We start from the raw sequence: 72,089 nt of genomic DNA, 5'->3' as shown, positions 1-72,089 counted from the left end.
GCGGGGGAAACTTTACCTTTACTTTTTACCCGTAATATTATTTAATTTGGTATTTTTATTATAGATTAAAGTATATTTTGTCAGACCATAATGTTCACTAACTGAACTTACTTTAAAAAGATCTTCATTATTATCTGTTAATTCTGTATACTGACAGGAAATAAAAGTTGGAAGACAGAATACTTCATCATCCTGAAAATAAAATTAAGTCATATATTCTGACCTTTAGCTTTTCTAAATCCTTACTTTTAGAAAAAGAACTAAAAAACCCCAGGGAAAAAAAATTTCCAGTATGACAAATAGACTTATACATTGCTATTTCAGTTTCATTTTCTTAGCTATCACTACTGTGTACAGATTCTATTTCTTCTAAGATGGAAAGCTCATTTTTATCCTCTTGGTAGACTTCCAGTTGAGAAAAAACAAAATGTTTACTCAGATTGAATCAAACTTTTCTACTCAAATAAATCCTTTCTGGTGAGGAGTTATACTGTGATAGTGTAGATAAAAAAAATGTTACAAATTGTTAGAAAACATTTGGGAGAACTAAAGGTCAGCAATATATGAGCACATTGTCTTGTGGCATTCATGATTCTAAAATAAAATATTTCATTGGCAGTGGCTGGTACATACCTTACTACAGGGGTCTTTGGGCAAAGACTGCCTAAAGTTTCAGATGCCTACCTGAAAATATGACAGTGACATAAACTAGAAGAGTCCTGCTAGATTAGACATTGCCCAGATTAAAAAGGTCCACATCAAATGTAGAGGTACTGGGACAATCTGATGAAAAATGGGTTAGTGGAACTAGCCATACATGGTAAAGACAAGAGAACCTGGAATTGTTGGACTGCAAATACAACAGTACACCTAATGAAGGAGATATATGAAATGCGTGAGGGAACTGTAGATGAACAGAAGACCTGAATCTACACTAATTAAGAAACAGCTAATTACCCAACACTTCAACATTGTGAAGAGGAAACTGCTGTTACAACTTGAGATAGACCAACTACACATTGTATCCCATACTCAAGAAAACCCAGAAGAATAACCAGATGTACAGTCAACCCCTGAAGATGGAACATTATTATTACCCTCTCCATTAAAGAGCACAGCTGCTGATATGAGGCATAAGATCTTGGATAAACTAATTACAATCAAGCCTTGAGACAGGTTCCCAAGGCTCAATAAAGAATGGCCATCAGATAGTATGCTAAAAGATGCCAACAGAGCCCTCACAACAACTATCGCTATTGTGATAACTCCAACAAATGAACTGGTATATGCCACAGCTGCTTTAATACGAGAGATGCTTGGTTACAGAATCAAGAAGAATAGCAGTACATACCTGCCCTGGAAAATTAGATTAGAGGTTAAGATCCAGGCAACACAGAGAGAGGTTAGTCAGCTGGTGGAATGCAGAAGTGTGTGAAGATTGGGGAAAAGATGGCTGCTAAAAAATTCAAGAACCTGACTCAAACTGAAGTCCTGGAGGCTGCTAAACAAAGGCCCATAGCACTGACTACCAGGCTAAGGAGATACACTAGAGAAGCAGTTTCCAAAGAACCATCCCAAAGTATACTCCCAACACAGTAACAGTACAACCACCAACAGCAGAAACTGAACAGTATTGGAAGAACATTTGCAAGAAAGAGAAGACACATATCAGTGCAAAATGACTGCAGGATCTGAGAGCAGACCACAGAAATCTCCCAGAACAGGAACCAGTCACCATCACAGTAGCAGACATACAGAACTTGAAGAGCTGGACATCACCTGGCCCATTCATAATCTAGACCTACTGGCTAACAGCAGCACAGATGAGTGCCTAGCAGCACAGATGAACCAACTGCTAGTAGAAGGCTCCCACCCAGACTGGCTAACACAAAGAAGGACAGTGCTGATCATAAAAGATGCTCATAAGGGAATCCCCACATATAAACTACTGGTAATAACCTGCTTCCCCACCACATGGGAAGTCCTATCAGCACTAAAGCTGCCAAGTTACAAGAACATATGGGCCAGCACATGAACCCAACTCAGAAGTGCAACACCATAGGCTCAGAACAATTATATCACCTTCCCAAAATATTGACCTATTTCTTATATTTTTACCCATTTATTATTTTATAAAATCTATTTAAAATATACACTTACATTTAGTATTATGAGACATCAAGAGAAATACCCAAAACCAACATGATACTTTTGTAGACAGATAGCTATTGGATAAGCTATACTCTACGGCAATTTTATAATTATACCTCACATATTTTGATTATGCTTGGGTAGAGATTGTTCAGAAAAGCCAACATATTACATTTGTATAACAACAGCTTTCAAAGCCAAGAATATAAAATTGGTTTGTGCAAAAATATTCACATTGAGGACATATTGCTGACTACTGGGGGTTAGTTGTGAAATAGTATGAACTGCAACTATCTCAGGTCAATTGTATCTGCTGTTTTGTAGTTAATGAACCCTCCAAATCTTCTTGGTTTGGTACAATCATTATTTTTAAACAGGTCAGTCACAATATGTAGGAATGTGGAAAGAATCGACTCTCTTCTCAGTCCCAACCTAGTACCAACTTTCAAGTCGTCAAAAGGGGCATATTACAAATGGAATATAGAAAGTTTGAGATTTTTGTTGCAAATGTTTTTTTTTTATAATGTTGGCAGCATATGGCAATTCCTAAATAAGAATAAGCCACTATATTCTCATTTTTCTTCTGTCTTCCATCTGACAGACACTCAAGTTTTCAAGAATAGCAGATTCATTTAATTCATCTCAGATGGGATGTGCAAATAAACAACACCAAATAGGCAGCTTGATAATTATACTTGACATTCCCTTGGCAGACAACCCTTTTATGTAACAGTGAAAAAGCATTTTTAAATACACAATTAAATCATTTTTGTTGCAAAGGGAAATAAATGGCATGCTTGCTGTATGCTCCTGGAGGCAAAGCTTTTTTATTATTATTCACTTATATAAATAGGCTTATATCTGGATCTCTATAAAGGTCAAAGTTTCTTCTAGTCAAAAGGAGAAATGGGACCAGTCTGAAGTTTCCCTATGGAGGAAAGGATGAGATTGTGTGGTTCCTTCTTTCTCCTATGGCTACCCTGGTACCAATTTCCACACTGTTCAAAAGGTTTTTTTAGACATTGGAAAAAGCAGCATCTGTGTTATCTAGCAAAGAAAAGCTTTGCTCTATAGAAACAGTGTACAACACAAGAAAGTCATTAAGATAATAGATACATTCCTGAAATGAATTTGACCTTCACACTGCTTTGCTCTGAAGGTCATGTTACTTAAAAGCAGGATAATGTATCAACTCTATTTTGGTGAAGTTGCATTGCTGTTGTTGTCTGTTGGATATTGGCTGAACTGAATAACTAACCAGAAATCTTATACACAGTTCTAAGAGTTCTTTCATTTCACTATTGCACAAGAAAACAGCACAAGAGAACTTGCCCAACAGATTAATGTTTTTCACATATTCCTACCTTGTAGGTGGAAGCATATACAAATGAAATAATGTCAGTAGTTAAACCTTGTCAGCACCAGCCAAACAAGCAAAACTAATTCTGAATTTTCAGAACCACAAAGGGCAAACTGAGTTATTGAATAACACGTATATTACCAAATGGAGACTAAGCAAATGAGACTGGGCTGAACACTTGACATATATATATATTTGTAAAAAGACGATGTACAGACAACTTTCATTATTTGTTTTTAAAAGCCTCAAATGCAAAAAAATTCAACCAGTCTGCAATCTATTTTATGTTATATTCCCAGTATGCCTAGAAATAATGCAATATATCTTATAGACTGGTTCACATACAGCTTTGCCAAGTCTTTGTTTTTTCTATCAGTGTGATCTCTATTATTTTCAGCCTTTCTGTGATCACTACTCCAGTTTTCTGCTTCCTGTTTGTAGGCATGGTGGCTCAGTGGATATGGCTAAAAGGGCATTTTAGCTGCTGCTGCTGTCATAACTTTTTTATTGTTACCATCTTTGATTTGTCCTCAGTCTGTTTTCTGATGCTTCTCCTCTGTTAAATTTACCAGATTGGTGGTAAATTAAGGTAAAGGTAAAGGTTCCCCTGCACATGTGTGCTAGTTGTTTCCGACTCTAGGGGCCAGTGCTCATCTTCATTTCAAAGCCGAAGAGCCAGCGCTTGTCCGAGGACATCTCCGTGGTCATGTGGCCGGCATGACTAGACGCCAAAAGTGCATGGAACGCTGTTACCTTCCCACCGTAGTGGCCCCTATTTTTCTACTTGCATTTTTATGTGCTTTCGAACTGCTAGGTTGGCAGAAGCTGGGACGAGTAACAGGCACTCACTCTGTTACGCGGCACTTGGGATTCGACCTGCCAAACTGCCAACCTTCTGATTGACAAGCTCAGCGTCCTAACCCACTGAGCCACCACGTCCCTTTTGGTGGTAAATTAGGTAAAGGTTCCCCCACACGTGCGTGCTAGTCGTTTCCAACTCTAGGGGCCGGTGCTCATCTCCGTTTCAAAGCCGAAGAGCCAGTGCTTGTCCGAGGACGTCTCCATGGTCATGTGGCCGGCATGACTAGATGCCAAAGGTGCACGGAACGCTGTTACCTTCCCACCGTAATGGTCCCTATTTTTCTACTTGCATTTTTACGTGTTTTCGAACTGCTACGTTGGCAGAAGCTGGGATGAGTAACAGGTGCTCAATCTGTTACGCGGCACTCGGGATTCAACCCGCCAAACTGCCGACCTTCTGATCAACAAGCTCAGCATCCTAACCCACTGAGCCACCACGTCCCTTGGTGGTAAATTAGACCCATCTAAAAACTTGATCCAAAATAAAAAGTGTGTGTGTGTGTTTGTGTGTGTGTGTGACAGAAACCTCATTGGGAAAGATGAGTAGTACCATCTGGTCCCAGGTTCTTCCAAGTTTTCTTTGTTCAGGAGTAGAGATATAAAGGGTATGGAGACACAGCATCACAAGTAATAATTTGTCTCACCAAAACCGAGTTTTCTAAATTTGCGTGCTTCAAGTTGGGTGATTGAGACAGAATCATGATCCTGTTAGTATAGCATGACCAGTGGCCCCTCTGAGTAAGCTGAGGAGGATCCTACAATTGTTTCATGTGAGGACTTAAATATCTTTGTTGGCAGCATCTTTGAGGAACAGCTCAGAAGGCCATGTCCCCCATCATATATTTATCTCAAATAATATCTGCCTCTGCTTGTTACACATTGAATTTGGTTTTCGGCACTCATGAAGGTGCTTCTTGAGTAAAGCAGCCAGTTTTGACTCATTTGCCATGGATGGATCATCAGCTGGATACCTTCTTCTGCAGAGGTACAGGGTTGGTTTTCTGGGCCTGGCTGTAATGACTTATTACTTTTGGGGGAAGAGGGATTTTCAAAATTCAAGTGTAGGAAAGCTTGCTAATGTGCCAGATCTTGCAATTAAGACATTGCTGATTTACTGGAATATCAAGCTATCCTGGGCAATTAATCAATTGGCTTCTAAAGATATTATGTCAGTTCACTGATCATAGGTCTGCTGAAGAACTGCAGGAAATGAAGAATGGACATAGGACTAGTTTATTGGTGGCAGAAAATCAAAAGCAGAAATGAACACCTCAGAACGTTTAGAGCAGCCTATGCCATGGCAATGAGGGCAGAAAAATATTTTCCCCTCTTACCCTGTTTTTTGCATAAAATCATCCAAGTAGGTTTTTCCAGGTATTTCAAAAGCTGTCATAGTCTTTAAGAACCCTTGGACTTTTGAAAATGTTAAAAAGGTACTTGGATGAGTTCTGGCCATGACCTGCATTTTAGATCCCATTTGGCAGGTACTGGCTGATAAAAATCATGTGAAGGAGACACTGTTTGATATTCATGCCTTTCCTCCAAAGGTAGTGCCACCTGCCTTGACGGTATCTCCATGTGGAAATAGCCATCACCCATTCTTGGTATATTTACAATTCTACATAATTCCAGGTTTGTGATATCTAACTCAAAAGTGCATTCACATATTTAAACCACAATGATATTTGCAACACTATATTAATAAATATAAGGATGCTGAACTAAAATAAGGGCAACAAGGTCATATCATTTGAGTTAGTGTTCTCCTTACCCATTTTAAACTTCTAATTTAATGAGATGTCTGGTGACATTTTAAAAAAGACTGTGCATGTGGGAAAATCAAAGCATCATCTGTAATCTAGGCTTGCTGGATGCATATTTTTGCATTAACCTTTAACAAGGAAATTGGACAATAGCTTACACAGTCAACAGGATCTTCAGCATCCTTCAAAATCATAGTTATATAAACCTCAGTGAAGGAGGGTGAAAGTATCCTTCTTCGAAAGACTTCATTGTGGAGCTCCAACATTACTACGGTGGCCCACGGAAATGGCTGGCCGGTGCATGCACGCGTGGGCATGCATTCCCTCCACACTTGCACTAACACCTGTGCCCCTGTTTGCACATGTGTTCAGACATGAACGGGGATGCTAGCATGGGGCAGGTGTCTGCGGACCATTTGTGCATGTGCTGCTAGCCCGGATGGGTGGCAGGGCTGTTCGCACATGCACATGGTGCCAGCGCATTCCATATCTGTGAATGGGGCTGCTAGTGCCACGCCAGTGTGCGTGGCCCTGTGCAAATGCACAAATGCATGCACATAAATTTTGAAGCTGTGAGCCCGGAAAGGTTGGAGACCTCTGACATATCACAAATCTTGACTGGTACCTATTTTACTAATTGAGCAAAAACTTCCTAATGCTTCACCTGCTTAGCTCAAGTTATGAGAGTGACATGAATTAAGAGGGTTATACTAGCTTGGAGATTACCCTGATGAACAAGGTCCATGCCAGATGTTGGGAAACCAGAACAATCTGATGATAAGTGGGCTACTGGAACACAGCATACATGGACGGGATAAGAGATCCGGGAATTGATGGAATACTACCACAACAGGAAACCTAATGGGATGGGATATATGAAACTAATGAGAAGAATTGACAGAAGATCAATATCCATAATAACTGATGAACAACTAGTTACCTAATTCTTCAATATAGTGAAGAGGAAGCTGAAATCATAACTTGAGATAGAGCAAGTACACATTACAAAGTAGACTCAAGACGATCTAAAAGAACAACAGGATGTGTAGCTAATAGGTAAACTGGAACATCACTGCCACCCACTGTATTACAGAACATATCAACTGATATGAGGTACAAGATCATGGATAAACTAACTACAATCAACCCTCAAAACCAATAATCAAGTCTCATCAGATAGTATGCTAGAAAATACCAATAGTGCTCTCATCTACTACAATCTCTACTACAACCAAAACTCATACCAATGAACTGGTTTGAATCTAGATAAGGAGGCTGCAGGATCTGATAGCAAACTAGGTACCAGTCACAATTACAATAGCAGACATCCAACAGTGTGTCAACACCATGAAGAGCTGAATAGCACCTGGTTTGGACACCCAAACAACACCTAGTCTGAACATGATCCACACCTAATGGTTAAAAAAGCTAAAAACAATGCATGAATGCCTAGCAGCACAAATGAACCAGCTGCTAGTAGCAGACTCTTACCCACACTTGCTAATACAAGGAAGGACAGTGCTCATTATACAAGATCCCCACAAGGGAACAGCAGCATCCAACTTCTGGTAATAACCTACTTCCCCATCACATGGAAAGTCCTATCAGATTAAAGCTGCCAAGTTACAAGAACTTATGGACCAGCACATGAACACAACTCAAAAGTGCAAAGGGAACAATACCAAAGGCTCAAAACACCAATTGCCCTTAAATAGAGTAGTCACTCAACACTCAAGATCTAGGTACACCAATCTGAGCACAGACTGGATTGACTTTAGGAAAGCCTATGACATTTGGAAATCCTACCAATGCCTAGAAAGGGCTGAACTAAGACAGCACTGAGACACTGATCATTCCAATACAAGAACAGGCACAATATCCACAGAAGCAGAGGTCTATGAGTCTAGACAAGAACCAAGGTGCAGACTGTGCAGAGACATCTCAGAGACAGTCTAACATATAGTAGCAGGGTGTAAGCAGGCAGGTACAGGATTCACTGAATGGCACAAAGAAGTAGCTGGTTTTATGCACGGGAACATTTGCGCAGTATATGAGTGCCTCAGTCTCTCTCCCCAAGTCCAGATGGGAGAGTGCAGAATAAGCCATGAGAATAAGAGGGTTAAGATCCTGTGAACTAGAAGACTTGCAAAAGTATTTCTCTGCTTTCCATTCCTTAGTTTCATTTACCCTGAAAATTGGGGAATATGGTTCTAGTTCATTTATTCTGATAAAGCTTTGTTCATTAACAATTGAAAGATAGCACTACAAATAGTAAACTATATTTTTAGCTACAGATAAACTTCACTCTGTCTTGGTTTGTGGGAACAAAGTGATAATTGATTTATGAATAAGAACATACGGATGATTAGCCTTGCTTATTTCTTGGCGATGTAGAACAAATTTATGTACCCTTATGAAGAACTCAAGATAATTAAAAGGATTAGTCTATTAACCTTTGTTTTCACTTTTTCAAGAGAGAAAGCCTAGATATTGAATTATGATAGATCCCTAATGCTTCTCTATCCATTAAAGATTAGTACATACACCCATTATGAATTTAAAGCCCTTGCTATTATTAAAAATATGTGCAAGCTGTTGAATATAATTTCTATTGACTAAATGGGAAACATGAGCAAGTCACATTTAAGGTACATTTAAGACCAGATTATCTATTTATGTTGCTTGAAAAATATGTTGTCAAGCTACATAAAGGCAAATGTAAAAAGGTCAAACAACATTATTAAGAAGATAATGACCCTTTGAATCAGAGCAACATCAGATCTATCAAATAGTAACTGCACATGTACATGCCTGAAACAAATAAAATTTAGTTCAAGACACAACTATAAACATGTTCAGCAGTAGAAATCAAACATTAGACAAGGTTATAAATGTGAAATATAGCTATACATAATTCAAACAACAGACCACTATGCAGTGGAAGCTAGTAGGGGAAGACCATACAAAGCTATTTCCAGATGTCTCTGGCACTTTCATTGTACTGGAAGTACAGTAACACAGGTACTGAAATCTTACAAAAGAGGTTTACAAAAGAACACAGGGTATTTTATACTATATGCTTAGTAAATTTATACCCACATTTTTCCCAAAGTAGGATGGAATTTCCCCTAAATTCTACATAAAGTCAAGGATATGTGTAATCTAATTTAAAAAAACAAAACAAAACATTGAAACACAGAAAGCAAATCAATTTATATTTGGAATCCAATCCTAAAACTTCACAAAATAATAAAATCAAAATAAACCCAAAATATAATCTAGATCAGCACTCTGGTACAAAGCAAAATTGTCCATACAGTATTTTAATAAACATAAAAAACATAAAACAAAAAAACAGACAATAGAGTGGAAAGATACGGATCAGCATCCTTACAATTTTCAAAAACTTCTTGGCCAGATTTTGCTGTCTTTTCATTTTATGCTATCTCATAAATTACTTTCCTCCAATGTAATTATCCTGCTTCTCCTTCAAGATGGTTGTTTCTTTTCTTTTCTTTTGGTTCTTATTACGAAGCACCAAACACTTCTGTGGAAGATTTCATTCTATTTTATTTCCTCCATTAAAATAATACCTTCTTTATCAATCATGCTTGCCTCCTTCGATTCAATCTTTTTTTTTTTTTTGGTCATTAACTTTACATTCACTTCTCTTAATTGTCCTTCTACTCTGCCTATTTTATTCTACACCAATCTACATTGTTTCGCAGAACTGTAAAAACATCCACATGATTTTTACAATGATTACAACTTTGCAAATGTATAGGAATCTATGATTAGATCTTGGTTAGTTACCAATTAGGTGTCGTGCTTAAGGCACCATCCTAGAAACCAGTCCTCCTTTAGTCATAAAGCCAACTGGGTGATCTTGGGCTAGTCACTTTCTCTCAGCCTTAGGAAGGAGGCAATGGCAAGCCACTTCTGAAAAACCTTTCCAAGAAAACTGCAGGGAATTATCTAGGCAGTCTCTGAGATGTGATTACACACAAGAAAAGAAGAGGAGAAAAATACTGGTAATAGCTCTAGAAAATGTCCTAATGCAACAGAATGTGATCGTTTGCAGCAGAATCTGCAGGGAGGAGCCAAATAGTAAGTCTGATGAAAGCAATATACATATTATTCATGTACTGTGACATTATAGCACATCTCAAATGGGCAGAATTTATAGCATAATGCTGTTTTCATAATTTTAATGGAATCAGTCAAAACTAAGGACACCCATGTTCATTTGTGTCTCACCCCCCAAAAAAAGTTCTTCACACTGAATTGATGAACCATGAAATAACTGTGTTTATGGTGGACACATTAAGTAGGCTATTCATGATACAAATTGTTTTGAAAACAATTACTTTGTACTTTTTTATATTCACTACCCTTTTTCCTTAATCCCAAAGCCAATTCTTGACTTGTATTCTGGTATTTGTACCATGAAACTGATTCATGTTTTACTGAAAATGTTGCATCTTCCCACTCTTGATTTAGTTGTTATCATTTGATCTTCACTTTGCAAAAATCAAGGCAAATAAATTGACCTAGTAGCAATAAACTGTGCTTTCAGTTGGGATATGATACCTAAACACAACACACCAACTCCAAGCTATTCTTTGCAAATCTACTGACATAATGAACTGTAACATACCACTTGAAGATTAGGTAAAGCAGGACCAACAGAAAAGCTGGTAGCCATTCACAGACTCTTTCAATCATGATTCTTGGTGACTTTTTATGGGCAAGCTGGAAAAAAGGATAGAAAAAAAACAAGGATGTGTTAGTTAATTATCACAGGAAAGAAGGGAAAAAAAGAACTGATGCTTTTTTATATTGAACAAAATGTTACATTCCATTGCATGGAAAAGAAATGTGTCAATTGTGTTAAGAAAAAATGGATCTAAACTGTAATACAATGCCCAATATTGCTTTGGCAAGTTATTGTCAAATTCAGAGAAGCAATGCTGAACAGTTTAAGAGGATATTGTATTTATGTCTGTAATGAAATGCACTACTTCACTCGGAATTACCTCTCCTGGCCAGATGTTTGATCTATCTAGGGCACTTCACTGATGAATGGCACTCTTTGGCGTGACCATGCAGGGCTCTTTTCAGCTGGAGATGCACAGGAGCTCCCAAACAGACTGCACGTAGCTCATCACTTTTCAAGGTAAATAATACACATAAGGCCATTATATTCAGAGTCTAAAATTACCTAATTGTACCACTGACACTGTTCGCTTATTAATCAGCTCCACTTTCATATGTTTCACTACTAGGACTCAGAGTTTTACTTTAATTGCTCCTCTGCCTATTCTCTCAACTTTACTATGACTATGAATTTTTCTGTTAAAGAACAAATTGCTTTTGCTTATGATTTTGGCAGGTAGTTGTAAGGAATACATAGTTAGCAAGTTACTTCTTTTAGTATTTTTAGAAGAAAAGTAAAAATTAAAAATTCTCTCAGCAGTATGACCTTAGAACTTAAAAAATTAAAAACATTGTTCTTTTAATGCTTCAGATTCACCAGTAACAGTTTATCCCATATCCCACATTATTACATTTGTTCTCTTCTATTTTTAACTTCACAGTGTATGTTTGCACGTATGTGTGTGTTTGCATCCTTGAATGAGTCTTCTATGAGCAACTGTCCTGACAATTCTCTGCTGTTTTCTTGGCAATATTTTTGAAAATGTTTTGCCCCTGCTTTCTCTGAAAATCAAAAGGGAAAAATTAAAGTTAATCAGCTGGTTTTCATGTGTAAGGCAGGATTAGAACTCACACTCTCCCAGATTCTAATCCATTGTCCTTCACCACTATGGCAAACTGGTTCTCAATTTTACCTGTCCCTCAATTCATTTATGTTTACATATCCATCACTTTACTCTCTTTTAGAGGAAACAACATTATGCAAATGAATAAGGAATAGTAAGACAAGGATATTAAGAAATAAGAAACAAAAAAGCAAAGCTACCAACACCACTACCTATACATCCCCATAAAATTTTAACGTTGTAAACCATAATGGTTTCTGACATGTCTATAGTCTGATTCATACTTTGTCTGATATTATTTAAATGTCTCCCATTTTTCTGAGAATCTTATCAATTCCATGTAGCCTTGATTTATTTCGTCTTTTCTTTTTCTTCTTGCTATTTCATTCACTTGTTCCACATTTACTTCTCCATTAGATCTTAAGAGGCTAGTCCAAAATATCAGAACAGCAAAGGTGAGAATGTAACAGAATCAAATAATAGAACCAAGGCAAGGAAGATTTTGATGACAATAATACTGATCTGCTTCTATTTATTTAGCAGAAAGCTTAATGCCAGAAAATAGTAAACTTCCTTAATTCCAGGGAATATAGAATATATTTCCTCTACATGCCAAATATGAGAGGAAATATACAATCTATTACCTAGTATATGCTCTGCCTTTTCATTTGGAGGTCTACTTCACTTGGAGGACAGAGCCGTGGTGGCGCAGTGTTTAGGATGCAGTATTGCAAGCTCAGCCAACTGCCAGTAGTTCAATCCGGACTGGCTCATGGTTGACGCAGCCTTCCATCCTTCCTGGGTCAGTAAAATGAGGACCCAGACTGTTGGAGACAATATACAAAATGCTAAGAGAGGCCTGTAAAGTACTATGAAACGGTATATAACTAGTCTAGGTGCTATTGCTATTGCTACTTTCCTTTATCATCTATCACAGGGGTAGGAAACCTTGACTCTTTTATGACTCGTGGACTTCAACTCCCAGAATTCCTGAGCCAGCTGGATCAGGAATTCTGGGAGTTAAAGTCCACGAGTCCACGAGTCATAAAAGAGCCAAGGTTGCCTACCTTTGATCTATCACTTCTTCTAGTTTTCCAGCCAAGCTTCCGAATCAATGAACACCAAGCATGTTACTCATATCTATATAAACTCTTTTCTCACCTAAGTATATTCTTATGCTTGTAAGTTTTTCCTTGTTATTTTTCCTTACTTAAAAAATCTCAAGGAAAAATTACTTAAATGTTTCATTTGCTTATGTTTTGCCACATAAAGCTGCACCAATCTATTTAAAGGGGAGAAGTTCTGTTGACTGCTATTGTGCTGTAAGCCTGAACGGATAGGATTGATTAATGGATTCACACTACCTGGGAAAAATTATGAGCCGGAGACACTGATATGAGCTCTGGACACTAGGAATTTCAGTTTTAGATGACAGTTGAATATCATAAAATATTTTAAATTGTACTGACAATTTCTCATGTATATAGACAAAAAAATCCTGCCAAGCTATTGCTGACCAGATTTTCTCTCTCTCTCTCTCTCTCTCTCTCTCTCTCTCTCTCTCTCTCTCTCTCTCTCTCTCTCTCTCTCTCTCTCTCTCTCTCTCTCTCTCTCTCTCTCTCTCTCTCTCTCTCTCTCTCTCTCTCTCTCTCTCTCTCTCTCTCTCTCTTTTCACCAGATCTCGCAGAGAGGGCAAATTCCAAGTTCTATCAAACAATATCATCTTGTTGAATTGAGGACCTCTGCCTTTTCAGTTGTAATGCCCTGTAATGCTTTTTCCTCTCCAAATTCTATTTTGGTTTCTTGTTAAATGAATTTTGACATTAATATGACCTTTTCTGAGAAATAGGTAGTTTTCTACTGCTTTATTATATTTTTCTCTACCTTGCATGTATTCTACAAAAAGGCAGATTAGAAATGTTGTCAAATTAAAAATCTATCTTGTTTTGAAACAAATTACAGTCATACTATATGTAAAGCATTCCAGACTGAGTCATCATTATTCAAGGTGATGTTTTTGATGCCCTTCACAACTAAATGTTTTCCTAATGTTTTATTTATTTACTGGAACAAAAGCTTGGTGTTCAGGTCCCTAGCACTATCATTTCAAAGCTACAAGCTTCATTCATACTATGTGAAATAAAAGGTTAAGGTTGAATAGTAACTGCTTTGACCATTTGATGTATTCAATCAGAATGACAAGCAGTTCTCCTGACAGTTACAAGCATTGAACTAAATGAGAGAATCTTCTTACTTATAAGACTTTATCCTTCACTTACCAGTCCTAGATCTGTTATCATGTTTCTTTTCCTCTTCATTGCACTCATGATGCAATATGTCCAGAAAGTACATTTTGAATACATTCAAAACTAGTAGGCCAGGATTTGATGTAATACAAATTAAAAGTATTCTGCAAAGTGTTGAGAAAACTATTTGAAACTGCTTTCCTCATTCATCAGCTTTTAATTCAATTTTAATACAATTCATTTCTAACAACTAATTCATCTCTGTAAGTTCTTAATTATTTAACCAAGAACTATACCAAAAAGGCAATGTAGGATTTTATAAGAGGCATAGAAATATATTAATGATTTAATGATCTCCAGTAAGTGCAGGGCTTTTTTGTCATAGAATGCTCAGAACGGAGTTCCGGCACCATTTTTGGATGGAATCTTGTAGAGTAGGCAAGGCGGGTTGTATGACATGTGTGAGTTCCAGCACCTTTTTCTTTTACAAAAAAGCACTGAGTAAGTGTATTATTTCAAGACAGCTGTGGTTGCACAATTCCTAAAATGCAGACTCTAGACTGCTTTCTATGGAATTCAATAAAGAGTTTCAACACAAATTATCTGCTGCAAAATAGTAGATGTTCAAAAAAGAAAAGGTATATACAGTAAGTGTACTCTGAGCAAGTTTTTACCATTGTGTTTGAGAAGACTCCTCAAACGGATAAAAAATACATTGTGATTATGGACTATATTCTCTTTTCGTGTGGTGGGTAAGAACTTCAGCAAATAGCATTAGAAAGGACACAAGAAACTACCAGTTTGAAAGGTACAGAAAAATTATACATGTATCTTTCTTTGGTTTTCCATGAAGAAATGGCTCAAAATGAACACACAGTGACATGCAAAACTAATCTCTCCAATACAAGTATTTGGTTACAATTATTGTAGCTAAAGATGATGGCACCAGTTATTGCATGTAATCAGTACTTCTATGCTAAATGACATTGGTTAAGAAAGAAGAGAGACAAGCACTCAAATTCCCTTTTTATATCTACAGGAGCTGCATAAACCCCTGATAATATTTTGTGGCAATGATACACAGAAATTCAGAAAATCTAAAAGAAATTAATACTTTTTTATCAGACCTGTAATCTTTAAAAATGAAATGTATTCTAAAGGTATTGCCTAATGACCCGCTATAAGAGTGCAGTAAAGCATTTATGGACGAGGATTTGTGAACATTTAGAATGACATTTTTTATATTACAATAATTTCATCTTCCAGATTGCCTTGCCAGATAGAGCTGCTGAAATATCTAGAACAGAACAGAAGTTGGAAGGGACCTTGTAGGTCTTCTAGTCCAGCCCCCTATACCATCTCTTGTTCAAGTTTGTCAAGATCTTTTTGGATCCTGAGTTTGACTTCTGGGGTGTTGGCTACTCCTGCCAGTTTGGTGTCATATGCAAATTTGATGAATTTCCCTTCAATTCCCTCATCTAAGTCATTAATGAAAGATATTGAAGAGTACTGGGCCTAAGACAGAACCTTGTGGTACTCCACTGCTTACTTCTCTCCATGTGGATGTAGCGCTGTCGAGGACTACTCATTGAGTACGGTTTCCCAGACAGCTACAAATCCATCTAATGGTGGTGATGTTGTCTATATTTTTTCTAGCTTACCAAGGAGAATATAACTCTTCCCTATTGAACAGATAATACTGGTCTTTGTTTTTTTATTACAATAGCCCTTTTTAGTTTAATAAAATAAAGATATAAAACACTAATGTGAATAAAAACTTTAAGATTGCCTCCAGAATCCATTTCTTTCTTACACATAGCCAATCAGTTTGCTGCTAGTTTAAGACATAATATTAAGTCAATCATACTTGGTTCAAGCCTTCAAAATGTCAGATATTTAAATGTAAAGTATGAATTTGAAGAGTTATTTTCAATTATTTAAAAAGTCACATGAAAAAGACAAGAAGTTTTAAAGTAAACACAAGACAACTATTAGTGGAAACTTTTTTTGATCATAGGATGCCCTGGCCTTGGAGTCCCAAAAAAGAGGGAGGGTATATGCAGGTAAGTTGAATGGCTATACAAACCTTTCTACAATTGATGGCAATCTCAGTGGAAGTGTTCTCCCTGGAAGTACACACACTCAGATAATGCATAAAAGGTCTTGAAGCATCTAATCCAAACATTTGAGAGAATGTAGTGTCTGAAAGCTTTAAGTAGTGAGTTGCAAAGATTGCATTGTACACATGCCAAAACACCCCTACAACCAGACTGGCCAATCGTAATAAGTTAAAATCAAGCACAATATGTAATAATGGATAATGGGGCATATCCATTAATCCATTAACATCATTGGCTAGTGCTTGAGAAAAGTGTCTGAAATGCTTCTCACCCAGTGGAAAGCAATATTATATGCACTTCTAATAGCTAGGATACTTTGTCACAAAAATTCAGATTTGGGAGTCATCAATGTAATGATGTCAATTCTGTTTGAAACTAAGCAAGGACTCGCTATGTAAATATTACATTGAATCAGTACAAAATAACTTGTTAGTGCTAAATTCTTTATAGTTCTGTTTTCAGGTTGACTCAAAACAAGTGAAGGGAGCATCTCTTGCTTTCTCTTATATTGATTGATATCAAGTTGGCTTCATCTGATTTTCTGAGATGAATTTCCATCAACTTGCGCAAGTTCAACCACCAAACAGATCCTTACTGTTGCTGGGAACTTGCTTCTTTCTTCAACTACTTCCTAAGTGACTAATTAATCTCTAAAATGACCTACTACAAAAGTTCAGTGCCCTAAACTAAGGATGCTGCCAATTTAAAGAGAGTCCTTATGCCAAGGCATCTCCGTCTTGGCAGCAGCTTATTAGTACTCAGGTGGCTTAATGTCAAGTTGAAGGAAGCAATTACCTATGATGATACGATAGCACATTACTCATTTACTAAGTTCTCATTTACTAAGAAGGAACCCATCTCACTACGCCAATCTTCATATGCTTTCTGGTTACTAACTTATTCCATAAAATCCCCGTAATTGCTTCAAAATGTTATTCATTATTTCAGCCATAAAATAAAATGTTAATACAGATTTGGATTGCTACCAGTTGAAAACTAAATGGATTATGGGATTTGGATCAAGGAAATTTCATTTACTTATGAAAAGTCCAAATAGAAATCCAAGTTTTAAAATTCAAGCCAAGCTTTTACTTAATTAGGCACCAAACCTCTTGTGAATAGCAGGTTTCCATACAGGTCAAATACAAACCGTTTCCAAAAAAATAAGACCCAACCAGAAAATAAGACCTAGCATTATTTTTCAGGATACTTGTAATATAATCCCAGTTAAGCCCAAATAAGCCCAAGTTAAGATTGTCAGCCATACAGATGCATTTAGTACTGTATTTCCCCGAAAATAAGACCTAACCAGAAAATAAGACCTAATGCGTCTTTTGGAGCAAAAGTTAATATAAGACCTGATCTTATTTTCCTGGAAACACAAGTACTTCCTTGACTGAATATATGAAAATGGAGGCTATGCACTGAAATTTCTAATGTGACAAAAATGGGTCTTGTGTTTTATAACATTATGAGTTTTTCCAACTTAGTATTTCTCTCAGGTATGGAAATCACATATAGGGTAACAACAAAGCTGCAATGTTGAATGTTAGAACAATTTAATAATCCATCTCAAAGAAACATGTTGATTAAGTCAATTCAAAAGAGCAAGTGAATTGTGAAAGCTGTCATTTTCCAAGAACTTTTGTTCAGAAACAACAATTACAGTCCCAATAGCAGTGATTGTGTTGGCCAGGAATTCTTGGAATATATTTCTAGTATCTCTAGGCTGGAGGAAATGACCAGTTGCAATAGACATGCACAGAAGACAAACCAAAGGTTGAGGTTGTTTCCAATTCCACCCTTTTAATTTTAAGAATTCCTAGGATATCAAGAGGCTCAAATCTCATCCTTGTACCAAACCAATATGGTGACTCTTAGCTTCAGTCTCTTCCTCCCATTTGTATTATAGATACAATTCCAATCTATCTACCTACGTTTATTTATTTTTATTTTCTTCATTTTAAAACATTTGTATAGTTACCCATATTGTAATAACAATCGTTAACATTGTACTAAACAATAAAAATAATAAAAAAAATCCAAATGAAAAATAAAATAAAATAAAAATTATTGGAATCCTAGAATGCATTGTTCATATGGATGACTCATATATTTTAGCATTAAGGAAATCAGAGTAAATGTATATTCTTACTGAAATAGAACAGATCATTTTGGAAAAAAATATTCTGAAATGCATTATTAAAAATCATAAGTCTTATACTTTGGGATTTTTAAAATATGTAACATACTTTTTACCATAGTATCTAGCATAAACAGTCATAACTGATACTATGTTTGTCTTTCACAATAATGTACACCTGAAAGCAGAACATCAATACAGCATGAGAAGCATGGACCTTATGGTTCTATCTATATCAAACTTATCAGCATTGGTAATCCATTTTACCAAGTACACGTTATCATTATCAAAATATTTTGGTTCTCACTTTCTCATCAATGAAAAGATGGAGATTTACAACTATTTACACACATAGGTCCCATTCACCAGATTCCAGAACATTGATGTTGGTTCTGAGATTCTGCGCACACTGAACATCTTTTTGTTATTATTCTGCCCCCCAAATAAGGTGATAATAATAGGAATACAATGGTTCTTGTTTGCTCTAGCATTGTCTGGCTTTATCCTAATAGGAACCATGTCCATCCAACTCCTTTGATAAACACGTAAGTTCTTGCAGAGCTTATTTAATATGATTGGGATATTCAGGGTGAAGGTATCTTCTTTTTTCCTCCTGGATTTCCTACAACATACAGTTGTTTCCTAATATTGACAAATTTTCTAATTTGCACAAATGAGTAAAAGGAGAAGGCAGAAAAAGTGTGATAGAAGAAGAAATTAATGAGTTGGTCCATGAATCATTAATATTTATGGCTAGTTTTAATGCATCCTCATACAAAACACTGCACTGCTATATCTCTATTGATGCACTAACATCACCAAAATCACTATATTTTATTTATGAGACATCATTGCACAGTTCAGCAATGCAAAAAGACATAAGGAAGAATCAGTGACATTTTCCTCTTGTTAAAACATTGTAAATAGTTTTTTTACTGATGGAAATGATAATGTCTCGTGTGTTGCGTATACTAGCAGAGTATATTGTCTGTTGTCTTTTTTGTTGCCTGTCTTTGGCTGATGATATTTCAGAATATTCCACTATTGACAAGCTAAGAAATCAAATTAAGAATCTAGTTTCTTATGATCACGCTAAACATAGTATCACTGTAAAGCTTTAACAAAAAATAGGTGAATTGCTCAAAGAAATTTTTAATGACATGTCAAGAAATATAAAGATGTAAGAATGAAAGACATTAGTGTAAGCTTTAATGAGCTGAAAAAATGAAGGATATTGCTTCATGTCACAAGGTAAGGAAAAACTTTTTGAGCTCATCAGAACTATGGAGAGTTTCTTCTGCTCTTCAAAGCAAAAGCAAATAATAAAATAAGGCAGGCAAGGTTTGATTGATCAGGCGAGCCCTTCATAGGAGCTATAACCGTGCCCCACCTTCCATGTTCCTGTAATAGGTGGGGAGGACACCTTGTCAAATACTGAAAATCCATTGTCAGATACTAAAAATAGATATGATCTCTCTGAAGATCAGCAAATAATCAATGAGTTCCAGGAGCAGCTAAAAACATCCCCAGCGATTATTGCAGTGGGGGAACATTATGCCTCACCTACACATACAATTGATTTCTTAGTGGTAGAGAAGTGACTGCTGTATGATTTGGAAGTTATAAACTTTTAAATCATTCAAAGCTGCAGGGAGAAAGTACAAAGAATCAAAGGCTGAGGCTCCGTGATGTGACTGATGAAGCAAAATTTCAAAATAATGTTTGCCATACAAAATAATTCTGCATGGTGGAAAAACTAAGGCAAATCTATAATAAGCTCAGAAAAGTGGAATTTTTTTTTATTGAAAAGTTTTACAATACATTTTATCTTTAACAATCCCTCCCCCCTCCCTCCGCCCAACCCTTCCTAACCCTCCCTAACCCTCCCCCCCTTCCCCCCTCCCCCCTCCCCGACTTCCCAGAGCTAAATACAAGGTATAAAAGCAAAAAAACAATCATAAACAACCATATGTTAACAACAATAAACTATTAAGTCTATCGCACTCTAGCTCATATGAAATGACTACAAGCAATACTAGTATCACATAAAAAAAGGAAAAAAAAACTTATTCAAATGCTAAGTGAAACTTTTTAGTCCCATATTTGTTCTGGATATAATCAATCCACTTTTTCCACTCCATAATATAACGTTGTTGCGAATGATCTTTCAAATAAGCCGAAATCTTTGCCATTTCTGCCAGGTCAGAAACTTTTAGAGTCCATTCTTCTATAAGAAGAGTGGAAAATTTTATTAAATGTAAAAGACAAATATTTATTTATTTTCCTTCTAAACTTGAAAGCTGTTATCATATTCCAATGGCTGCTCAATAAGGAACTGAATGCGTCTCTTTCCCCATATCACTCTGTGTACAAAAGTGGTGCTCTGAACTCAGATAATCCTTGTTCTTCTTTAAAGCACAACTTGTAAACCTTTAACATGAGCTACATTGATTCTCTTAGACAGAAGAATGGTGATGCTACAGATTCCTTCAATAGCACTCTGGAATTCTTAAAAGCACTTGGTGCCAAATATAATTAATTGTAGAAAGCTTTCCTGGCTGGCAAAGGCAATGGTGACCTGGTGAGTAGCTAAAAATAGGACAAATTAACTGATAGGTTAATAAGAAATCTTTTTATTGTCACTTTTTCCTAACTTCTTTTTTACAATCTATACAGCCTATGAGAAAACACCTAAAATTTTGTTTAATATACAGCTATATAGGGTTATACCAAAAGTTCCATCCAGGAACTAGTCCATACATGGAGCAGATAGACTGGAGTGATCCATGACCAGAACAACATGTGTATTTCAAACACAGACCTGAGAGACATGAGAATTAATACATACCTGTTTGGGGTAATTCATGTACAATTGGGGAGGAAATACCACCCCCCTGGACTGGATATGTTTTACTTTGGTGGCAGCAGGTCATCTAGGTATACAATTTTTAAACAAGAGGGGCAGTCATGTGCAAGCTGGATATGCCATGCTTAAATTATAATGATAGTCATGGGCAGACATGTCAAACACAAGGCTCGGGGGCCAGATCCAGCCCACGAAGTGGTTTCATGTGACCGCAGAAGCCATCCTGGAAACAGTGAGGGAACAGTCCCCACTGCCTTGGCCCTGGCCCAGAGACCCTCCTTCTGCCAGAGAACCCCAGATCTGTCCCACTCCTGCCCAGGCCCCCATAGGCACCCTTGATGCCAATTATGTAAAGCTGGCCATGCCCATTCAGTAGGCCATACGCACTCCAGCTGCGCCCACCCAGTATGCCGCGTCCACCCTGGCCATACCCACCCAGCCCCCTGAGGGCAACCACAGTGCTGATGTGGCCCTCAATGAAATTGAGTTTGACACCCCTGGTGATTGGGGAATGATAGCCACATGAAGGGTGGACACAGCATATCTGAGTGGCAAAGGAAGACAGAATAGAAATGTTCTGCTTACATGGTAACAGCAACAGGTAGGATGGATATGCCATGTTTTGTTGTTATTGTCATTGTTACTTTCCCAATTTAAAGGAAGCTTTTTTCAAGAATTCAAAAGAGGCATAAGTGTCCCTTATGAACAGCCATCCTTCCAGTCCTATGCAACTTGCTAGTATTTTTACAAAGATTTCACAGATCACAAAAGTACCAACATGTCCTCATACAATACAGCAGGCAAAACCTTTTGTCCGAAACCTAGTAAATGGTTGATATCTTGTGTCAGGCTAGCTGTCACCATTACATAGAGCACCTTCCTCTGTTCTTGGACAAGATATGTCAGCTAGGATAAAGTCTCCTTCTTTTAGTGAATATTGCTTTTTGTTTTAAAGCCTGAAAACAGCTCCAGTTTAAAGGCTGAAATCAAGCCATCTAGAGACAACTTCATGAAATAAAACGTATCTTCAGGTACAGAACTATTTGTTGTAGATCTTTAGTGGGCAATCACCTCTGTCATTGTGAATTTAATAAATTTGACTATTTACTTGTCACAACTTACAAAAAAGAGGTGAGAATCTCTGTAGTCCCACATGTTCTTTTTTTTAGTTCAGACTTGAATTTTGAATGAACAAGTTCATGTCATTTTCTAAGCCAGATTTTCCACTGCTTTCTTCCTAGGACTGACAGAAAGTGATTGGGCCAAAGACACCTAGCTGATTTCTGTGGTTAGTGCAGGACTGGAACTCAAGTTTTCCCCTTCTAATCCAACACTTTCACCACTAGATCAAATTACCACAAAAATGAAATCCAGATTTTGCCATAAGGATAGTCAAATATGGACTGGCTTCTTGCTCCTCTCAAGCCAAAATATAAGTTAACCTTTTGTGTTTGATGGAATGATTAATCAAGAAGAAATTCTAGCTTTATATATTCCATTATATGAATGGATTAGCCCTTTGAAAAAGAATACTTCATTTTATACAAAGCAGTTATACAAAACAGATAACTGTCATTTCCTGAAGTTTAGAAGTATTAGTTATGAAAAAAGTATATATTATATTTTATACCAAAAGTATATATAAGGCAAATAGATCTTATGAATTAAATTAAAATGCAGCATAAGTAGTTTGAAGCAACTAAAAGAAAGAATGGGTAAATAGAAATACTTTGAATTCAGAAGTGACTAGGCAACTATGACACAAATATTTTATTCATTCATTCATCTTGTATTTATTACACTGCCCATCTCCCTTATGAAGTGACTAATAAAGGAAAAAAGGACTTGTTTTGCAAATGTGAGTCTTGATGATTAAGAAAGCAAATACGATGTAATGTCTAAGAAAGATAAAGAGCCTATGTGTGTGAAAGAGAGAGATGAGCCAAGGAGTTGTGGATAAACATAAACTTGTACTAGGTAGTGGGTAGAAATTGTCAGAAAAATATTGCATCCCTTTAAAAGATCATCTGAAGAGTACATAACTTCTGCCTTTTTTGTTGATTTGGGTTATTTGCCTCTCTGCCAGAAAGAGGTTCTAAGCCAGGGGCAGGCAACTTCGGCTCTTTTATGACTCATGGACTTCAACTCCCAGAATTCTGGGAGTTGAAGTCCATGAGTCATAAAAGAGCCGAGGTTGCCTACCCCTGTTCTAAGCATAAGGCTTTTTAACTTAGCTCAATTAAAACTGCTGTGACTACTTACAAGCTGTAAATTTTCAGATCAACCACGTTGGGCCACCCGGGCTTCACTACAATGAAATGACTTTTCCATGTTTCTTTCCCCAAGAGTAGAACAAATTGGCAACAGATTGACATGGTCAAGCAGCCTTATGATCATCTCCAAAATGTACAGAATGTTTTGAGCATAAAAAATGAACAACTAACATTTTTTTGGCAATCCTAAGTTTTTATTTATTTTTTATTTTTTATTTTAATTCCATTTATATCCCGCCCTTCTCCGAAGACTCAGGGCGGCTTACAAGCTTAGCAGTAGCCTTCATTCTATGTATATGCCTGCTTATTAGGGCTTTCACACACACCCCAAGCGGCATTATTACAAAGTCAGCTTAATTGCCCCCAACAATCTGGGTCCTCATATTTAATGCCAAAAAGATACATTGATGGTCTTCCACTACATTTTACACAATATCCTTCTTTCCAAATACTGAATAATTCATCTAATAATGAATTGCTAATCTTTCCTAAAGGGCACTGTGCTGGAAATAATCAAATATGGGATCCTGTTTGTGGATTTAGGGATGAATGCAGATTGCTGATACAATATCAGCCTTCCTACATGCAATGACTTCCTTGCTGGTGTTGTTTGACTCCCATGGAGTCAAACAGCACCAGCAAGGAAATTATTGTATGTAGCAGCAATCCCCATTCATCCCTAAATGTACAAACAGGGTTTCATGTCTGGTTATCTTCAGCACAGTGCCCTAAAAGGCACAAGATCCTTCCTGATCTAGTAAATGATCTTGGTTTTGTAAATGATCTTGCTTTTCAAATTCTATCATCTTTATGGAAGTTTTTCCCTTATGAGATTGATTTTTGAGACCATTTTTTAATTTGTCCAGTTATCTGCCAGGGGTAATTTCTTTCCTTTGTTGTGCAGTTCTTTTTGTGTCTTAAATCTATTTTATAATTCTGGATAGTTATTAGCATATGCATTCATTATTATTATCATTATTATTATTACTATATTTAACCTTCAAACAGAAAGTGTGACAGTGAGGCTACTGGTCAAAATAATAATAATAATAATAATAATAATAATAATAATAATAATAATAATAATAATAATAATAATAATAATAATAATAATAATAATAATAATAATAATAAGAAGAAGAAGAAGAAGAAGAAGAAGAAGAAGAAGAAGAAGAAGAAGAAGAAGAAGAAGAAGAAGTAGTTGGAAGGGACCTTGGAGGTCATATAGTCCAACCTCCTGCTCAGGCAGGAAACCCTATACCATTTCATACAAATGGCTGTCCAGTCTCTTCTTAAAAACTTCCAGTGTTGGAGCATTCACCGCTTCTGGAGACAGGTTGTTCCACTGGTTAATTGTTCTAACTGTCAGGAAGTATCTCCTTAGTTCTAGGTTGCTTCTCTCCTTGACTAGTTTCCATCCATTGCTTCTTGTCCTGCTTTCAGGTGCTTTGGAGAATAGCTTGACTCCCTCTTCTTTGTGGTAGCCCCTGAGATATTGGAAAACTGCTATCATGTCACCCCTCACTCTTCTCTTCATTAAACTATACATACCCAATTCCAGCAACCGTTCCCTATATGTTTTAGCCACCAGTCCCCCAATCATCTTTGTTGCTCTTCTCTGTACCCTTTCTAGAGTCTCGACATCTTTTTTACATCGTGGTGACCAAAACTGGATACAGTACTCCAGGTGTGGCCTTATCAAAGCATTGTAAAGTGGTATTACTACTTCACTTGATCTTGATTCTATCCTTCTGTTAATGCAGCCTGGCACTGTGTTGGCTTTTTTGGCAGCTGCAGCACACTGCTGGCTCATATTTAAGTGATTGTCTGCTAGGACTCCGAGATCCCTCTCACAGTTACTACTATTGAGCAAGCTACCACCTATACTTATAAAAAAGATGTAAAATGGGGGAAAGGACTATAAAAATCTTGGATTTAAAAAAAGAAAAGCCTAAACAGTATGGGCGACATCTTGTGGCTAAATGTAATACTACAACCTGTTATTTTTAGAAGAGACTTTGCCTGAAACCCAGACTATAGATAAGACTTGTAACCTTGGCAATCAGCTGTGAGAAGCCCAGCTGTGTTCTTTACTCTGTGATAAAAATATTTCTATTTTCTGATTGTAAAGGTTTTATTTCTCACCACCAAGAGAACATGGATCAAGATCAGAAACAGATTTTGTTTATGTTGAAAGCAATCCATGAAACTATTCTTAAAGCCACTGATGAAATAAGAGGCTACAGAAAAGAACAAGATGTCAGCCTAGATATATGAACCCAAACTTTGATCACAACCAAAGAATTAACTAAACAGAATATAATAGAAGAAGTGGAGCAATTAAATACTATGATAGAAGATTCAACTGATCAACAAACACAGTTAACAGAAAACCTAGAAAAGGGATTGACAACTTTGAAAATGAAAAAGACTTTCTATATAAACCAGAAGAAACTTAAGGATCATGAAGAAGAACAGACCGAAGGGAAGATAAACATTTCAGGACAACTATGCCGAGAGAGAAAAATAGAGAGACGATTGGTTAGGCCCTTCAAAAAATGGTGACTGGATGGCCTTTCTTACTTCAAACAATATATAATAACAGAGGGAGATCTATACAATGATGTAAAAACATGGATATGGAAGGCGAATTGGCAAAGAAAGAAAGCTAGAATAAGGCTGAAGAAAATTGGGGCGTTGATTTATTAATAAGGATTAAAATAGAATATACTCGATTTGACAAGATATGTACTTTGAATATTAGATTGTGTTATGAACTGAGATAAAGAAAACTGGTTATTTTAAAATTTAGAAGTATAAATATCAAAAGTTAAATTTGAATATTGATTTGTTTATAAAGGTTGAATTTAAAGCTATTTAATATATATATAAGCTAAAATATATTGATAAATGTAATAAACATGTTTTTACTTAGCTGATATAATAAATCTATTAGCTTAAATAAATCTATTAGTGATAATAGATATTAAGAAGAAAAGAGAGGAAGTATTTGATGTTGAAATAAGAGAAAATTTGGTTACTAAAGTTAAGATGTTTGGAAATTAATAGGAAATAATGTTACACTATATTATCAACTACTTGATGTAAGATAATGAGAAATAGAATATATCTAAATAGATAAGATATGTATTCTGAATATTAGACTTTGTGATGAATTGTGAAAATGGGAACTTCGGTTAATCAAAACTTGGAAATTATAAATATTAAATGTTAAACTTAAATATTAATGGGAAATTAAAAATTGGGGAAAACTAATCAGATCAATGTCTAGAAGGACTGAATACTAAAATAATAAGGATGTTTATAAGCCAAAAATTATTGAAAAATGTAAGAATGTCATTTTTATTTAATTGATTTAATAAGAATTGTATTAGTTTAAACAGGAGACAGTAAATGCTAAGGGGAAAAGAGAGGAAAAATTTAGTGTAGTAGTAGCTTGAGACTTGTACTAAGGATACCTGTATGTTATTGTATTATCGATTAACCCAGCCGCCACATTGCTTTTTAAATACTGAAATGTAAAACTAGAAAATCAATAAAACTTTTTTTAAAAAAATGTCTTTTTTCCAATCATTTTTACTAAGAATTAAAAAACATTATACAATAATACATTAAAAAGGGGAGGGTAATGAAATGTAAAGATCCCCCTCTAAAAAACTACAAGTAAATACAGATAGTCGTTTTACAACTAGGCATTCAGAAATTGTATGTGAAGGTATGACATATAGCAAAAAGCTACTTATGATCTGGATTCATAGATCCTTATGGCTGTCCCCTACCCCTATTGTTATGTCGCGGGTTCTTCGTGCAGGAAAGAAGACGAGGCAAGTGAGTTCAGGAAAGCTCATGGTTTATTGCTTGCAGAATCTGAACTGAGAATTGGGCTGCAACTAGCAGCAATTTATAGCCTAGCCCCTAGGCGGCAGCCAACATGTTTAAAGCAACCATTGCTGCCTAGGGACAGCCAATAGCAGCACTGGAGACCTAGAGTCTGGGTTGCTGGAGAGCCATTAGCTGCTCCAGCTAACCATGTGGTATTACAATTGAGCCCAATACATAACACCCCTCCCCTCTTAGATCAGACGACATCACAGCAATAGTTGGCCTTAATAAAATTATTATTATTATTATTATTATTATTATTATTATTATTATTATTATTATTATTTATTGAACTTATATACCGCCCTTCTCCCGTAGGACCCAGGGCGGTTCACAAGGCAATTAAAACATTACAATACAAAAAGTTAATAACAATTAAAATAGATTAAATTATCCTTGATTAAAAATCTAAAACCCCTATAACTCTGATTAAAAAACCAAATTACAATAAGTTAAAAATTAAACTTCTCAGTCCTGGCCGGAAAGCTCAAAGAGCCAGGTCTTCAGGTCCCGGCGGAATGAACGAAAATCAGGGGCAGTCCTGAGCTCTATGGGTAACTGGTTCCAAAGGGCAGGCATGCCCACAGAGAAGGCCCTCCCCCTGGGTGTTGCCCGCCGGCAATCCTTTGCCGCCGGCACCCTGAGAAGGCCCTCCCTGTGGGAGCGTACAGGATGAAGGGAACTTGATGCCGGCAGCAGGTGTTTTTATTTATTTATTTTATTTATTTTAATCCCATTTATATCCCGCCCTTCTCCGAAGACTCAGGGCGGCTTACAAGCTTAGCAGTAGCCTTCATTCTATGTATATGCCTGCTTGTTAGGGCTTTCACACACACCCCAAGTGGCATCATTACAAAGTCAGCTTAATTGCCCCCAACAATCTGGGTCCTCATTTTACCTACCTTGGAAGGATGGAAGGCTGAGTCAACCTTGAGCCTGGTGGGATGCGAACCTGCACTAATTGCAGGCAGCTGGTGTTACTTAAGGAAGCATTAGCCCACTGCTCCACCAAGGCTCAAGGTTATCTGTTATCTGTTCCCTCAGATATCTGTTCCCTCAGATATCCCAGACCCAGGCCATTTAGGGCTTTATAGGTCATCACCAGCACCTTGAACATGATAGCAACCTTAAAAAAAACAATACAAGTTACAAAGGCCGCAGGCCGCAGACGAGCTGGTGTCGCAGTCGCTCTTCTAGGTTCAAAAATTTACAAAGGCATGAAGCCTGCCTCAAGGCCGTGATGAATTCCAATACTGATTCGCCGGGTTGCTGCACTCGCTGATCAAATGTGAAGCGCCAGGCTATTTCTGACATCTTGTGCTGAAAATGTTCGGCCAGCTTTTTCTTGAGATCTGTGTAAGAAATCGATTCTAGTGGTGTCGGAGCAAAGAGGTTTTTGGCCAAGTCGAAGGTGGCTGGGCTGCACATGTAGAGCAGCATTACGGCCTTCAGCCCACATTCAGCAATTTAGTTTGCCCAGAGGTAGTTTTCTACTTGGGACAAGTAGGAAGGCCATCCCTCTGGGTGCTTGATGTTGAATTCGCGAAGGCTTTCGACCTTTGGCATTCTGCCTTTGGCTGGTTCCTGCGGTTTTAGATCCTGCTTCCCAAGGCCCAGGGAGTGAATCCGCTGAGTACGAGGTCGCTAGCGTGGCTTGCTAGCCGACCGTGTGTGTGGGGGGATTCCTTTTCCTTCCAGGTATGAGCTGCCTCTCCCCTAGTGGACTTCAGCTCTTTTTGGGAAGCAGGATCCCACCTTTGTCACCAATGTTATGTCGCGGGTTCTTCGCACAGGAAAGAAGACGAGGCAAGTGAGTTCAGGAAAGCTCATAGTTTATTGCTTGCAGAATCTGAACTGAGAACTGGGCTGCAACTAGCAGCAATTTATAGCCTAGCCCCTAGGCAGCAGCCAATAGGTTTAAATCAACCATTGCTGCCTAGGGACAGCCAATAGCAGCACTAGAGACCTGGAGTCTGGGTTGCTAGAGAGCCGTTAGCTGCTCCAGCTAACCACGTGGTATTACAATTGAGCCCAATACATAACACCTATGGTCACACAAACACATTTTTGGACACCAGCAACTGATCTGCATTTACAGCTGCTTGGGGTGCCGTACAGTCACATAACCACAGTTTAAGATGTTTTTGCTGGAAACTGACTGCCTTGTTTGCTTAATGACTGCAGTATTCACTTTATGGTTGCTGCATTTGCTTAACAACTATCATAAAGAGTCATAAAATCAGGTACAGTTATATCCCTTCAATGACTGTCACAACCTATAACCAAAATTACAGGCTCAACTACAGTCATAAGTCAAGAACTACATGTACTGTACATCACGTTCTGCTGTCTTCTACTATCTTTTGACTCTTCTCTCACAGCCCTTGCCATCCTTAACAAAGTCCATTTGAAATTTCAGTGTAATGTCTCCAGTACATGTCTTATATTTCAATGTAAATAAGTAATCCACGTCACTCTTTTGATGTCTTCTTTGTATCTGGTTTTTTTTAATAGTCCTCCAGCTCCATTTGTAAATTCAATATTCCCGTCTCTTTCTTGTAGGTCAGGGGTGTCAAACTGCCGGCCTGCAGGCTGGATGCGTCATGCTGAAACTGCGCCCACCCCATTGCCAGCAATGGAAAAAAATGTTGCGATATGTCACGACACATCACATGATGTTGCGAGCTTGACACCCCTGTTGTAGGTTATGGTTTTAGGATCCTCTATAATATCCTTTTCAATTTAATTCAAAGAAATTTGATTCTCTTCAACACTTTTTGGTTGTAATATAAGGTTATGTAACTTGCATAGTTCTTTTGTCCACAGATCATAAATTTCCTTTAACGTAACAATCTGGTCTCATGTTTTTTATTTTTTTGACCAAGTTATATCGGCTATCCATCCTTCATTTATAAGTCAGTTGTGTGTTCATAAAATTATATTTTTTATTTAGAATTTCTTGTGCTCTATAATTTCAAATCTCTCCTGTATTCATTAGGGGTGTCTCTAGTTTATCTTCCACATCAAATATGTTCATTTTATTACTTTCTTTCATTTTTTTAAAAAATAAATCTTTTGTTTATTTTCTCTGACACTGGTTTATCTCCTAAGGAAGAAAGATCTGCATTGTGCCTCTATGTTACACAGCCAGGAAATAGGATTATAAATATTATTTCAATTTTGCATTTTCATTGATTGATCACAGGAAAGAGCACAGGATGTAGTTGCCTTAATTCTTTAACCCACAGATATTAGGATAACAGATACTTCTGGAAGATAGTGGCAGGAGTTGCTCTTGCTCTCCCAAAGCAAGAGATGAGACAAAAGTGTGAATATCTAGAGAGCTTTTGGGAGAAATGATTTGGACCTCCAGACACGTCCAATTTATTATAAAGATCAAGACCATCCCCATAACTTGAACCATGAAATAAACTAACAGGATACACATCTTGAATGACACTATGGTCAATATGGTACTTCATAATGAACTGGACATAATCTTATCAAAATGACTGAGCTTTCTAAATCCTTCTTGGATTAAACAGAAATAATCCAACTCTTTCCAGAAATTTATAACTTGATGTTAAATGGTTATGTTACTTCAGCGTTAATACCACTAATTAAAATTATTCTTGATTCAAAGTGTATATAAATATGGGCTTTGACCGACTGTTCCAACTTTTGTGAGGACAGAGCTTTCTCTAAAGAACACAATTACTTTTTTTCCATTCACAGAGATTTTGTCTATGCTTTCACTTACAGAACACACAGTACAATTGGCATTTGCCTTAGAGGCTCAAAAGTCATATGGGTTTATCTATAAATCTTCCATTTAATTTTCTGTTCCAACAGAGACCACAGAATTTGTCAGAAGGTATTCTAGTTTGCATTTCCTCTTTTTTATTTATTGAATCAGAAGTAGTCCTGATGCAATTAAAGGTTGTTCTATTCATACTGCACCAAGCTAGACACAAGTATTAGCTAGCAAATCAAACAGTCTTGCATAAGATTTCCAGGTGTCTCCCCCACTCCACACACCCACTTCCCCTTGAAAAATCTCTCTACTTTTAAAATTTATAACGGTTAAGATAGCAACTAATTGAAAAATCAAAATTCATACAGAAGAAATGCCATATTGAGTATGATTATTGATTCATTTATTCAGGATTCTGTCACTGAATACAAAAGTATCATAGTTTTTCTCCAAAATCATTATCATATCTTCCAGCTCAGACACATAAGCAAAATAAATATATAAAAATAATTAGTTAGCAGTTGACTCCTCTCACAATATCCATTACATTACTGAAATTTCTGTATTTCTTATATAAGTAAACGAAAACAAACTCACCAAATGAAAAGATATAAAATGGTAATGTCAATTAAATTGAAACCTTTATATCTAAATATATGATTATCTGGACATTTTCAGACTCCTCCCTGAACCTCGCTAGTTGAGTTGTGTATTGGTGGTCCAATAAAGACAGCATTTGAAACTAACCTGTACTTGCAATACCAACAATGCCTGAGCTATGTGAAAGATAATTGTCTACATTCCTGTATTGTCTAGTTTTCATTTAAATATGTTGCACAAGTCTATGTTTATTTCATATACATCAATTGTTAAGTCCAATGTTGATGTTTGAGCATAACTATTTAGATTATATATATATATATATATATATATATATATATATATATATATATATATATATATATATATATATATATATATATATATATATATATATATAATCTACAAAATCTAGCCAAATTTCTTGCCAAACAACTACAGCCTTACGCAAATTCCATCACCTCACACGTACAAAACTCATTCCAATTCAGAGATCATAAGTAAACTAAACTTACAGCCCTGTGACCTACTTGTGAGCTTCGATGTCGTATCCCTCTTCACCCAAGTGCCAATCAAAGAAGCCTTGACAGCTATCCTAAACAAATACAACCCCCCAAAACACATCCTAGATCTGACCAACCACTGCCTATCTAACACATACTTCATCTACAATGGACAAAGATACAAACAAATGGAAGGAGCACCCATGGAATCACCCCTTTCACCTGTCATCGCAAACCTCTACATGGAACACTTTGAAACCCTCGCTCTAGAAAAATCCAACCACAAACCCAAACTCTGGCTCAGATACGTAGATGACACCTTCGTAATCTGGCCACATGGCAAAGAAAAACTGGATGACTTCCTCACACACCTCAATAGCCTACACCCCAAAATACAATTCACCATGGAAACAGAAGCTAACAATCAACTTCCCTTCCTTGATGTCTTAGTCTACAAGAAATCCAACGGCTCCCTAGGACACACTATCTACCATAAAAAAACACACACAAACCGCTATCTGAACGCACTCTCACACCACCACCCAGCACAGATCAACTCCGTAGTCAAGACACTCATCTCCAGAACAAAACACCTAGCCGACGAACAACACCTAAAAACCGAACTACACACTCTCACTAATGTACTAACAGCCAATGGATTCCAAAGATACACGATTACCAACTTAATCCGAAGAGAGACACCCACAAAAACCCAAGACAGAGAACAAGAAAATGGCAAAGCCCTCCTCCCATACTTAAAAGGGACCTCAGACAGAATCAGCAAGGTCCTCCAAAAACACAACATCAAAACAGCATTCTACACAGACAGAAAAATATCCACCATCCTAAGAAACCCCAAGGACATAATTGGGTTAGAAAACCAAGGAGTATACGAAATCCCATGCACCACCTGCCCCACCACATACATCGGACAGACCAACAGAAGAATAAGTGCACGCATTGAAGAGCACAAAAACTCACTCAGAAAGGGAGAACAAACTTCATCCCTGGTCCAACACTTTGAAGACCACGGGACATGAAATTCATTTTAAAAAAACCAAAACTATCGCCAAAATTGAACATTTTAACAACAGAATAATCAGAGAAGCCATTGAGATAGAAAAACGCCCCCACAGCATGAACAAACGAGATGGTACCTATCACCTACCAGCCATTTGGAAACCCGCCTTGATTGACAGACGAGGCCCAAACACCAAGAATGATACCAGACCCAAACTCATGATAACATCACATGACATCACCACCACACAACCATTCAAAAAGTAAATCCGAACCCACAATGATAACGAGGCACAACCACAAAACAGAAACCTAACTACAGCTGCAACATCAGCCACTTTAAACCCCTCCAAACCACACAATAAGCAAACTGACACCCACTATAAAAACATGGCACCACCACAAACACGAAGCCGAACAAAAGCAGCACAACTCACCAGCTCAGGTCTAAGGCTGGCAGCTGAGACCAGCCCATCCACTCAAAACACACCCCCACCCAATCAGAACACACCCACCATTCAAAACACACTCCCACCCAATCAGAACACACTTAATCCCCCACCCAATCAGAGCACACCTCCACCCACAGAACACACCCCCTCTGGCAGTTTAAAAAAGAGGAACAAACAGCCACATGCTTCTCCCAGAAGAAGGAAACTGAAGCAACCAACCTGATGATGACGGATGGGATTCCGTCGAAACGTTGCGCCTACACCTTTAGTTCTACGCGGGAAAAAACCCGAATGACCAAAGATCCACATACAAACACCCGCGAAAACCTCAGAAAACAAATATATATATATATATATATATATATATATATATATATATATATATATATATATATATATATATATATATATATGTGTGTGTGTGTGTGTGTGTGTGTGTGTGTGTGTGTGTGTGTGTGTGTATATATTTGTTGTTGTTGTTAGTTGCGAAGTCGTGTCCGACCCATCGCGACCCTATGGACAATGTTCCTCCAGGCTTTCCTGTCCTCTACCATCTTCTGGAGTCCATTTAAGCTCACGCCTACTGCTTCAGTGACTCCATCCAGCCACCTCATTCTCTGTCGTCCCCCGATCAATTTCATCCTCTTCAGCACCGGTGGTTGGGGCATAGACTTGGACTACTGTGATATTGAATGGTTTGCCTTGGATTAGAACTGAGATCATTCTGTCATTTTGAGGATTGTATCCCAGTATTGCTTTTCCTACTCTTTTATTGACTATGAAGGCTACTCCATTTCTTCTGAGGGATTCTTGCCCGCAGTAGTATACCTGATGGTCATCTGAATTAAATTCACCCATTCCTGTCCATTTTAGTTCGCTGATACCTAAGATGTCGATGTTTAGTCTTGTCATCTCTTGTTTGACCACGTCCAGCTTTCCTTGATTCATGGATCTTACATTCCAGGTTCCTATGGAGAGAAAATCTTTACAGCATCGGACTTTCCTTTCACCACCAGACACATCCACAGCTGAGCGTCCTTTTGGCTTTGGCCCAGTCGCTTCATTCTTTCTGGCGCTACTAGTACTAGCCCTCTGCTCTTCCCCAGTAGCATATTGGACGCCTTCCGACCTGAGGGGCTCATCTTCCAGCGTATATGTGTGTGTGTATGTATATATATATATATATATATATATATATATATATATATATATATATATATATATATATATATATATATATATATATATATATATATATATATATATATATATATATCCCCTTCATGGATTACTGCCTTGTCGTGGCGAAGGGGCTTGCGTAATTCAATGAAGCTATGAGCTATGCCGTGCAGGGCCACCCAAGACGGAAAGGTCATAGCCGAGAGTTCTGACAAAACGTGATCCACTGGAGAAGGAAATGGCAACCCACTCCAGTATCTTTGCCATGAAAACCCTATGGACAGTACCAAAAGGCAAAACGATATGACGCTGGAAGATGAGCCCCTCAGGTCGGAAGGCGTCCAATATGCTACTGGGGAAGAGCAGAGGGCTAGTACTAGTAGCGCCAGAAAGAATGAAGCGACTGGGCCAAAGCCGAAAGGACGCTCAGCTGTGGATGTGTCTGGTGGTGAAAGGAAAGTCCGATGCTGTAAAGATTTTTTCTCCATAGGAACCTGGAATGTAAGATCCATGAATCAAGGAAAGCTGGACGTGGTCAAACAAGAGATGACAAGACTGAACATCGACATCTTAGGTATCAGCGAACTAAAATGGACAGGAATGGGTGAATTTAATTCAGATGACCATCAGGTATACTACTGCGGGCAAGAATCCCTCAGAAGAAATGGAGTAGCCTTCATAGTCAATAAAAGAGTAGGAAAAGCAATACTGGGATACAATCCTCAAAATGACAGAATGATTTCAGTTCGAATCCAAGGCAAACCATTCAATATCACAGTAGTCCAAGTCTATGCCCCAACCACCGGTGCTGAAGAGGATGAAATTGACCAGTTCTATGAAGCTCTACAGCACCTTATAGAACTAACACCAAAAAATGATGTTCTTATCATCATGGGGGATTGGAATGCTAAAGTAGGAAGCCAAAAGATAACCGGAATAACAGGCAAGTTTGGCCTTGGAATGCAAAATGAAGCAGGGCACAGGCTGATAGAATTCTGTCAAGAGAATACAATGGTCATAGCAAACACTCTTTTCCAACAACCCAAGAGACGGCTCTACACATGGACATCACCAGACGGTCAACACAGAAATCAGATTGACTATATGCTCTGCAGCCAAAGATGGAGAAGCTCTATACAGTCAATAAAAACAAGACCAGGAGCTGACTGTGGCTCAGACCATGAGCTTCTCCTTGAAAAGTTTAGGCTTAAACTGAAGAAAGTAGGGAAAAGCACTAGGCCACTGAGGTATGAATTAAATCATATCCCTGTTGAATATACAGTAGAGGTGACAAATAGATTTAAGGAATTAGATCTGATAGACAGAGTGCCTGAAGAACTATGGACAGAGGTTCGCGACATTGTACAACAGGTAGCAACCAAAACCATCCCAAAGAAAAAGAAATGCAAGAAAGCAAAATGGCTGTCTGAGGAAGCTTTGCAAATAGCTGAGAAAAGGAGGGAAGCGAAAGGCAAGGGAGAAAAAGAAAGATACGCCCAATTGAATGCAGAATTCCAGAGAATAGCTAGAAGAGATAAGAATGCCTTCTTAAATGAACAGTGCAAAGAAATAGAAGAAAACAATAGAATAGGGAGGACCAGAGATCTTTTCAAGAAAATTGGAGAGATGAAGGGAACGTTTCATGCAAAAATGGGTATGATAAAGGACCAAAATGGCAGGGACCTAACAGAGGCAGAAGAGATTAAGAAGAGGTGGCAAAATTACACAGAAGAACTATACAAGAATGAGCTTAATGTCCCTGATAATCACAATGAGGTGGTCACTGACCTCGAGCCAGACATCCTAGAATGTGAAGTGAAGTGGGCCTTAGAAAAGCTGAGCAACAACAAAGCTAGTGGAGGTGACAGTATTCCAGCTGAGCTATTCAAAATCTTAAAAGACAATGCAGTAAAAGTGCTACACTCAATTTGCCAGCAAATTTGGAAAACTCAACAGTGGCCACAGGATTGGAAAAGATCAGTTTACATTCCAATTCCAAAGAAAGGCAGTGCCAAAGAATGTTCAAACTATCGCACCATTGCACTCATTTCTCATGCTAGTAAAGTCATGCTTAAAATCCTACAAGCTAGACTTCAGCAGTATGTGGATCGAGAACTACCAGAAGTACAGGCCGGATTTCGAAGAGGCAGAGGAACTAGAGATCAAATTGCCAACATACGCTGTATCATGGAGAAAGCTAGGGAGTTCCAGAAAAACATCTACTTCTGCTTCATTGACTATGCTAAAGCCTTTGATTGTGTGGATCATAACAAACTGTGGCAAGTTCTTAAAGAGATGGGAGTACCAGACCATCTTATTTGTCTCTTGAGAAACCTATATGCAGGCCAAGAAGCAACAGTGAGAACTGGACACGGAACCACTGATTGGTTCAAAATTGGGAAAGGAGTCCGGCAAGGCTGTATACTGTCGCCCTGCCTATTTAACTTATATGCAGAGCACATCATGAGAAAGGCAGGGTTAGATGAATCAAAAGTTGGAATTAAGATTGCCGGAAGAAATATCAACAACCTAAGATACGCAGATGATACCACTCTAATGGCAGAAAGTGAAGAAGAACTAAAGAGCCTCTTGTTGCGGGTGAAGAAGGAGAGTGCAAAACTTGGGTTGAAACTTAACATTAAGAAAACCAAGATCATGGCATCCGGCCCTCTCAATTCCTGGCAAATAGATGGGGAAGAAATGGAGGTAGTGACAGATTTTATTTTCCTGGGCTCCAAGATCACTGCAGATGGGGACTGTAGCCAAGAAATTAAAAGACGCTTGCTCCTGGGGAGGAAAGCCATGGCAAAACTAGACAGCACACTAAAAAGCAGAGACATCACCCTGTCAACAAAAGTGCGTATAGTCAAGGCTATGGTCTTCCCAGTTGCAATGTATGGCAGTGAAAGTTGGACCATAAGAAAGGCTGAGCGCCAAAGAATTGAGGCCTTTGAACTATGGTGCTGGAGAAGACTCCTGCGAGTCCCTTGGACTGCAAGGCGATCAAACCGGTCAGTCCTAGAGGAGATCAATCCTGACTGCTCTTTAGAAGGCCAGATCCTGAAATTGAAACTCAAATACTTTGGCCACCTGATGAGAAGGAAGGACTCACTGGAGAAGAGCCTAATGCTGGGAAAGATTGAGGGCAATAGAAGAAGGGGACGACAGAGAATGAGGTGGCTGGATGGAGTCACTGAAGCAGTAGGCGTGAGCTTAAATGGACTCCAGAAGATGGTAGAGGACAGGAAGGCCTGGAGGAACGTTGTCCATAGGGTCGCGATGGGTCGGACACGACTTCGCAGCTAACAACAACAACAAATATATATATATATATATATATATATATATATATATATATATATATATATATATATATGTATATATATTTTCACATACATGATAATCCATAAATGTAAGTTTTGCTTTACAAATAAACTAATTATAAAGAAACTAAAATTACTGAAATCACACATAGCACTAAGCAAATTCAAATCAATTGAATACTCTATTTTTACATAAACACAACAGAGACAGATTTTATTGGCTGTTATCAAATTTTATACATTATTCCATTTTTTCCATTATTCTATTCTAAATAAAAAGCCAATTTGTTCACTTTATTTTTAAACCAATCATTTTGGATTGAAGCAATGTATTTGGTCAAAAATACATGCGTCATTCTGAGAATGTCACACAATATAGAAAAAAAATTCATGGTTTTGCAACAGAAATATTGATGGAATGAAGTCTGCATATCAGAACAAATGATAAACTCTATAGATCCTTAGGAAAAAAAATATTGGATTTTAATTGGATTTTTAGAAAAATAATGTAAGGAGGGAGTACCTAAGTCCATTTATACTCAAAATTAGATACTACATTAAAAAGTTAACTAAGGCAAAAAAAGCCTTAAAAAATACACAGAGCTCATAACATCAACATCATACTAATTTAAATGAAACAGTATTCAAACTGCATGTCATTTTGACAAAGTTCTGACAGTCTTCAATTTTTTCCACCAAAAATGTCTTTGTGAGCTTATGACAAATCACTTTTGTAAAGTATACATTTTTAAAACTTGGCAAATAGAAAATTGCAAACCAATTGAATATGTTTCAGAGTACTTATTTTATATTTAGTCAAAATAAGATAAATTTATTTTTATACTACATTATTTCATTAATATGCAGAAAAAGGGAAGGAGCAATGAAGAATTTATTAAATTTATTAATTTATTGTTGTTGTTGTTAGTTGCGAAGTCGTGTCCGACCCATCGCGACCCTATGGACAATGTTCCTCCAGGCCTTCCTGTCCTCTGCCATCCTCTGGAGTCCATCTAGGCTCACGCCTACTGCTTCAGTGACTCCATCCAGCCACCTCATCCTCTGTCGTCCCCTTCTTCTCTTGCCCTCAATCTTTCCCAGCATTAGGCTCTTCTCCAGTGAGTCCTTCCTTCTCATTAGGTGGCCAAAGTATTTGAGTTTTAGCTTAAGGATCTGGCCTTCTAAAGAGCAGTCAGGGTTGATCTCCTCTAGGACTGACCGGTTTGATCGCCTTGCAGTCCAAGGGACTCGCAGGAGTCTTCTCCAGCACCATAGTTCAAAGGCTTCAATTCTTTGGCGCTCAGCCTTTCTTATGGTCCAGCTTTCACTGCCATACATTGCAACTGGGAAGACCATAGCCTTGACTATACGCACTTTTGTTGACAGGGTGATGTCTCTGCTTTTTAGTGTGCTGTCTAGATTTGCCATGGCTCTCCTCCCAAGGAGCAAGCGTCTTTTAATTTCTTGGCTACAGTCCCCATCTGCGGTGATCTTGGAGCCCAGGAAAATAAAATCTGTCACTACCTCCATTTCTTCCCCATCTATTTGCCAGGAATTGAGAGGGCCAGATGCCATGATCTTGGTTTTCTTAATGTTTAGTTTCAACCCAAGTTTTGCACTCTCCTTCTTCACCCGCAACAAGAGGCTCTTTAGTTCTTCTTCACTTTCTGCCATTAGAGTGGTATCATCTGCATATCTTAGGTTGTTGATGTTTCTTCCGGCAATCTTAATTCCAACTTTTGATTCATCTAGCCCTGCCTCTCTCATGATGTGCTCTGCATATAAGTTAAATAGGCAAGGCGACAGTATACAGCCTTGCCGGACTCCTTTCCCAATTTTGAACCAATCAGTGGTTCCGTGTCCAGTTCTCACTGTTGCTTCTTGGCCCGCATATAGATTTCTCAAGAGACAAATAAGATGGTCTGGTATGCCCATCTCTTTAAGGACTTGCCAGAGTTTGTTATGATCCACACAATCAAAGGCTTTAGCATAGTCAATGAAGCAGAAGTAGATGTTTTTCTGGAACTCTCTAGCTTTCTCCATGATCCAGCGTATGTTAGCAATTTGATCTCTAGTTCCTCTGCCTCTTCAAAATCCTGCCTGTACTTCTGGTAGTTCTCGATCCACATACTGCTGGAGTCTAGCTTGTAGAATTTTAAGCATAACTTTACTAGCATGAGAAATGAGTGCAATGGTGCGATAGTTTGAACATTCTTTGGCACTGCCTTTCTTTGGAATTGGAATGTAAACTGATCTTTTCCAATCCTGTGGCCACTGTTTTCCAAATTTGCTGGCAAATTGAGTGTAGCACTTTTACTGCATCGTCTTTTAAGATTTTGAATAGCTCAGCTGGAATACTGTCACCTCCACTAGCTTTGTTGTTGCTCAGCTTTTCTAAGGCCCACTTTACTTCACATTCTAGGATGTCTGGCTCGAGGTCAGTGACCACCTCATTGTGATTATCAGGGACGTTAAGCTCATTCTTGTATAGTTCTTCTGTGTAATTTTGCCACCTCTTCTTAATCTCTTCTGCCTCTGTTAGGTCCCTGCCATTTTGGTCCTTTATCATGCCCATTTTTGCATGAAACGTTCCTTTCATCTCTCCAATTTTCTTGAAAAGATCTCTGGTCCTCCCTATTCTATTGTTTTCTTCTATTTCTTTGCATTGTTCATTTAAGAAGGCATTCTTATCTCTTCTAGCTATTCTTTGGAATTCTGCATTTAATTGGGAATATCTTTCTTTTTCTCCCTTGCCTTTCGCTTCCCTCCTTTCCTCAGCTATTTGCAAAGCTTCCTCAGACAGCCATTTTGCTTTCTTGCATTTCTTTTTCTTTGGGATGGTTTTGGTTGCTACCCGTTGTACAATGTTGCGAACCTCTGTCCATAGTTCTTCAGGCACTCTGTCTATCAGATCTAATTCCTTAAATCTATTTGTCACCTCTACTGTATATTCAACAGGGATATGATTTAATTCATACCTGACTGGCCTAGCGCTTTTCCCTACTTTCTTTAATTTAAGCCTAAACTTTGCAACAAGAAGCTCATGGTCTGAGCCACAGTCAGCTCCTGGTCTTGTTTTTACTGACTGTATAGAGCTTCTCCATCTTTGGCTGCAGAGCATATAGTCAATCTGATTTCTGTGTTGACCGTCTGGTGATGTCCATGTGTAGAGCCGTCTCTTGGGTTGTTGGAAAAGAGTGTTTGCTATGACCATCGTATTCTCTTGACAAAATTCTATCAGCCTGTGCCCTGCTTCATTTTGTATTCCAAGGCCAAACTTGCCTGTTATTCCAGTTATCTTTTGGCTTCCTACTTTAGCATTCCAATCCCCCATGATGATAAGGACATCATTTTTGGGTGTTAGTTCTATAAGGTGCTGTAGGGCTTCATAGAACCGGTCAATTTCATCCTCTTCAGCACCGGTGGTTGGGGCATAGACTTGGACTACTGTGATATTGAATGGTTTGCCTTGGATTCGAACTGAGATCATTCTGTCATTTTGAGGATTGTATCCCAGTATTGCTTTTCCTATTTTTTTATTGACTATGAAGGCTACTCCATTTCTTCTGAGGGATTCTTGCCCGCAGTAGTATACCTGATGGTCATCTGAATTAAATTCACCCATTCCTGTCCATTTTAGTTCGCTAATACCTAAGATGTCAATGTTTAGTCTTGTCATCTCTTGTTTGACCACGTCCAGCTTTCCTTGATTCATGGATCTTACATTCCAGGTTCCTATGGAGAAAAAATCTTTACAGCATCGGACTTTCCTTTCACCACCAGACATATCCACAGCTGAGCGTCCTTTCGGCTTTGGCCCAGTCGCTTCATTCTTTCTGGCGCTACTAGTACTAGCCCTCTGCTCTTCCCCAGTAGCATATTGGACGCCTTCCAACCTGAGGGGCTCATCTTCCAGCGTCATATCGTTTTGCCTTTTGGTACTGTCCATAGGGTTTTCATGGCAAAGATACTGGAGTGGTTTGCCAGTTCCTTCTCCAGTGGATCACGTTTTGTCAGAACTCTCTGCTATGACCTTTCCGTCTTGGGTGGCCCTGCACGGCATAGCCCATAGCTTCATTGAATTACGCAAGCCCCTTCGCCACGACAAGGCAGTAATCCATGAAGGGGATTAATTTATTACTTCTTTAAATTTACTCGAGGTATATATTTTCGGGCTTTTATTCACTAGACTGATCTTTCCTTTATTAAGTTCTGAAGATATACTCTGGGGCAGAAAATAGCATATTTATCTAGTAGCTCTCAGAAAATATACACAGCGTGTGGCCAAGAGGATAACTCCTGTCTCTTTTATTTTTCGTCATGATTTAAGTTTATTGCTAAAACTGAAGTTTTAGATCTTGACTGTTTCAAGCATGATTTTCAAACGTGTATATAACTGAATTACTGAATTACTCTTTGTAATATGGATAAATAATGACCTCTCATCTTGAAACAAAAGTAATTATTCTGGCTTCAGAACAGAATTTGGATCCAAAGTAAGATTCAGAACACAATTGTACTAACTCCCAAGTGTTTTTGTTTGTTTGTTTTTTTGCATTGGCTTAGTGTATTGAGGAGCCATGGGTTTTTTTTAATACTAATACCTAAGTATATCCTAAACTACAGTTTATTTATTTAGAATTCATTTCACATTTCATATTTACTTAATTAGGGATAACTTTATCTGCTTTTTTAATCTTTCTCTTTTATAGTCATGTCATATCCACAACCTTCCCATGTCACAGTAAAACATAACCTTACCTGATTTTGGCTTACTGCATTAAGCAAAACAGACATTGTGATTTCTGAATCAAGTTTTGACTCAAAACTTCTCAACTCATCCACTCTGCCAGCAAATTATGAATTTTTCAATAGACCATGGGTTTAAAAAACCATGGCTTAATGAAACATATAAGAGCCAGTGCAAAGCACAAGGTGCAGCTCAACCAGACCTCCCCAGCTGATTTTGCTCAGTCTCTTTTACCTTAATCTATTCTACACCACAAGATGTATAGAAAAAAAATTAGATGAAAGCACTAAGGTCTGAAAGAAAATACAGGATATCTTTATAATAATAAAAATAATTCAGGTTTCTTTGAGTTAGTTTCATTAAAGCCTTTAGCCTGAATATATATATATATATATGGATACATTTATTAGAAAAAGTGCACGAAAGCCAAGCATTGCTGGATTTCTTAAATTTGTACAATTGTTTCTGGTAGTCTTTCTGCCTGGCCTTAGCAGTCTTTCGGCCTGTCTCTGGGATTTGCTGCTTTAATGCATGAAGGCACTGGATTTTGAAAGAAAGAGCTGACAGATGAAATTGTTTCATTAAATACAGAATGGATTTTCCAAGAATGTTGAAGGTAAAACTTATATTCATTCGGGAAAACAGATTAAAAAATTGTTAAGAGGATGAGAACAGATATTTTCTGCTAAATGGCTCAAAAGAAACGAGAATTCATCCACCCTGCTGCTGTAGTTATATAGCTATAATCCCTTCATAGATGTTCCGTGAAATACAGACAGCAACAGTCTGTACAGGTGCCACACTGTTAATACATCTGTGAGCAACTGCATCAGGAGAAAGTGTGATTAAATCAGTGGTGGGATTCAGCCAGTTCGCACCACTTCGGCAGAACTGGTAGCAAATTTTTTGTTGCCCAGGCCCAGAATGGACTTCCGGAAGCGGCATCCACACAGAGAACCAGTTGTTCACATATTTGAATCCCACCACTGGATTAAATCCTTATCATTACCAGTAATTCAATACAGTGAATTATAAAGAAACAAGCTTTATTCAATGTATTTTTTTCTTATATGGTCATTTCCTTATGAGAGGAGAGGAGGAAATGACACCGAAGAGAAAGCACAGATTTCTCGGGAGCAAAGGATGAAAATAGAAATGGGATAAAGAATGGAACAATTACCAATGTACAATGCAATTTAGACCAAACTGGAAAGAAAGGACAATTACTCTTTGAAGAATAGAGACAAAGAGAAGGGACCAATAGAAACAGACTTCCTTTCAGGAATGGGGGCAAGTTTTATTGTGGCACACAGAAATTTGCATATGTCCATGGATATTGCCTTTATTACAAAGTCTTACTATTTTGTTCAGATCTTTCTAACACTCTCTCTTTTTTAAGTATCTCAGATATGCTTATGAAATGTCAAATAGTTTATCCATGTAAGTTAAGGAGCAGAGTCTTGCAATTGCCACAAGAGCCATCAACTGACACTTCATACAGATCAGGAAAGGGTGCTTTATGAGTGCCACAAGACCCAGCTAATCAGACTTAGTACAATTTGGTTTTGCTTGAAAACAGAAGTAACTCATTGTTCCTTTATTTGGTTCAGTTTGAATTTCATACAGTTGTCTCCACTATAGATTTTTAACAGCCTCAGAAGTGAATATATCTACAACTTTCATGTCCAAACATAGATTTCCTCCAGTACAAATCTTCTCTATCACATTATCACATAAATTATAAAAAATATACAATGTATATTATCTCTGTGATTACACTGTGAAATACAGGACATGTTTTGTCTCCCCAGTCCTCTCACAGATGCCTATGGACCGAAGGGGAGGGTTGATTGATGATATGCCATCAAATCATTTTTTCTTCATGATCTATCCCTAATCTGTTCTTTTAATTCTTCCAACAGCACTCATTGCCACTGTAACTGAATCCATCCATTTTGCTGCCAGTCATCCTCTTCTCTTTCCTTCTAATTTTCCCAGCATTACAGCCTTTTCCAGAGAGCTGGATCTTTGTATAACATGTCCAAATTGGAAAATTTGAGCCTGATCATTTGTGCCTTAAGTGAGAACTCTGGACTGATTTATTCAAGATACCATGGGTTTGCTTTCCATGGTATTCTCAGGAATATTTTCTAACACCAAAATTAAAAGACATCAATATTCTTCCTATCCTGGTTCTTTAAAATCCTACTTTTGCTTTTATACTGTATATGTCACTAGGAATACCATGGTTTATATGATTCTGATCTCTGTAGGTATCTGCTCTAGTCTGTGACATATTTCTTGACTACTGGTTCCTTTTTGTTGATTGAACCTGGTTCTTTGTTGTTGATTGAACATAAAAGGAAAAGATATCCCCACTTTGATATCTTCACAGTCAACTCGAAGGTCCTTTTTTCTACCTATTATCATTAGTTTGATCTTCTTTATATTTAATTCTATTTCTTCACTGTGCTTTTTTTACTTTTAATATTAGGGCATGGAAATCCTTTGAATTTTTGGCTATCAAAATAGTTTATCAGCATAGTAAAGGTTATGGATGCTTCTTCCTCCTATTTTTAAACCACACTCATCTTTTCCCAATGCAGCTTCCCTTAGTAAATATTCAGCGTATAGATTGAATAAATCATGGGAGAGTATGCAGCCTTATCACACTCCAATAATAATAATTAATAACAACAACAATAATAATAATAATAATAATAATAATAATAATAATAATAATAATAATAATAATAATAATAATAATAATAATTTTATTTGTATACCGCCCTTCTCCCGAAGGACTCAGGGCGGTGAACAGGGCAAACATATAAAATACAAGACTACAAATATTAAAAAAGATTAAACAAAGTGCCCAAAACTAACAACAATAAGTTAAAAGCACTAAAACAATATTAAAATCCAAACCCATCACCCATCAGGCCAGGCCGGCTTGTTCGAACAAGTAGGTCTTCAGATCGCGTCGGAAGGAGCGAAGGTCGGGTGCCATCCGGAGCTCAACCGGCAAACGGTTCCACAAATCCGGCGCGCCCACAGAGAAGGACCTTTGCCCACTTGGAGCCAATATGTTTCACCATGTTCTGCCCACATTATAGCTTCCTGACCAGTATATAAAGTAAAGGTGGTGGGTCTTTTCTGCTATGCTCCTTTACTGTGATTTCTTTTCCTCCAAGATATAAACTTGGCCTCATCACTCCTGAGCTTCTGAATGTCCCTCAAGATCAAGACCAGCAGGCCTGGGGAGCTCAGGGGTGGGTGTACTGATGATGTAGCTCAGGGGTGTCAAACTCAATTTCATTGAGGGCCGCATCAGCATTGCGGTTGCCCTCAGGGGGCTGGGTGGGTGTGGACAGGGTGGGCATGGCCTACTGGGTGGGCGTGGCTAGAGTGCGTATGGCCTACTGGGTGGGCGTGGCTAGCTCTACATCGTTTGCATCAAGGGTGCCTATGGGGGCCTGGGCAGGAGTGGGACAGATCTGAGGGTCTCTGGCAGAATGAGGGTCTCTGGGCCAAGGCCAAGGCAGTGGGGGCCGTTCCCTCACTGTTTCCAGGATGGCTTCACGGGCCACATGAAACCACTTCGCGGCCCTGATCTGGCCCCCGGGCTTTGTGTTTGACATGTCTGATGTAGCTCCTTTATTATTAACATCCTATGTGTGTATTATTCACTTTTCCTGCTTTAACTTGCGTAATTTTTAACTTGCATGTTAATTTAATTTCAATTTAATTTATATCTCACATTTACTTTTATAAATAATTCAAGGCATACATGGAGTAACATACCTAATACTCCTTCTCCTCCAACTAAATAATACATACATATCACACAGCTGCAATTCTCACTGAAATCCTTCAATTCCTAAGACCAACACAGTGGAATGAAAATGGAATGAGGTCTCCTGAAATAAAGTGAAGCAGGATGATTAAGTGTAAGGGGGGGAAAAATGGAAATCAGAAACGAACATTTTCTTAACCAAAGCAAGCCATTGTCAGCACAGACAAAAAGCCTGCCAAGGTCATAAAGAAAATGCAGTATCCAATCTTGGTTGGTCACCAGGACCAGAGGTTTAGTCTTCTGAGCTTCTGGACTTGTGCTGGAGCCCATCTTCAGGGAACTTTTCTCTAGTAAAATGTGCATACACTCTGCTAGAGAGAAGTTTCCTGAACATAGGCTCCAGCAAGAGTCCAAAAGCTCAGAAGACTAAAACTTTAGTCCCAGTGACCGAGCCAAATTGGATCCTGCAGCATTATCCTGGGACACATATATTCACTTTCATTCATGAAGAAAATGGCTCAATTGTTCAATATAATCTGGATAGATTTGCACGCAGAGAACTTTGGAAAGTCTGGAGAGCCTTCCAAACAGTAAGATTTTGTTAATGTATGGGAATGGTCGTTATTTGAACAAAGCACCTTTGCTGCAGATGTATACCTTCCAGGTATGGACAAGTTGGTAAAGAGGAAGGCATAAAGAGAACACTGTTGGAGAGATTATTATCACCTGGCAGCATAATATTCCTTAATATATGATAGATCTGAAAGGGGAGCTCTTATAAGGCTGCCCTATATTTACACCTAAGGAAATTACAGGGGGGGGGGAGGTATGACAACACTTTTCAAATATCTAGAATGTTTTGCCAAGAAAATGTCTGTTTTTTATTCCAAACAGTAAAATGTGGTACAATATATTAGGAGATCAGATTCCAAATGAATCTTAGGAAAGCTTTTTTTAATGATAACAACAATCTGGTAGTAAAACCAATTACTATATATAACTACTGGCAGGTTTCCATTCATTGGATTTGTTCAAAAAGAGGCTGAACAGCCATTCAGCATGGGTATTTTAATTTCAAATTCCGCATGGAATAGGGGATTAGGCTTTGAGACAAACTCCCCTTCCAAATATAAAATTTTAGATTTTGTGTTTTATTTAGCCCCAATTTAATCAGTACCTAAATAAACCAAGCAAAATTATAGTAAATAATGTCACTTTAATCTTGATTATTACCTGTTCAAATCAAACCAAGATGTGCATATAGCTTTTCAAAATTTAATCCCTCTATAGGGTTTGAATACTACCGTATATACTTGAGTATAAGCCGAATTTTTCAGCCCACTTTTTGGGCTGAAAAACTCCACTTCGGCTTATACTCCAGTGAACCAAAAAAAAGAACTGTCCCTTCGTTCGGAACAGGCTGCTGAGAGAAGGGAGCGGCAGAGCCTTGCAGAGCTGGTGGCAGTCCAGCGTTGTTTCTCCCCCTCGTGCGTGCGTGTGTGTGTCAGACCCACGGGAATGGCTGGTAGGGAAGCGGCATTCCGGCATTCCCCCCCTTCCTGTGTGTCGAGCCCACGGGGCTTGACACACAGAGAAACACAAATGCCGGACTGCCGCCACCTTTACTAGCCATTCCTGCGGGTCTCACACACACACACACACACACACACACACACACACATGCCGCCGGGCTCGGCTCCTCGGCAGGAGGGGCAGCCCCCGCCGCGCCCCCCTCCCCTCCCGGCCCGCAGCGCCGCGCCGCCGCCGCTTCCTCCGGGCAAGTCGGGGGGGCTTGCGGGGCGAAGGCACCGGCCAGGGGGCAGGCAGGGCGGGAGGGTGGCCGCGCAGCTCAGCGCCGCCCCGAAGCCACAGCCAGCCGCCGCTTCCCCCCCATCGCTCGCTCGCCCGCGTAGCCCCGAACTCGCCCCAACTCACCGCCAGCCGCCGCTTCCCCCCCATCGCTCGCTCGCCCGCGCAGCCCCGAACTCGCCCCAACTCACCGCCAGCCGCCGCTTCCCCCCCATCGCTCGCTCGCCCGCGCAGCCCCGAACTCGCCCCAACTCACCGCCAGCCGCCGCTTCCCCCCCATCGCTCGCTCGCCCGCGCAGCCCCGAACTCGCCCCAACTCACCGCCAGCCGCCGCTTCCCCCCCATCGCTCGCTCGCCCGCGCAGCCCCGAACTCACCCTAACTCACCGCCAGCCGCCGCTTCCCCCCCCATCGCTCGCTCGCCCGCGCAGCCCCAAACTCACCCCAACTCACCGGCAGCCGCCGCTTCCCCCCATCGCTCGCTCGCCCACGCAGCCCCGAACTCGCCCCAACTCACCGCCAGCCGCCGCTTCCCCCCCATCGCTCGCTCGCCCACGCAGCCCCGAACTCGCCCCAACTCACCGCCAGCCGCCGCTTCCCCCCATCGCTCGCTCGCCCGCGCAGCCCCGAACTCGCCCCAACTCACCGCCAGCCGCCGCTTCCCCCCCATCGCTCGCTCGCCCGCGCAGCCCCGAACTCACCCCAACTCACCGCCAGCCGCCGCTTCCCCGCATCGCTCGCCCGCTGCCTCGCCCGCACTGCCCCGAACTCACCGCCAGCCGCCGCTCCCCCCCTGCTCGCCCGCTGCCTCGCCCGCGCCGCCCCAACGCCACAGCCAGCTGCCGCTCGCAGGCCTTTCCGCCTCCCTCCCCTTTGGGCAGCGCTCCGCCCGGCGCCTTCCCTCCCCCGCTCTCCGCCGCCTGGCGACGCGCACACTGGCGCAGCGGGGCTGAAAGGAAGCCAGTCCCTTCCCTTCGCTCCCCGCTTAGTGCCCGAGTCATGGCTGCTGACAGGGTGGATGAACGGTCCCCGCTGCTGTCAGCGCCCAGTTCGGGCAATGTGACTCCGACGGCCCTGCCGTATTTCTCGGACAGCAGCCCGAGAGGTAAAAAAAACCCTCATCTCTCTCCCCAGCCTCGCCGCGGTTTTTCCTGCCTTCTCCCGGCACATTGGCCCCAAACTCCCCATCGGCTTTCCCGGCGTCGCTGCCAAGTTCGAGGGGAGAAGAAGAAGAAGAGCGGGGTGCGGGGGTGGGGTGGGGGCTGACGGAGGAATGAGCGGACGAGCTTGGGTGGCGGGGCAGAATTCCGCGGGTCGCTTTCGAGGCCGCGGGAGCGAACCGTCTCCAGTTCTTCCGTTTACTCCCGGCTTTGGGCAGCTCCAGGCGCGCTGGGGAGTGAATTTGGGGGAGGAAGGGGTGCGTCTCTTTGCGCCCCCCAGGCCTCCCTAGCTGCTTTGTTGATGGCAAGGGAGAATTGGGGATCGGAGTGGGGGGCATCGGCTTAGAAGGGGGCGGGGACGCAGCTGCTGCGGAGAGGACTCCGCTGTCCTTGAGGCAAGGCTGAAGCTCCTGAGCCTTCTTCCCATTTGCCTGGCTCTCTGCGCTTCCCTCCTTTCCCTCCCCCCCCACAATTTTGCTGAATCAGGGGGCTTCTCTTGAGAAACGGGCGGAGAGAAGCCCGGCCCGGAGGGGAGGGGAGGGAGCGGAGTCGCCGGGGGCGCAGCCCGGGGCCCACGTGGAAACAACGCTTGACTGCCACACACACACACACACACACACACGCACGAGGAGGGAAACAACGCTTGACTCCCCCCCCCACACACACACACACAAAAGCGGCAAAAGCGGGGGGGGAGAGAGAAACGCCTTGTTCTCTCGTCTCAGCGGAGACTTGTTTCGGGGCATCCAGCCTCTGTCACCCCCTTTTCTCAGCTGGGCAGCTGACAGAAAGGGGCGGCAGAAGCTGCATCCCCCGAAAGAAGTCTTCGCCGAGAAAATGGGCGCTGAGATTTTCTCGGTGAAGACTCACCTTCTCCCGTTCACCTTCAGCAGCTCCGCCAGGCCTGTCCAGTGCCCTGCTAGCAGAGCTTGACAAATGCAAAAGCTGCTTTGGTTAAACACTGGAAGGTTTAGTGATTAACCCACCCCACCCCACCCGGTCTTCTTGCTGTTTCTCCCCATCCTCACTCCTACCCACAGGGGCTCTCTGCCTCTTCTACTACTTCTTTTTCTTTCTTTCTTTTTTGCTGAGGTGTGCGTCTCTCTCTCTCTCTCTCTCTCTCTCTCTCTCTCTCTCTCTCTCTCTCTCTCTCTCTCTCTGGTGTGTTATCTCGAACCAGATGGGATGGCAAAGTCAAATGCAAATGGGGATCTTGCAGATCTTGCCCTGCCTTTCCCCCCACGGTTACCTTCTGTTCTTGATGAGCTCACGAGTGCTCAAGGACAAAATAGGGCTGGGCAGAGCCGGCAGTTAAAAATAGGATGCAGATAAAAGGAAAGGTAAGGAGGGGTTCAGGTTGAGAGGAGAGGCTGCGTAGCCTTAGTGTAACTCCTGTGTGGGCTGACTGGGTTGCCTCCGATGGGCTCTGACAGTGGAACAGAATGGAATAGAAAATATGGAATGGATTGGAACAGAACGTAGAACAGAACAGAACAGAACAGAACAGAACAGAACAGAACAGAACAGAACAGAATAGAATAGAATAGAAATATAGAAAGTGAATAGAATAGAATAGAATAGAATAGAATAGAATAGAATAGAATAGAATAGAATAGAAATATAGAAAGTGAATAGAATAGAATAGAATAGAATAGAATAGAATAGAATAGAATAGAATAGAATAGAATAGAATAGAATAGAATAGAATAGAATAGAAATATAGAAAGTGAATGGAACAGAATAGAATAGAATAGAATAGAATAGAATAGAATAGAATAGAATAGAATAGAATAGAATAGAATAGAATAGAATAGAATAGAATAGAATAGAATAGAATAGAAATATAGAAAGTGAATAGAATAGAATAGAATAGAATAGAATAGAATAGAATAGAATAGAATAGAATAGAATAGAATAGAATAGAATAGAAATATAGAAAGTGAATAGAATAGAATAGAATAGAATAGAATAGAATAGAATAGAATAGAATAGAATAGAATAGAATAGAATAGAATAGAATAGAATAGAATAGAAATATAGAAAGTGAATGGAATAGAATAGAATAGAATAGAATAGAAATATAGAAAGTGAATAGAATAGAATAGAATAGAATAGAGAATGGTAATAAGAATAGAATAGAATAGAATAGAAATATAGAAAGTGAATGGAATAGAATAGAATAGAATAGAAATATAGAAAGTGAATAGAATAGAATAGAATAGAATAGAATAGAATAGAATAGAATAGAATAGAATAGAATAGAATAGAATAGAATAGAATAGAATAGAATAGAATAGAATAGAATAGAATAGAGCTGGAAGGGACCTTGGAGGTCTTCTAGTCCAGCCCCTTGCTCAAGCAGGAGGACCTATACCAGTGGTGGTGAACCTATGGCACGCCTGCCAGAGGTGGCACTCAGAGCCCTCTCTGTTGGCACGTGCGCCACCACCACTGCCAGCAGCAGGTCCTTGTCGGTTGGTGGACTGGAAGAAAAGGGAGGGGGAAGCATTTTACATGCGTGCATGCGTGCACGGGGCCACGAGCAGGCACATGCTGCAAAGGGGGCGGGGCTAGTGCCTGCGTGATACTCACTAGCCCAGCCCCGTTCTCACGTGGTGCGGTGCCTTGTATCTGCACCCTGCGGCGCGGCGGTTGGCGTTTTTGTGCCTTGTGGTACGGTGGCCCATTTTTTGCTCCCCCTTTTTTTTTGTGCCAGAGGCGGCACTCAGAGGCGCCTCCCTGTCCCCTCCCCCGAGGGCACCAGAATGCCGATGCTGCCTTGGCACTTTGTGATAAACAAGTGGGTTTTGGCTTGCGGTTTGGGCACTCGGTCTCTAAAAGTTTCGCCACCACTGACCGATACCATCTCAGACAGGTGAATGTCCAGTCTCTTCTTAAAAACCTCCAGTGATGGAGCACTCTTTATTTCTGGTGGCAAGCTGTTCCACTGGGCAGCTGAGAGAAAGGGGCGGCAGAAGCTGCATCCCCCGAAAGAAGTCTTCGCCGAGAAAATGGGCGCTGAGACGCCTCATTCTCTCGCTCAGCGGAGACTTCTTTCGCAAGATCCAGCCTCTGCCGTGCTGCACCGAGAGAACAGCAAGCCGCCCCATTCTCTCGGCGGAGCACTCCACCGCCCCATTCTCTCGGCGGCTTGCCACCCCGTTCTCTCATCTCAGCAGAGACGTCTTTCGGGGGATCCAGCCTCCAGCTGCTGCATTTCCCAGCCTCGGCTTATACTCGAGTCAATAACTTTTTCCAGTTTTTGGGGGTAAAATTGGGGGTCTCGGCTTATACTCGAGTCGGCTTATACTCAAGTATATACGGTACTCTATGATAAATAGAAAAATATAGCTTTTAAGTTCCTCTTCACAACTGCACTGGAAAAGGAAATTATGGGAGTCCAAACAAGTTCATAGCTGGCTTGGTTGCCCCTATTATGATACATTATTATAAATGATGCAGCTATAAATGATGTGCCTTGACTTCAGTCTAGGTTCTTAATGTCACCCTTGCAGATAAGGAGTTTTCCTTCCTTTGAGGGCTTTAGTTGCTCTTTATTTATGCTAGTCAATTTTCTTCTGAATACTTGCAAGAAAATTATAGTAATAAAAAGAGTGGGAATTTTTAAAGTGGTTTTCTGAGACTTGGCAAACTGTTTTGAAATATCTTTCCTAATTCATAAAATGTTCATAAACTTAGAGATTTCATTAATGCAAAATAACTTTGTTGCAGGAATTGGGGGCTTCTAGGTAGAGATTTGCCAACAAACAATACTCTTAATAAATTAAAGTGTCCTAGCCTACAGGACACTGGGTGATATATATCTCTTGTGCTATATATTATACAGTATCTCTTGGCACTAGAAAGACAGGAACTAGTAAGTGAAAAAATTATTCCTAAATAAATATATTGTAAATCTTTGAGTTTTGGTGGTTTATTAGCACTTTTTATTAACACAGGATTACTACTGCAAGGGCATTAGGTTTTAATCAATGATCATGAAGCCATATAAATATTCATTTATATAGAACAGCTTTCCTAAAAATAAAAATAATTTGGGCTGGGCTTACAAACTCCAAAAGTATTAGTTGATTGACAGCCAATTGATGACCACTGTAGTCCCAGATGCATATATGGGAAAATCTGCACAAGAGAGAGTAGAATTGTAAACCTAAATATATGGAATACTTAATTTTTTAAAAATGCAAAAATAATTGTGGTAATCTCAATTTACAACAGTTCATTTAGTGACCATTCAAAGTTACAACGATACTGAAAAAAATGACTTATGACTGTTTTTCACACTTACAACCACTGCAGCAACCCCATGGTCATGTGATCAAAATTCTCTTGGCAACTGACTTATATTCATGACAGTTGTAATCACGTTTTGTGATCTTCTATCAAGCAAAATCAATGGGGAAGCCACTTAACAACTTTGTCACTAACTTAATACGTGCCACCTAGCAGTTCGAAAGCACGTAAAAATCCAAGTAGAAAAATAGGGACCACTACGGTGGGAAGGTAACAGCGTTCCGTGCGCCTTTGGTGTCTAGTCATGCCGGCCACATGACCACGGAGACGTCCTCGGACAAGCGCTGGCTCTTCGGCTATGAAATGGAGATGAGCACCGGTCCCTAGAGTCAGAAACGACTAGCACGCATGTGCGGGGGAACCTTTACCTTTACTTTATCAAGCAAAATCAATGGGGAAGCCACTTAACAACTTTGTCACTAACTTAATACGTGCCATGATTCACTTAACCAATCTGGCAAGAAAGGTTGTAAAATGAGTCAAAACTCACTTAACAAATGTCTCACTTATCCACAGAAATTTTGGGCTCAACTGTGGTTGTATGTCAGGGACTACTGTATACATATGGAGGTTTAATCACTACAGTCAGATATTTTGGAAAGCAAAGTCAAATCAACATTATAAAATGTTGTTATGAACAGAACTGCAGGAATTGATTAAAAAAAACAACCAGCTGAACCCTTTAAAATCTCACAGGATAATGAATTTAAAGTGCTACTTGTAGTTTATAAGTGACTATATATATAAAACAGAGCACCAGTCAGGGGAATGGAAAATATCATTTCATATTCCAATAGCAAAACTGGGCAGTATTAAACCAACTACTGAAGAATTGTACTTATTTACATACTAGTAAGGTAATGCTCAAGACTGCATAGTTCAGACTTCAATTATAAATGGAAAGAGCACTGCTAGATATACATACTGGAATCAGTTTGAGGCAGAAGTACCTGGATTCATATTGCTAATGTTTAGTGTATAATGAAGAAATAGGACAGTTCTCAAAAGTAGTTTATTTTTGCTTTATTGATTATACAAAGCTATTTAGTTGGTATAAACCAGAACAAATTGTGGATCATCCTAAAAATATAGGTGCAGTGAGTCACCTTATTAGCCTATGGAAAAATTTGTATGATGACAAGAAGCAACAGGTATAAAAAGATACGTGAAACAATAAATGGTTCTAAAATGGAAAAAAGAACATGCTAAAGTAGTATACTGTCATTTTATTTATTTAAGCGCAGAATACAGTGGTATCTTGGTACTCAAGGCTTCGAAATTCATCAAACTTGGTACTCAGTACATTTTGACATGAAAATTTTGTCCCGGTACTCATCATTTGTTTTGTACTCAACACACAACCTAGAACTAGTCAATGTCAGCTGCCTTGCCTTACGGGAAAAATCTGTTTGGTACACATTGTTTTTGGTACTCATCTCACCTCCTGGAACCAATTAATGATGATTTACCCTGTATAACCTGAAAAATGTTGAACTAAAATAAATAGAACTAAAAACTAAATTCAATGTCAATAAGAGTAGATAAAACCAACTGCATAGGTACAAGCTAGGTGAAACTTGGCTTAATGACAGTAACTGGGAGAAGGATCTTGGAGTCCTATTGGACAATCACTTAAATATGAGCCAACAGTATGTGGCAGCAATCAAAATGCAATCCCAGGCTGCATTAATAGAGGGATAGAATCAAAATCAAGTGAAGTTCTAGTACCGCTTTACAAAAACTTAGCAATATCACACTTGGAATAGTGCATCTAGTTCTGGTCACCACAATATAAAAAAGATGTTGAGTCTCTGGAAGGAGTGCAGAGAAGAGGAACAAGAATTATTGGAGGGCTGGAGGCTAAAACATACGAAGAACAGTTACAGGAAGTGAGTATGTCTAGTCTAATGAAAAGAAGGGTTAGGAGAGACATGATAGCAGCATTCCAATATCTGAAGGGCTCCTACAAAGACGAGGGGGTTAAACAATTTTCCAAAGCACCGAAAGACAAGAAACAATGGATGGAAACTAACCAAGAAGAGAAACAACCTAGAACTAAGGAGAAATTTCCTAATGGTGAGACCAATCAACCAATGGAATAGCTTGCCTTCAGAAGTTGTGGGTGCTCCATCACTTGAGGCTTTCAAAAAGAGACTGGACAACCATTTATCTGAAATGGTATAGAGGTGGAACTAGAGGTCTAGTTCCAAGGTCTCTTCCAACTCTATTATTCTATGTTCTAGAATTAAAATTGGAGAAAACATTAACAGATATGTTTATGATATGACAGCTAGAAATAATAAGACTTAAGAAGTTCCCTATTGGAAGCATGAGAACAAAAGTAAAAAGTCAATTTGTTGCTCAGTATTAAACAACAACTAAGATTATGCCAATAAGCAATCTAATTCAATGCAAACAGGCAGAGAAGACACTGAAGAGTAACAGGTTTTATCTTATTAGGCTCCACATTTTTATTTAAATTTTTAAATAAAGTCTTTAATTTAAGCATTAAATAAATAACAATCTTACTTTACCATGTCTGCTACTTGAGAAACAGACTATGACAAGTGTAGGCAAAATATTAAAATACGAGGTAGCACATTAATAATAAAGCTATATATTATGAAAGATATGATTTACAATAAATAATATATGACTGTGAAAATGGGATTATTATAAAATCCAAGCAAAGAGAAATTAATGCTTTAGAATTGTAGGGCTGGAGAAATAAAATAAAACACATGACTACAAAACTGTTGGAACATCTGTCAATTTTTTTTTCTGAGAAGCCTTCAGGACATGAGAATGAGACAGAGGACTGGAGATGAAGAAATGTAGTTCTCATCTTCAAGAAAGTGTAAGAATATCTCAGTTATTAATGATAGAGAAGCTAACTTCAGTTATTTTTATTTAATTTTATTTATTTAATTTTATTTATATACCACCCTTCTCCCGGAGGACTCAGGGTAGTGAACAGGGCAAATATATAAAAAATACAAAAATACAAAAGTTAAAAGGAATTAAACATATGCCCAACTAAAAACAGTGAATACAAATATTAAAATAACAATAAAAAACCCCACCCATCCCCCATCAGGCCAGGCCGGCTTGTTCAAATAAGAATGTCTTTAGATCGCGACGGAAGGAGCGAAGGTTGGGCGCCATCCGGAGCTCAACCGGTAACCGATTCCATAGCTCCGGGGCGCCCACAGAGAAGGACCTCCCCCTGGGGGCCACCAATCGACATTCTCTGATCGGTGGCACCCTGAGGAGGCCCTCTCTGTGGAAACGCACAGGGCAGAGGGAAGTTGATGCCGGCAGCAGGTGTTCCCTAAGGTACTCCGGACCCAGTTATAAACTTCAATCCATAGAAATCTGTTAGATAAGAAAGCAAAACCATTTGTTGGCAGCTTGAAGATTGCTAACACTCATTATAGTTTATCAAAGCAGGTGACTTGAGGCAAACCTACAGCAAGACAAACCATAGGCAAGAGGAAAAAAGTTTCTGCAACTGCAAACTGTCAAAGATAGAGCATATCACCCTCCTACTGGGTGGATTGTCAGGTATGCAACTATAGTCATGTAAGCAACGGTAAAAATCCTAGCTGGCATACCTTGGATTTTTTTTAAGGATAAAAAAGAAAGGCATAAGAAAAATTGCCTCATGCTAAAATAAGCACAATAGTGGAGCAGTCAAGCTATGGAGGCTATGGGACCACCATCTCTGGAGGTTTTGAGAGCCTGTACAATTACTTCTCAAGGGTGATTTAACTGGTTTTCCTCTTCATTGCAGAGAGTTGATCTAGGTCAGACATGTCAAACACAAGGCCCGGGGGCCGGATCCAGCCCACAAAGTGGTTTCATGTGGCCCACAAAGCCATCCTGGAAACAGTGAGGGAACGGCCCACACTGCCTTGGCACTTGCCCCGGTCCCATCTCCTTTTGCCAGAGACCCTCAGTTCTGTCCCACTCCTGCCCAGGCCCCCATAGGCACCCTTGATGCGAACGATGTAGAGCTGGCCACGCCCACCCAGTAGGCCATATGCACTCTAGCCACGCCCACCCAGTAGGTCACGCCCACCCTGGCCACACCCACCCGGCCCCCTGAGGGCAACTGCAATGCTGATGCGGCCCTCAATGAAATTGAGTTTGACACCCCTGATCTAGTTTATTGGTTGATCACTGTCGTCCCTGCCACCTCTACAATTCTGTCATTATGATACTATGATTTATTATGGTTTATGACCTAAAGAATATACTTTAATGCATAATATACTGCTGTTCAATGCAACCAATTTTTCCTTTAAAAATCACGTTTTTTTTATTTTTACAACCAAAGATAACCAAAGTACAATTTCATTGTATAGCATTCTTGTAATGATTGTGATATTACATGCAGCTGTTTTGGTCTTTGAATAATTTTTGCCTACAGTTCCATCAGATTTTGTCACTCTGTTAACACTGACTGGCCAAAAAGCCTTTAAGGAAGATATTCTGTGTTTAGCCATAGAACTGATGCCAGTGTTTTCTCTCGCTCCATTTACAGGATATTTTTAGAATGCCTCAAACTTCCTTCAGTCATCTTCCCAGTCCTATTTACTGTACACTTTACAAAGCACAGTTTTTTGTGCTTTGAATTTCGTACAGTTAGGTCGTGTTTGGATAGTGTGATTCATTTTCATTCATTTCTAGCAGCTTCTTTCACTATTTGTCCCTCTTTTTTCATTGAATGTTTAAAACTTCACCACTCTCTAGAACAGGAGAGTCAAACTCGCAACGTCACATGATGTGTTGTGACATATCTTGACTTTTTTTTTCATTGCCGGCAATGGGGTGGGTGCAGTTTTGGCATGATGCATCCGGCCCATGGGCTGGCAGTTTGACACCCCTGCTCTAGAACATCCTCTGGAACATTTTCTGTTCTCACAAATTTTGAATTTATTCAATAAAATGTATTTATTTCTATCTTAATTTCCTTTTCTGCCAAATCTACAAAATTTGACAAAGCTCTTATAAGCTTTTCTTCAACACTGCATTGACTATTGCAATGTTCTCTACATGGGCTACCCTTGAAGAGTATGCAGAAGCTTCAACTGGTACAGAATGCAGTAGAGTGAAGAGTTATGTGCAGTCTAAGTAGTTTCACCTGTAGAAAGTGTGAGATGGGACCATTTGAATATTCTTCCTGTCACTTTTTCGTTTGATTTGGAACAGCAGCTATTTGAGGCAACTTAGGAAGAAATGAACACAACAGTAATTGTGTTGCTACAGTTGTTTTACATGTTCAATTGAACTCTATTAATCAGATTTAACAACTTTCTTACCCTTAAATGTTAATTAGTCTATAGAATCCTCACCAGTCAAATGCTCTTAATCTTACTAAGACTGTATAAATTTTAGAGTCCAATTTCTGAGTCGGGCTGATCAAAGGGTAAACAAGCTGGAGAGAAAGAGAGATTCATGGAAACTCATTCAAAATAATGGGCAATGTAATACTAGAACATTGCTGTGGGTAATTTCCAGTTTATCTACATTAAGCACACTCTTAGTCAATCCCTATATTCAAATCAGGGCAATCACAAACACCTCTCAGATCAGTTAGGAGAAAAAAGTTCTTTTTATTTATGAAACATCAGCAAATGTCAGAACATCTAACTGGCAAAAGGCAGGCAAAAGCAGAAAGACATATCACAGGCAAGGATAAAAAAAAACAGAGGACTTAATGTATAGCATAGCATAATATATCTTCAATTTACAACAGTTCATTTAGTAAACATTTAAAGTTACAATGGCACTGAAAAAGTGATTTATGACCATTTTTCACAGTTACAACCTTTCCAGCATCCCCAGGATCATGTGATCAAAATCCAGATGTTTGGAAACTGGTTCATATTTATGACTATTGCTGTATTCCAAGATCATGTGATCACCTTTTGTGACCTTCTGACAAGCAAAGTGAAGAAGGCATCCAGATTCATTTGACAGCCGTGTTACTAGCTTAACAACTGCATTGATTCACTTAACAACTGAGGTAAGAAAGATCGAAAAATTGGGCAAAAGTTCATTTAACAAATGTTTCACTTAACAACATAATTTTGGGCTCAATTGTGGTTGTAAGCCAAGGACTACCTGTATAGTATAGCATTAGTATTAGTAGTATTAAAATACTAATTATATTTCTAAAGTAAAGAACTTTCCAGAGCCATTGGGGACAATATTGTGGATAATTAGCCTGCACAGTCCCAAAGCAAGTTCCCTTTGGTTGCTTCAGTATTAATCCCTGTATGTATACTGTATAACAGTGGTTGGATAGTGAAAGAAAGTAGGGGACTTGTATGCTGCACCATAAAAGAATGTGGTTAATGAGTATGAGGACTCCAACAAATAAATCCAAGCAAAAATGAAGCTTTATGGAAATTCTTCTATTTCTTCTATATCACAGAATACCGTATTTTGAAACCAAAAATTGGATTTATTTTTTCAACACACAAAATATATAAACAGTACTGCAATTTTGCAAGTTAAGTGCTGCAGTACAAACTGCAGGCTTTTACTGTATTTTCCTGAAAATGAGACCCAACCTGAAAATAAGCCCTAGCATGATTTTTCAGGATGCTCATAATATAAGCCGTATCCCCAAAATAAGCCCCAGCATTGTGGTTGCCTGGGAGGGGTGGGGGGCATGGCCAGCTCGCATCAGGGGTATGCCTGTGGCGGCCTGGGCTGGGGGGATCCAGGGATCTCCGGTGGAGAGGGCAGGATCAGGGCAGGCACCAGGACCTGATCCACTGTAGAAGCAGCTCCAGGACTGGACTTGAGGAGGCCAGAGTCGAGAGGGGAATTCCAGCTGGCTGCCTCTTGGGGACGGGGACTCCCCACACTTCCCATTCACCAGGGCCATTGCGGGTGGAGCAGTGGGTGGCAGGCTCACTGGAGGTTGAGCTTGGAAGGCGGGAGCAAGCATGCAGGGGCCAAGCATAGCACCACTCCTGCCCCGCCACTTACCTGCCTTGCCTGTTTGGGAGTGGCTTCTCCCACTTTCTCCAATGTGGCCACCTCCTCCCATGCCTCTACATCCACCTGCTGCTGGTGCCTGTGCCACGGGGCCACGCTGTGGCCCCTATGCACTAAATGTCACTTCACTAAATCAATCACCCTGGGTAGAATTCACCCCACAGACTAACCACCAATCCCCTTGCTTGCTGCAAAGCCAGATTGGAGCCCTCAAGCCACTTCTTCCAGCCCATTTCAGAGCCAGTCCAAAAGTGAAGGGAATGGTTCCCACTCCACCCAGTCACTGTGGGGCTTCGTTTTCCAAAGAACGTCTGCACAGGCTCCGGACAAACCAAGATCTGGGAGTGAAAAATCAGCAACAGGTAACAAAGGTCTGTTCAGAGGAGGAGGAGGAAGGAGAAAGCGGGAGAAGCCACTCCTGAAACGTGAGGAAGCCAGGTGGTAGGACGGAAGTGGTGCCACACCACAGTCCCTGCATGCTTGGCCCCCACTTCCAAGCTCATCCTCCAGCAAGCCTTGCCACCTGCCGCCCCATGTGCAAAAGCCCCGGCCTTCCCCCCGACACACACACCTTTGTCTCCACCTACTGCTTGGAGAGCCAAAAAACAAGACATCACCTGAAAATAAGCCCCAATGGGTCTTTTGGAGCAAAAATTAATGTAAGACACAGGCTTATTTTCAGAGAAACACAGTAATATTATCAAGTCCATGGTTCTGTTCATTACCTTTACAAATCTGCTATAACACAATTAGTGAATAGCAAACAAAATAGCAAGTAATTTCTACTATATCACTAAAAATTAGATTTCCAAGTCTAATCCAACTTGAAAATATGGAAGAAATTGAACTTGTTATTATCATTAGCTTCATGGTTATTATTGTTTTGCTTTTAGGTTTCTGTCAAATAATCTGACACTGTTCAGCAGAATACGTTCAAGTGGGAATTTAGCAGTAAATTAATAACAGAAACAATAAAGACAAGGATTATTACTCAAATAGGTTTGTGTACATCCTGTTTCCAGAGAAATCAATTGGCCCAATCACTTGTATCTCTTTTTATTCAACTCAGTTTGTAATCCAGATAGTCATTACAAGTGTAATCAGTTTGGTAATTACTTTCTGTATCTTCTCTGCAACTGTCATGATTTTCTCTATAGATTAGGGGGAAAAACAGAAGTTACAAGAAATAGAAAAGGGGATGCTATTTCAAACCAGCTGTGACATTAAGAGGGCATTTATGATTAATATGCACATTTTTTAAAAGGAGGGGGGGATTTGCCACTTTGGGAGTAAGGAGAAGAGGTTAAGACAGAGGAAATGAAGTCTCTTTAGAAGCCAGTTACTATCAGTTGTGGAGATGGGGAGGCAGGGAAGAGGCAATTTAGCTCAGAATTAGATTAATTATTACTGATTTTTATTTACTGTGAGTTTAGTGCTTGTCAACAGCTAGTTGTATTTTGTTAAAAAGGTCATACATGAAACATCAGACTGTTAATTAAAAATTATCTTTAGAAACTGAATTTATACTAAAATGTTTGCATTATTATTAATAAAGTGTGATGCCTTACTCCAGCTTCCTTTACATATAGTATGAATTTAGGTATAATGCATAAAATAATGCACACATCTATAACTATAAAAGTTATAGAGTGAAGGGGAAAAAAGAACTGTATATTATCACTGCTGAAAAATTAGCTGCCTTTGACTCTTTTTAAGAATTACAGAAGCCACAGCATCCAAACTGGATGTTTTGGAAAATTTATTGCATTTTTCCCTGCTGGCTTTTAGTCCAGTTTTTGGATTGAGAAGCCTTGGTAACCCTAAATGCAAGATAGAAGCTGATAGAGGAGTGTGTGTCTCTTCTTTTTTGATTTATTACTGTCCCTTGCAGACTTCTGAATAGCTTCTAAATTAAGAGTGGTTTAGGAAATCTCAATTTTCTTTTGATAAAGGCAAATAAACAGGCTTAAATCCAGACAAGAGACACTGATAGTCAATGGCCGGGATCAGGAATAAAGCATAATCTGAATTCCTGCCATTGAGAGGTGAAATCTGTAGCCTGGGGATTCCACTTGAAAGCCACTGATTATCACATAGCTCCTATGGCCAAACATGTTGTAGTTTAGTTCAATATGCTAGCCAGATCTTTCTCTGTCAAAAGGATACCTGGTTTTATTACATATGCTTTTCCCGCATCAGAATAGATTATCCCCATTCCTGTTATACGTAGCTGCTCTTGAAAAGAGTTCTGAAACTGTAGCAAAATGCAGCACCTCATATACTGTAAATATATTTTGAAATACAGCATACAACTTCATTTTATTTAAGTCACAATAACTTTTCATCCCTCCCTGGATATACAATGAAAATCAGATTAACTGAAGATTCCTCTTCTCCCGTCTTCATTTATTTGCTGGTTATATTTTAACTCATATTTTCTCTATGAGCTCAAACTCGTATATGTTGCCTTTCCACTAAAAATCCTGTTTGTAACTCAGTCAATATGGTAACCTTCAAACAACATCACTAGTGTTGTTGTTGTTTTTTTATCACCTCTGCAAATAACTTCCATGGCTGCACGTTGAAGAGACAGGCTACTCGTGAAAATAACCTTTTTCTTAGCATTCTTCATGCCAAGCTTCTACTTTCACACTGAAATCTTGATGCATGTCTGAAGTAGGAAAAGGTCCAGCTACATTAAGATTGCAAGAGAGGGTACTAAATCTCATCTGGGAAAATTAACATCTCTTGATCCTGAGTCCTTGATGGTGACTGCAGTATATATGCCAAAACCAGCTGTCAGCTGTATTGAGATAACTTAGAAAGGCTACAGGATCCTCAACCACTTAGATCTTCATTTTGGTCCTGGAACCATGCCTTCATTTGTGTGAAACAACCCAGACTGTTTCTCCTTAAAATCTGATGGCTTATCTAACAAGATTCTTAGCTGAATAATTCTGGAATATCTAAAATGGTTTTCATAATTCACTGATGAGTATTCAAACTCTAATCTTGAAAATAAATCAAATATAGCAGTTCCTCCATGTACACATCTGAGCTATTTGCTTACAGATGAATCAAGAGATTTGGTAGCTCATCATCCTATATTAATAACCTAAATTGTTTTTTTTTCATGAAGATCCATTCCACTGATAGTTATGCTGCATCAAGGTATAATTCTGAGTGCTTGAATCTAGACATATATCCTACTGCTTTCAGCAAGGATTACTTCAAAATAAACCTTAATACATTTTGCATTAAAAATCAGTAATATAAGATTACATCATTTAAATTAAATGATAGATGATATTAATAACAGCATTAACATGACAGTTTTGTCAAGTGGATCTAGGCTAGGCACCAGGAGATGTTGAGTTTTAGTCCCACCTTAGGTATGAAACGTAGATACTCTCACTCAGCCCAATCCACCTCATAAGGTTGTTGTTGTGGGGAAAATAGGAAGAGGTCAGCTGTGGGATTCAAATTCCTGAACAACTGGTTCTCTATGTGGATGCAGGCCTGGGCCTCCAAAGACTTCTGGAAGTGGCATTCACGCAGTTCCAGCAGGCTGTTCTAGGCCTGGGAGGCCTCCTGCAGGCCTCCCAGGCTTAGAAAGGACTTCTGGAAGTGGCATCCACACACTTCCAGCAGGCCGTTCTAGGCCTGGGAAGCCTAGAACTTCCACAAGCAATGTGCATTCAGCTGGTTCTCTGAACTCAACAAAATTTAGCTACCGGTTCTGCCGAACAGGTGCGAACTGGCTGAATCCTACCACTGGAGGAAGTATATTCACTGCTGCCTTGAGTTAGGTGACATCTATAAATACAATATTTCCGGAAATTCCAATTTTTCCCTCATTGTTTTCTAGGAGATAAAAGAAAACTAAGAAAAACTGAAGTAATGACAATAATGCTAGATATTTTATTATTTATTTATTTATTTATTTATTTAATGGGACTTATATGCCGCCCTACCTCCAGAAGGACTCAGGGTGGCTAACAACAGTAAAATACAAGTAAAAATACAAATATTAAAAATTAAACTATATCTATAGCCCCAACTACAACCAATAAAACCTTAAGGTAAAGGTAAAGGTTCCCCCGCACATGCGTGCTAGTCGTTTCTGACTCTAGGGGCCGGTGCTCATCTCCGTTTCAAAGCCGAAGAGCCAGCGCTTGTCCGAGGACGTCTCCATGGTCATGTGGCCAGCATGACTAGCACGGAACGCTGTTACCTTCCCACCGTAGTGGTCCCTATTTTTCTACTTGCATTTTTACGTGCTTTCGAACTGCTAGGTTGGCAGAAGCTGGGACGAGTAACAGGCGCTCACTCTGCTACGCGGCACTCAGGATTCGACCCGCCAAACTGCCGACCTTCCGATCGACAAGTTCAGCGTCCTAACCCACTGAGCCACCGCGTCCCTTCTTAAACCTTAAAACCATATTAAACACCCCTTATCATCAGTCCAGGTTGGCCTGTTGGAAAAGAAATGTCTTAAGGTCACGACGAAAGGACCGGAGGTCTGGGGTCATCCGGAGCTCAAGGGGAAGCTGATTCCACAGGGCAGTTGCCCCCACAGAGAAGGCCCTCCCCCTGGGGGTCACCAGCCGACATTGTCTGGCTGACGGCACCCTGAGGAGGCCCTCTCTGTGTGAGCGCACAGGGCAATGGGAAGTCATTCCTGGCAGCAGATGGTCCTGCAGGTATCCCGGGCCTAAGCCATGTAGGGCTTTATAGGTAAGAACCAGCACCTTAAATCTCACCCGGAGGGCAACCGGTTACCAATGCAGCTCATGCAGGAGGGGTGTAATATGAGAGTATCGGGATGCTCCCATCACAACCCGCGCAGCCGCATTCTGCACCAGCTGAAGTCTTTGGGTGGTCTTCAAGGGCAGCCCCATGTAGAGAGCATTGCAGTAATCAACACGGGAGGTAACGAGCGCATGAGTGACCATACGTAAAGCATCTCGGTCCAGATAGGGGCGCAACTGGCGCACCAGGCAAACCTGGGCAAATGCCCCCCTGGCCATGACTCCTATATGATCTTCTAAACTGAGTCGTGCATCCAGGAGAACACCTAAGTTGTGCGCCCTATCAACGGGAGGTAACACCTCTCCCCCCATAACCAAAGATGGAATATCCTGGACTACACGAGATACCGATACATAAAGCCACTTGGTCTTGGCTGGGGTGAGTTGGAGCCTGTTCTTCCCCATCCAAATTCATACCGCTTCCAGGCAACGGGACATCACGTCAAGGGCATCACTGGGTTGGTTCGGGGTGGAGATGAAAAGCTGGGTATCATCAGCATATTGATGATACCTTACCCCGAAACCACGGATGATCTCACCCAGTGGCTTCATATAGATATTGAACAGGAGGGGAGAGAGGACCGACCCCTCGGGCACCCCACAATCAAGGGGCCTTGGGGTTGACCTCTGCCCCCCTGCCAACACCGTCAGTGAACGGCCCAAGAGGTAGGAGAGCCACCGTAGAACGGTGCCTCCCACTCCCAACCACCCGAGACGTCGCAGCAGGATACCATGGTCGATGGTATCAAAAGCCACTGAGAGATCTAATAGGACCAGGACAGAGGAATAACCCCTATCCCGGGCCCACCAGAGATCATCCACCAGCGCAACCAATGCCGTTTCCGTGCTGTACCCAGGCCTGAAACCCGATTGGTACGGATCCAGATACTCAGTTTCCTCCAGGACCAGCGGGAGCTGCCATGCCACCACACTCTCAACAACCTTCGCGAGAAAGCGAAGGTTGGAGACAGGATGAAAATTATTCAAAATAGCTGGGTCCAAGGCCTCACCTCCTTCAAAGCGGAAGGGAAGCACCCCTCACTCAAAGAAGCATTAATCACTGCCTGGAGCCAGCCTCGTGTGACCTCCCGAGCCACATAAACCAGCCAGGAGGGACACGGGCATAACAAACACGTGGTGGCACTTAATCTACCCATGATCCTGTCCACTTCATCTGGAGTCACAGGGTCAAACTCCTCCCAAATAATGTCGGCCAGACCCGTCGCTTCCTCCTCGTCAGATACTGCCCAGTCAGAGTCCAGACCGGTCTGGATCTGAGCGATTTGGTCCAGCAGATGCTGACTAAACTCCTTGGCCCATCCTCACAAGGGGTCCTCCGCTGTCCCCTGATTTAAAAGGAAACGGGTCACCCTAAACAGGGTGGCTGGGCGATTATCTGCGGACGCAATGAGGGTGGTGAAGTAGGCACACTTAGCCACCTCCATTGCCACAAGATAAGATCTGGTAAAAGATCTTAACTGTATTCGGTCAGATTTGGACCGACTGGATCGCCAAATGCTCTCTAAGCCCTTCCTCTGGCGCTTCATCTCCCGAAGGTCCACGGAAAACCAAGGGGCCAACCGGGACCTGCACCGGGTCAGAGGCCGCAAAGGCACAACGCGGTCGAGAGCTTCAGAAGCAGTCTGTTGCCAGGCATCAACCAAGGTCTCGACCGGGCTGTGGGAAAGGGAGGCAGGAATCAATCCAAGCGCTGTCTGAAACCTTTCCAGATCCATCAGGTGCCTGGGGCGGAACCACCTGGTCGGTTCTGCCTCCCAGCAGTGGGAGGTGGTGTAACGGAGGCCCAGCCGCAGGAGATAATGATCTGTCCATGAAAGGGGTTGAATAGTTGGAGAGACCCCACCCAGACCATTAAGCCACTGCCCGGAGATGAAAATAAGGTCGGGCGTGTTTCCCCCCTCATGGGTCAGACCCTGAATAATCTGGGTCAGGTCCATGGTCATCATGGAAGCCATGAACTCTCGGGCCAACCCTGACGTCCCCAGGGAGGGCAGGTTGAAATCCCCCAGAACCATAAGTCTGGGAAACTCAACCGCCAGCCCCTAGAGAGCGTTGAGTAGCCCGGGCAGGGCCGTTGCCACACAGCTGGGAGAAAGGTATGCAAGCAACAGGCCCAACTGACCTCAAGGGCCCCACCTCAGGAGGAGGGACTCACATCCGCCTATCTGAGGGGCAGTGGCCTCCCGCGAACAAAGGGCCTCCTTAATGACAACTGCCACCCCTCCGCCCCTACCCTGAGCCTGAGGCTGGTGCAGCACATGGAAACCTGGTGGGCATAATTCAATCAGAGGGACTCCTCCCTCTGGGCCTAACCAAGTTTCCATAATGCATGCGAGGTCTGCGCCTTCCTCCTCAATCAGATCCCAGATGAGGGGAGCTTTATTCACCACAGACCTGGCATTCAACTAGATTAGCCTGAGCTCAGGTATCTGCCCTCCCCCACCCCCGGGAAAGCAGGTTGAAACCAGAGGGTCGGAGCGCACCACCGCTCGAAGACAGCAGGGGCACGATCCCAGATTCCGATATGGCCCTCTGTTCATCCATCTGTCACCATTCCCAATCACCGTGGGGATCGCTCTCCCCACCCTGACCCCTCGGGCCCCATGACACACCCCCGGCCCCCTTACCACCACGACCATCAACCAACCTGGACTGGAGTAGGTCCGGCAAAACCCCCCCATCTTTCTGCCAGGCCTTACATTCATCCCCCCTCCCTAACACATTAAAAAGTTTAAAAAGAAAAACCCGAAGCCTCCTTTTTGTGTCATGCCACCTCTCGGGGTCCCAATACCCGTCATTAAGGAACTGGCAGCATAGATTAGAGGGCCACACCAGGGAGAAGGGGGACTCCCTCAGGGCAAACATTTCACCCACGGAATAAGCCATCGATGAAAATAAAAAGCAGGAAGGAACGGATCAGCAAGGACAAATGAAATATAGTAAATATTAATAATAAATCCACAAAGCTGGACAGTGACTCCCAAGCATGGTCACCCTCTCACAACGACCATGATCTTCCGGTTTCAGGGAGAACCACTATCCAGCTCTGGGCAGGTCACAGAGAGGAAAAGGTCTGATGACTCGGTGAAGGTAATAAAGTCAGTTTATCGGTGAGGCCATCCACAGCTCCGGCGATGGACAGGAGTAAACAAGTCTCGGGGTTCAGGTTCCAGGCCTGGCCAACAACAGCCAGGGCCCCCTGCTGCCCAACATCGCCGAGCCCCACCGCCAGCACCTCCGAAGCCACCGAAGATGTCAAATGGCGGCAACAAAATCCGGGCCAGTCATCCATCTCCATCTCTCAAATATAAGTCACGACCAAAGAGGGGCTGTGGTAAGCCTCAGGCCACAGGTGTCATCACAGAAGATGGAGGAGGCTCACCTCTGTTCTTCAATATGGTCCCCAAGGGGCCACCGCAGCCTCAGGTGCCCCAGGCATCGGGGACCAACAAACAGCTCCATAGGGCCCCCGCAGAAGAGGGAAGCCATCTGCCGTCTGGTTCATCACTCGGCGCCATGAGCCACGGGCGCGGCCTCGATGCCTCAAGCCCCAGTTGTCTCAGGCCTCGGACGCCTCGAGTGCCTCCCCATCCGACTCACTCCGCCTCCATCCTCTAGTGGCGTCGGGTGCCTCCACCCTCCAAAAACGGCCCCCAAAGGGCCTCCGCGGAGGGGAAAGCTCGCTATCAGCCCATCAATCGGGTTGCCTCCACCCTCCAAGGAACCTCCCCCGAAGGGAAAAGATCACCGATCAAGCCATCAGTCGGGCACTCGAGCGACACAGGCCCCAGGCGCCTCGCCGCCCGGGTCGCTCCACCTCCATCCTCCAGCGGCCTCAAAAGGGGTTGCCGCAGCCCCGGGGGCTCCCGCCGCCCAGCCGAGGCCGCATGGCAGTCAGCAGCCCCATCAATGTCCAAAAGGCTGAAGCTCGCCCTCCTGCATCTGGCACTCAGCCGCGGGCCGTGGCCATCTTCTTCGGAGGTAAAAAAAATATTCCCTAACAGGGAGGACAACGAATCGGTGGGGGCTCCATGCCTGGAGGCTTTTAAGGACAGCTTGGACAGCCACTTGCCTGGAACGCTATAGTGTATTACTTTACAAACTATATTGTGCATAATTTGATATCTTACAAAAGTAGATTTGGTATATACAATTACAAAATGTTTACCTAGACAATAGTGGTATATTTACTGCTTAAATGTATGTTTACATTTAAAAATAATAATAATTACAAAAACACCAAATGCTAGACAAGTATTTAAGGAGGACAGGTTAAGAAAACTAAGATTAAAGTCATAGTTAAAGTTTTCAATTTAATATTGCTAGTAAATCTTATAAGAAGCTTCTCATAGTACTGTAATGTTATTTGTGGCATGTTATCTTATTTAAAGAAAGACACCTTTGACAAAGATGTGTTTGTTACAAAATCCAATTGCAAAATTAAAGGACGTTTCTTTCATTGTTTGTAGAAGAATTCAATATTTTCTTTGACATTAATAGATTGCTGATTTACTTTCAAACATAATTCCACATAGATGCAAAGGTTTTAATTTTTTATCAAGGATTGTCTTCATGCCATGTCCCTATTATTACCATTTGAGGAACTGTTTGTAGTTATAAAATCAAAATATCCTTTGATATTTTATTTACAGGTATGCAATAATATACTGAATCTTTCTGACCAGAATTTTCAGAAGCCATTAGGATGATTTCTTACCAGTTTATACTTACTTTAAAAAATGTATGTAGAATTAAACTGGCAGCAATCCAACAAACTTCTAAATCCGCATAGGTCACCAAGCATTCCACACTAAGCATAAGGCAACCTAACCTGTCTGTGCAGTTGGTACATCACACAGAGAAAAGAGAGCTGTAATATATTATACATCCAGCAAATTAAATTATTATTTAGTGAGGATACTGTACAAAGTCATTTAGTCTGGTACATATTTAAACTTTATAGCATAGCCTTTAAAAGAAGAAAAGCATCAGCAGTTAACAAAGGAAATAATTAAAGCGCAGTTCAGTTAGCTCAGATGAACATCGTAGTCAATCTATCACTGCTCCAAATTATCCATTTGATTATTTTTATCTGCTTTCATTAAACTTAAGGAAGAATTTCAGGTACTAGAAAGTAATCCAGGTGAGCATAAATAGACTCAAAGAAATAAGTACATGCCAGCTGATTATACAGCATAATGAATTAAGGATAATGATTTTCTTTCTTCCATTCATACTTGTCTCATAAAAGTTACCTCCATTGGTTTAAATTTCCAAGGTGTATGGTAAATCTTATGGATAGATTCCTTTTTTAAGTTTATAGTAGATAGGAAAATTCTAATAACGTGGAAGCTATTGGTTCTAATCTATACATTATGCTTTTTCTCATCTTCAGTATCTGAAAACTGGAATGAGACACCCCACACACTCCACCATGTTTAGAAGGTGATCTGTGTAATCTTCTGACTGAACTTCTATACTACACACTTCATCATGGAATTACAGTTTCCCTTCCTTGATGTCAGGCTAGGATTATGCAGATTATTATTATTTTTTATTCCTAGTGTTTTTATTGCAATGCAGGGTTTGGGTTGTTTTCTTCTGTTTGTTTTTTGAATAAATTATGGTCCATTGCATAGTCAGTCAAATGGAATGTGACTTTTTCTCCATCTATTTAGTCCTTTTTAAGGACCTGGGATAGTCAGATATTGCCTGATGGCGTTCAAGGTATCGTCACAGGATGTAAGCTGTTCCAGGTAAAGCTGTCTTTTGTAATTGACTGATGGGGAGTTTGTCAATGCCAATGGTGTTCAAGTGGTTGTTGTTCATCCATTTTTTTGCAATTGTAGCCAAGGCACCTATTATAATTAGTACTAGCTTTCTTTTCTTTTGCCAGTTGCTCTACTTCTGTTTGCAAGTCTTTGTATTTTGTAATCTTCTCCAGTTCTTTCTCTTCTGTTTTGCAGTCTCCAAGTACTGTCATGTCTACTATCTAAACCTTTTTGTGTTTCTGCTTTAGTTAATAAGCAGGCGAGACAGCAAGTTAACGGTTTAACTTTTTATTCTGAACCAGGCAAAGAAACAAGAGAACAAGACATCTATTTATACTGACAGCTGC

Source organism: Vipera berus (genome assembly GCF_964194415.1).
Source record: "Vipera berus genome assembly, chromosome: 3".
Taxonomy (NCBI): Eukaryota; Metazoa; Chordata; class Lepidosauria; order Squamata; family Viperidae; genus Vipera; species Vipera berus.
This window is presented reverse-complemented; position numbering follows the sequence as displayed.